Raw genomic sequence first — 60948 nt, forward strand, 5'->3', positions numbered from 1 at the left:
ATTTCAATTTGCACCCTAGTCTTTCTTTCTCTTTCTCTCAGGCGACAATTTGCCATCATCAACCATTAGTCTCTCCCTCCTCCTTTGTTGATTGTTCTCCCTTTCCACTCTAACTGTTTTCGTCAATCAACAAAGACTCATCTGATAAGTCTTCACCTTTGTCGTCTCCAATGAAGAAAATCGATGTGGAAAGGGAGAGTTGTCCAAAGAGAAAGGGACAATCGAAAATGGCAAATGATCACCTCAGATCAGACATGAAAACTAAGGGAAAGAGAAAAGATGAAATTAACACTTTTAGAAAGTTAGAAAAGAGGACAATTGTAATGGAGAAAAAAGAGAGTTTATGAATTTAAATAAAATTATTTAATAATAATCTTATTTTTAACAATAATAATAAATTTTAATGAATAAATAAATTTTTAATAATAAAAGATTAAAAAATTAGATTCACACCCAACCTTGGGTTGGACATAGTCATTTGGCTTTATTTTTATTTATATTTCCAATACATCCATTTTACCTCCTTCATAAATAAGGTTATATTCGAATCAAACTCGTTTAAATTCGAACTCAATTTGAACAAACTCGAAACAAATCTACCCTATATAAACTCATTCAAGCTTGAGCTCAAACTACTTACCCAATTTGTTAATTAAAATTTTTAGTACAAAATAACATCGTCTCAACTAATATATATTAAAATAATATTATTTTATTTTTATTACTTTGTAAATATATTAAAATAATATTATATTCCTTTCCCAATGGAGATTCTCGTATCACCGCAATTGACTTACATTTGACTTATTGTTCCGTAGATAAGGTTGATGGAGATAAAATTTGCCCGGTATCACTCAGAAATTGACTGTAATCTAAAGATAATCACTCCACGCTATCATAGAAGGAACCTTTAAATTAAGGAAACCATGCGTGTACATTTTCAAATCTATGATTAATTACAAAAATAATATATTATTAAATATTATTTTATTTTTAATTTAAAATTATCTAATCACATAACATAATAACACGTCACTATAAATATATACTTAAAAAACATATAATCATAGTTCATGGCCAAAAGACTAAATACCACCCAAGGTTTAAAAATTTTAATATGTTAAAATTTTTATTTAGATATAAAAATAAAATTATTATTTTCACAATAATACACTAGACCTTAGGTGGGGATAAGTCTTTCGGCCTAGTTTTATTGTTATCCTTTAATATGGAACCCACCACCATGCGCAAGACATCATAAAACCGCCTGCCCAACTTTCAACCAGTGCAGAAGTGTTTAGTGGGCATACTTGTCCAGCCCTGTATGTTCAATCTGACATAACAAAATGATTGAAGTTTCTATTCACCGTGACAGGGATGTGAAAGCTATGGCCATCAGACAGGCATCATGCAATTAATAGCAATAATTAGGCACTCAATAGTGCCAAAACATAAGGCGCCATGTGCAGACTGCCAACCAATGCCAGAATCCAGATATGTGTGTGATTTGTGGTGAAATGGATTCTAATCAATCAACATGTTCTTTGCAGGAATATCCTGGTCAGGTTTTGTATGAAAAGAGTCTACCTTGATGGAGATGCAGATTTTAAATCCATTTTTAGTAGGATGCAAAACTCATTTACAGTTAGATTTGGGAATTATTTTTTTTACCGGGGTCCAGAAAGTTCGATCGCTTCAATGATGAATGATGATTCGTCGTGGACATCACTATAATTTCCGTAGGAGCTGAAATCTCTTGCCACGCAAAGATTTGTTCCACCTTGTTGTGATTCTTCCATTGCTGCTTGCCCAACAAGAATTTCCAGGACCTTCAAGACTTCTGACATCTTTGGACGGAGGTGGGGATGTGACTGTGTACACTGAAGAGCTAACTCTACAGCTTTTTCCAGTTCCAATAAATCAAAACATCCCTTCAGATCCCTGTCTACTAGCACTTCTAGCCTCCTCTCCTCATTTAATGTTCTAACCTGCATAATTTGCGTGATAAAAGATTGATAAGCAAAGCAGATCTTGAGTTAGCTTCATTGACAGTTTATACATCAACAAACATTGTGGGCAGTTTAGATTCTTTAGAATATTAACAGAATGGAATATATAGATAGGGCCACATTAGACTTACACAGTTTTTTTAAAAGTTGATCTTCCTATAATACTGAGTGGAATCATATAAAAACGAGGATAGAATTACACATTAATATCCATATTAAGGAAGAAGCCAAACAGGTATCCCAAGTTCAGAAGAAAAATACATGCCAAAAGCACAAAAACAACATTCAACATGATAGAGATCAGGCCATCAAGTCAAAAACGCTTTTTTCCATGCTACAGACAAGATTTATTGTCCGAAAACTCTCTTATTGAATAGTATTTGAGTTATATAGTGGCAAACTGCATAGTTGATGGCAAAAAAAGTTTAGAGATTAATTGGAAACTAGATCCACTTAACAAAATTCATTTATTACCGGCATCCACATATTCATTAGCTCTGCCAAAAACACCACTAACAGCTTTCTCAAAGGATGGACTGAAGGCGAACAATTTATGTGGTATAAAAGGAGAATAGGTACTTACCCATTCAAGAATCATTCCCTTCTGTACCTGCCCATTGCCAGCATCTAATGCCTTTGGCCCCGTAATAAGTTCCAAAAGTAGTATACCAAAACCAAAGACATCAGTTTTTTCAGAAGATTGTCCAGTTGAAAGATATTCTGGAGCAATATGCCCTACAGTTCCTCGTACTGCAGTAGTAACATGTGACTCTCTCTGATCTAACAGTTTAGCAAGACCAAAATCCCCAACCACAGCTTCAAAACTTTCATCGAGCAAAATATTTGCAGCTTTGACATCCCTGTGAATTATTTTTGGATTACATTGTTCATGCAAGTACAAAAGTCCCCGGGCAGTCCCAAGGGCAATGCGCATCCGTCTGTTCCAATCCAGAATTGGCTTTGCCTGACCAGTTTCTGCTCAAGAACATTAAGCCAGTTGGGGAAAAAAAAAAAAGAAACAAAAAAGAGCACACAGTTTTAGCTCTACGATAACTAAGAAACAGAAATGAAATGTTTTTTTAAAAGGCCGGTGGGATTAATCAATCCAAACTGTGCATATAAATTTGTTTGAAAACAGTTGTTATCCCTAATTCTGACATTCAGGCATGTAATATGATTAAGTGGAATTGATTGGCAAAAGGAAAGGATAAAAAAAGGGTGGGGGGGTGGTGTGGAAAGACTATAATAGTAAATGTGCTTTTCTGCAGAAAAATGTAAATGAGAATCTATAAGCAACTCTCATCATATTCATAGGGAAATTTCTGACTAAAGAAAAACATATTAATTATCTGTACTTCTGAGAAATACAATTTTCTTAATTAATCACTGATGCTATTCGCAATCAGGACTAGCTAAGAGATTCTTTAGTATGTTAAAAAATTAGCCGAAACCCAACATACTTCACAGGAGTAAGCACATCAAAACAATGAAACTAACCTCTTAAGCGGTCTGCAACACTCCCATTTGGCATATAAGGATAAACAAGTAACCTTTCCTCGGGCGTCAGACAGAAGCCATATAAGCGTAACAAATTCCGATGCAATGCTAACCCAATCATCTCAACTTCTGTCTGAAACTGCATTTCTCCAGTGAAATTTGGATCTTTTAGCCTTTTAACTGCCACAACTGTCCTATTTGGAAGACATCCTTTATATACTATTCCATATCCTCCTTGCCCCAGAATGTTTTTGGCACTAAAATTTCCAGTAGCAATTTGTAATTCACGAAATGTGAATCTATTTAAATGACTGATATCAAATTCATAATCTTGCTGCACTGCAAATTTAAGATTAAAATTTCTCACACCAGCTATCATCTTCACCAATGCAATTGGTAAAAGAGCACAGAGTTCAGAAATTACCATAGGATGTAAAAAGAAGACGAGATCTGTACCAATGCACGCAACAAACAAGCAACATCACAGAAATAACAAATGTGCAGCTTACGCCTACAGCAACAGAAAGCACCCACCGATGATGCCCACTGGTTTTTGGAGTTACAACTGTCGCTGCAGTTACAATCATCATCAATACCCATTCATTATATTGAAGTTCAATGTATCTAAACAGTGCGACAGATTTTATATACATTACCATTTAATGGTTTAGAACCACCCATGCAAATTTGCTCAGATGAGGAAGTACAAAGAAAGCTATTCCCTGTAAAACTAGATCAAAACACACAGACGTTTAGGTGTTGGACGAATTTATACATAATATAGATAACTTTAAAGCCTATCAAAATGCCAAAAACGTATCATGAAATATGCAAATGGTCGATTAGCAAACTTAATTTTCCCTTAAGTAACCATAAAAACTGAACATACCATTTTGCAAGTTGCATGTGGATTTTTATTTATTAGTGAAGAAGACACAAACAAGAAACCAAGGAAATTATAGCCTTTGATCAAGCATAAGCCTTTAAATAAATGCCAATTGTTCACCATATGTTCTATAACATCACAGACCTTCTAACCCCATGAATTTTCATCAAGCCAACAATGAAGGATAACAATTCAGCAAAGAACAATAATTTTTCAATCAAAGTCTCTCTCTACTAAATATCTCACCTGTAGTCTTTCGCTAGTATTTTGGGTGTTGGTCCACTGAGATTATTGAAAGATAAATCCCTACACAGGATTTAAAGTTTGAATCATAATCATCACTTTACACAATCTAATAGAGCAAACACAATTGATATGAAAAAAAGCACATACAAGAACGAAAGACTTGTGAGATTGGCAACAAGTGGAGGAATTGGACCCGATAAGTTGTTCTTATTAAGCCTCCTGAAAAACTAGTCATAAAAAAGGCTTAGAATATGAAAAGCTAGACCAACCCAACTCTAATATTAAAATTCATAGACATATCAATAAGCATAAAAATGTACAGCCATACTCACAAGTAATTTAAACAAGTAAGAAACCCCAATGAACTTGGAATTTCTCCAACTAGTTGATTAGCAGAAAGGTCAAGTGTTTGAAGTAGAGAAAGCATCCCTATCTCAGCTGGGATAGTACCAGTCAACTGATTATTATGCAACAACCTAAAACAAAAAGTGATTAAAAACACTAATTGGTACACATTTGTTATTAAATAAGTAAAAGTAGACAAATTGTATCAAATTAAATTCATTCAAGCCAAACATTAATGCAAAGAGTGTAAAACTGACAATGTTCTCAGCTTAGTTAAATCGCCAATAGTGGGAGAAAGAGTTCCAGATAAACCCATACTGGTCATTTCACTACCAAAAAGCAAAGCAACACAGAAAAGTAAGTAAAAATAAAATAAAATAAAAATACTTTATTACAATAAAGTAAAAGTAGAAATAATTGGAAATTGGAAACTTACAGGGAAATGACGAAACCTTCAGCAGAGCAACCAACCATGTTCCAAGTGCATGGATCCACCGAATTTATATCCCAACCGTCCATTACATGTAACTCGTCTCTCATTTTAGTCTTAACAGCCATCAAAGCAGTTACTGATAAGCACAACACAACACAACAGAAAACCAAATGAATAAAAAAAATTTAACAGAAGTCAACAACTACAAAAACGTTAATATTAAAACAAAAACTAAAAACAAAGAGAAATGGCAGCAGAGTGACCTTCATAGTTCACGCCCTTGGGAGAAAGAAGACTGTCAGTGCCAGAAACTTTGGTGTGCCCACAAAAGAAAACGATGAAAAGTAACAGAAGAGCCAACTCCATTGACTTGAAACTTGACAAAAAGCTGCTACAGAACAACCCACTCAGGCACAAAGGTCACTTTTTTCCGCTTACCAGTGAAACGCAAACGAGCCGATTCCTGAGTCGCGCAATCCACTGACTCGCTTTTATGTCAGAGTTCCTTCTGGATTTTCGACTTTCTTCTGCTTTCGTTGGCTTGCCCCGATGAGATAAATAAATTAAAAAATATTAAGATATCGAAAGACAAGGAGAGTAGCTGTGATGTGAAAGCGGGAAAAAAAATTCTCGAGATTCGGAAACAACAGAGATTGTCGCGTTGTCCGACATGTGATTTCGTTTCGAGGATTGTTTTGCACCGTTGATTGGACTTACTTTGACCATTCACCACTAATTCACGGCTCGGATCTTATATAGCTCCATGATTTATAATTTACAATGAAATTATTGAATTTAGTTATAGGGTTACTAGGTGGTGGTGGTGGCAGGCACGACTAAACATGTTTCTGATATTTGGAGTTTCATGCACAAAGTGGATTATTATTTAAAAATGAAAACGACATCGTTTTCAACTCATAGAAAGAGCATTTTAGCATGTTCCTCCTCCTGTCCTGTGTTTAGGCTTCTAAGTCTTTTTGCCACTTTGGAGCCAGTCCAAGATTAGTTGAATAAATGAGTTGCCGTCATTCAAAAAGGTTGAAAAAGGAAGAGCACAATGATAACCATATACAATGCTTTATGGGGTAATTTCTTTTGACTCATCATGCGCGATTATGACATTTACCAATATTTTACAGCATAATGAGTGAAAAATTGGTAAAGCCATCATTGTAGGAAAGAAACAGTGTAACTTAGAATATAAAACGTAGCGTACTAGCAAGGATAAAGCATATTGCAATAACATGACTTTGCATAAACAGCAGGTGACATAAAATCAATTGTCCGCAATTGGGAAGTCAGTAATCACAAACCACAACAGAAACCAGAAGAACAAACTTGACAACAAACATCATGGCCCAACCCCATTTCTTCAGGCCATTATATATATTAGGGGCTCTTTTTTCTCCTAGCTACAAGTACAATTCTCTTCAGTTTTTCCTCTGCTAGCAGCTGCTTTCTGATCAGTCCGCCTTATCACCTTAGCCTATCTTTAACTATCAAACATGTACATAAACAAATGGGCACTTTGACAGCAGAAAAGGGGTGGAAGAAGGGATGGGGTAGAGGCAAGGGTGTTTGGGGTGAAAGTAAAAAAGAAAGCAGAGCCGTCCAGCTGCTGTCCTAGACTGCCTCGTAGAGCAAGAAAGGATGCTGGTCAAGCCTCAATGCGTGGTGGTAGTTAAACACATGGATAGAATTCCCTTAGTGTCACACATCAACAAAAGTAGACATTGCTTCCACATTGCTAAAATCTATGTCCCAGCTGGGTGCAAGAAATTTAGGCCTAATTGCCGTTTCACATGATCTGGTATCAGCTTATTAACAAGTTCTGGTGACGCCCCTGATAACTGTACAAGAGTAAAATAGTTTATAAGCATCTCCATCAGGACTTCTTGACAGAAAATTGTTCATAATGAAACCAAGAAATATCTTTTGCGCCTTGAGCATCATTTTACTAACAGAGAGTTCATGCTAAAAACCAATAAACATATATACTTTAGAAATTTAGAAACATACTTCTTGCTTAAAGTTGAATAGAGGAGGTAAAGGGCGACCATTCGGTAGACGTGCATTGGGTTCACGCAGTTCATCAAAGAAAGGATGTACACATGCTTCTAACTGCAATGACAAAAGCATATTTAATCAGAATAGAAACTAAGGAGGAAAAAGCTTACTTAAAGAGAAAAATCTCTCTTTTTGCAAACAACAACTTTTGGAATCAAGTACTAAAAAATTTGAGCTCCTCAAGCCAAACTTTATTAACTTATCCCATGCACATATCCATACAGAGAAAGTGTGATTAAACTCACCGCTGTGCATCTAAGACTTGGTGAATATTGCAACAGCCGAGATGCAAGATCAATGGCTTCTGGAGGCATCCTTTTGTGGAAAACCTAAAATACAAGAAATATATATGTTAGATAACTATTTCTAGGCATATATAGAAACAAAAAAAATGCAAATCTATGGCATTTGATTGATCGACTTGATATCAAAACGATCATAAATGCAAACCTTGTGCCATGGATGAGCTTTAATCTGTGGAAACCTAAAATCGGTATAATTAGGATTCATACAGCGAATTTCTTCACGAGTGGGTGTACCGAGAACCTGTAGGACAAAATGTAGGGTGTTGGCTTATGTTTACAAAATTGCATCATTTCAAGTACCAACAAGCAAAATGTACCTTGATAATCTCTACAAGCTGATCCACAGCATTTTCTCCAGGAAACAGTGGCTACAAAAAGCTCCAGAGTTATTAAAAATCAGCCAAACACAGCTTCAGTGGAAAATTAAGCAGTAATAACTTCTCAGAGAACAAAATTTGTAAATGGTATCAAAATTGCCAACCTGCCCCAAAAGAAGTTCTGCAAGGACACAACCAGCTGACCAGATGTCAATTGAGGTTGTATATTCTGTGGCACCGAATATGAGTTCTGGAGCTCGATAGAAACGTGAACATATATATGAAATGTTAGCTTCACCATTTACCTGATCACAAGTAGTTTAAAGGTAAATGCATGTAACATTATACTGAAAACTAGCATAAAATTAACAGGATTGGTCAATACAACACTACGTTCCAGAATTAGACTTGCATTTGTACAAGCAAAATATTTCATCTCCACCTCAAAGGTTGCACATTTCTGGAAACCACTTACATCTAATTATTAGCAGTTGCTGACAAGTTAGAACTTCTATAGAACATTAGATTTTCTTTCAATTGAAAGAGAGAGAAATCAAATAACATGAAATCATAGAATACATTAAAAGGCACCAGAAGATACTACCACGACCCTCTTCTTAATGTGGAAAGAAGAAAAGAAACTGATTATTCATACAGCTCTAAGGACATGTGACTTGAGAATCATAAAAAATGAAAATAAGACGACCGCGAAATCTACAACTAAATTCATATGCAAATGGAAAAAAAGAGAAGGAAGGTTTGCAATCAGCCAAATTAATACAGGTGAAAACTTCTTTGACTTCAAAAAATGACTTTGCCAAGAAAGTTCCTGTCCAATAAAAAGAAAAAAATAAATGCCAATGTTCCCCACCATTCGCCAAATCAGTTTCATTGACAGTGCATACAACAGCATGATGCCTTCTCACTGCATCATAGCCAGAGATTGCATTAAGGTTTCTGAGATAGTGAAACTAGGGCATAAGAAGAGTGATGCAATCCAAGTTCAGCAGAAATAAGCATACTGCAAAATCATTCTATCAACAGTTATCATTGCTCAAGATGATAACATCATCAAGTATTTGATAGCAAATACCTTGAAACAAATTTTGAACTAAGCATGTCATGCACATGAAATCAATCAAGTATCACATCAGTTACAATCTAATTAAGTTGTTGAAAGGAGGTGCCAACATACCAGTTGTTTTGCACTTCCAAAATCGCAAATCTTAACCTGGTGTGTAAGAGGATCAACCTGTAGACATAAAAATGACTTAAGAAAAAAGGCAAAATAATAGTGATAATAATAACTAACTTCCTTTCACAACTTCATAATAGAAGAAGCATACCAAAAGGTTTTGAGGCTTTAAATCCCTGTGGCAAACTCCAGGAACAGTGTGAATATATGCCAGCCCTCTGAAAATCTGAAAGATACCTCAAAATTGTCAAAAAGTATGTGTATTTGGCAACAAATTGACCTCATCAGAGAGGCCCTACATACCTGGTACATGTAAAGTTTAACATAGATGAGAGGCATTCTCTGATTGGCATTGCTGTAATGCTTTAAAACCCTATACATGCTCTCAGGTACATATTCCATAACCAGGTTAAGGAAAAGTTCGTTTCTACTGGTAGTTGAAAAGAAGCAATGCTTCAAAGAAATCACATTTGGATGATCCATAACTCGCATTAATTGTAGTTCACGGTTCTTGTATCTTCTGTCCTGCAAAACCTTCTTTATCGCAACAGTCTCTCCAGTTTCCAAGCATTTTGCCTAAGAATAATCAAATTCTGTTAGAACAAGGCACGAGACCCATAAAAAATTCGGAATTTCTCATATACAAAGCGCTCCTGACCTGGAAAACAATCCCGAATGACCCAGTTCCCACAACACGTTCTGCCATGTAGCTGATGGTCTGAAGAAGCAGCAAACCATAAACATAAACTTCGATTTCAGTTGAAAAAGAAAATAGTAATATTCAGTTGGATGGTCGGTTACCAAGCCAAATCAGGATAACAATATATGATTTTCAACCCCATCGGTAACTGAAAAAAATTTAAGCACACCAAAAAAAATCCCATAAGAGGTAAAAACTTAACCTGTTTAGGCTCTCCATTTTTTCCTCCAATGGTGGTAGATATGATATGACCGGTGACTGGATCATTAGAATCCACAACAGGAGCAGACATTTCCTGCAAACCATGTTCATCTACATCATAATTCTGCTGGATGATAAAATCTACTAAATAAAATAAACAAATAGCATAAACATGTATGTATGATCTAATAAGTAAGGTTAAAAAGAAAATCACTCTATATGCAAATAAAACTTCAAGCCATCTCAAATCACAGATCAGGAAACATAATTAATCACCATAATTAAGCTCCAAAAAAGGTTTTAAAAAAATCAACCGTAACTACACAAACACCAACAGATCTAAAATCCAGACAAGTTCAACACAAGAAACATGAAAGCAATCTTTTTACAAGCCCCAGAGCTGGATCGCCCCCTTAAAAACCATACATATCAAGCCAAAAAAGCCTAACTCAAAAAAATCCACTCATTTCAGCTCCAAAAAGACAAAAAAGAAGAACCACGGAAAACTTAAAACAAATTCAGAGCAAAGAAATAAATAAACAAATTCAGGTTTGTCAAATGCGGAAAGTGAATGAAAATATGAAGAAGAAATGAGATACCTTGTCGTCAGCCATGGAAAGAAAATGAGATTAAGATAAGAAATAGAAAGAGGTAGCGAGACAGAGAGAGAAGGGTTGAATTCAACGGAGGACGATGAAGGAGGAAAAGAGGCTGGTGATCATGGCGATGGACAGAGAAAGGTTGAAGTGACTGAGAGGAAGAAGAAGATGAAGATGGAGATGGAGATTGAGATGGAGATGGAGGACCCAGGGACAGACCACAAGACCATGTGATTCCAGCTCTTTTATTTCTGTTTTGTTTTTATTTTTATTTTTTTTCCTCTCTCTCTATCTCTGTCTACTTTCCGTTATCTTCGCTCTCTTCTTTTTCTCTTGTTTGAATTCCGATATTGCCATTCCCTTTTCAGCTTAATTACGAGAATAGGATTCCAATTTTGGACTGTAGTGTGTTTCGAATCCAACAATGACAAATTTTCTACAATCTACCTTTTACACCCCTGATCTTTAATAAAATTACCAAAAATACTTATAACGCCAGAAAATTTTGTTCCAGTAAATTTTTAAAAGATAATCTAGTTGGCAATCGTATCATAATTATCACAAAATAAGGCGGATAATCAATTTAATATTTTTAAATTACATACTTAAATTAGTTAGATGATGTTGAAGTACAAATTAAATATAGAAAATGCGGGTTCCATTTATTGTAAAAGTAAGTGTTTTTAAAATCAGATCGAATTATTTGATTTGATCAATTGAATCATAAGTTAATCTATAATTTAGTCTAATTTTATAATCTGATCTGATATATATATATATATATATATATATATATATATATATATATATATATATATATATTAACATATTTGATATTTGATCAAATTTGATAAATTCATTTAATTGAAAGAACTGTTTAAAACGAACAATTTGTAATCGGTTTATTTATTTATCTGTATAATACAATATCAATTTTTTATTAATATATTTAAATTATATTTTATATTTTAAAATGTGATAAATATTTAATATTATTTAAAAAATACATAATAATTTGACAATAGATTAAATCAGTTGGTTATCCAATTGAATTGATTGAAATATAAACCAATAAGATTACCAAATTTAATTACCGATCTGATTTTAAAAACATTAGTAAAAACAATCAGGATTAGTACTCAAGTCAATAAATATATGTGTACAAATTTTTTATATATAATTTGGCATAAAGATAATATGTTTTCATATGATTGAATAATTTTGAGTTAAAGATAAGGTAGTATTTAATCACATAATGACATATCATTTATATATCTAAATTATATAAAAAAATATATGCACATGATATTACTCTAATTAGATATATATATATATATATATATATATATATATATATATATATATATATATATATATATATATATATATATATATATATATATATATATAATAATAAGTGATAATACGATGAATATATTTTAAATTAAAAATAAAATAATATTCAATTACATAATAATATCTTATTAAAGCGTTATAATCTACTGTAGAGTTAGGTTATATTATAGACTTTAAAAATAAAATATTCTTCTTTCAAGGAGTAGATGGACCTTCCATTAATGAATCTCTATGTTAACTTCTTTATTTAAGAGTAACGAGGGTTGGTAATGGGAAACGATAAGAAGAAGATCTCAATTTCTACCCTTATTTCTATAAGGGATATCAATTCATATTTTTGACTAATTCATGTTATAGAGATGATAAGGATTCCTCACATTTTTTCTGTAAAGAAAAATCTTCTCTTTATTTTTGTGAGAAAAAATCTCCTCCCTATACCTGTAAGAAAAAATCTCCTCTCATACCTTATAAACACAATATAAATATATTAAATAACAAAATTAAGTAAGATTAAAACCAATCAACTATTTCAACTATTATAAATATTATATATCAATCACTTTAATATGCATAACAAAAACTTAAATAAATTTAAAAAACATAAATAATTTAAAATTATAAAATATATTATATTTTAAATAAATATATTAATATAAAGAAAAGAAAACAAGGGTGGAGTGAGGATAGAGTGGGGTGAAGAGAGAACACATATATCCTCGTACTTGATTCGAAGATATTTTTAACTTTGTTTCTATTCTCGTTTCTATCAAAAAATATCTCCTTCATTTGTGTTAGAATCTTTAAATTCAAACCGAAATTATCATTTCTAAGACTAACTCTATTTTTGTAACCAACCAAGAGTATTATGATGGCATGCATGGAAAACATTTTCACCATGCATTTTTATATCATTATCCATCCATGTTTTTAAATTTGAGATGAAAGGGGTGATGTGTGTTTTTACCGTTGGTAGAAAATGAAAATGAATCAAATGTTTAAATAACTATTTAAAATAATTTTGTTATTTAGTTATTAAATATAAATATAAATTATATTTAATTAAAATTGAATTTAACTTGATCATCATATAAATTCAAATAGAGTGGCCAATTCAATCGTGAGTCAAAACGGTCTAACCACATAAAGCTACTAATAATATAAAATAATATATTATTTATATATTTAAAATATTATATATATATATATAATTTTATCTATTTGTAAAATATCATGCATAAATAATAAGTAGCTCAAAGGTTAATAAATCATTCTAAAAAATTAATGCAAGCGTATGAGTTAGGTGGGCTGAATATCAAGGTTGGTATTATTCTTTTCCCAATGAAGTGGGAGGGTCAATTCAAAATTAATATAATGATAAAGTAGCCCTAACCCATTTATTTTTGTGACTTAAATGGATCAAGTCCAGGTCCATTCCCCAAAAAAGGTAAACCAAAAAGCTAGACTCAGTTGATTTTTGAAACGATTTTTGGGTTCAAATTTTACCTTTCGGTCACTTTATTTACGTTCGGGGAGAGAACTTTTGATAATTGAGTGGAAAATGGGTAGGTGTGAAAAGGGTTTTGGTTGCCCAGTTGATAATGATGTGATAATCTATCTATTTCCCCAGTAAATTTACTGTTGTTTTCTTGACCAAATCAGAATGGTTCAGTCGGTGGTGGATTGGGCTGGCTTGGGTTTGGTCAGAGTCAAAACTGGGGCTAACTTTTGCTTGCGGGTCCTAGTTTTACTGAACTCTGATGAGTCGTCGCCTGCTGACTACTGTCATGCTCGTACACCAGCTCAACGTTACTGTCAAAGTGGCAACACACGTCCATACCCAGAAGAAAGCCATATTTGATGCAAATAAATCGAAGAGTTCACAGGGTGGTTTGATCCATAAAAATTGTAAAATCTCTGTAAAAGGGTGTAAAGTTTTGATTATATTTTATTATCAAAATTAAAATATTATTGTAAAAATAGATTATTTAAAAGATTATTAATTATAAATTATTATTATATTTGATAAATTTTGATAAAAATATCTAAATATAAATAATTATTGTGTTTGATTAGAAATAATAAAATAATACTATTATATTATTTTATTTAAATATTTTTTATATAATTATTTTAAAATATTTTTTATGTTATTTATAATATTAATTGAAAATAAGATTATTTTTATTTAAAAAAATTAATAAATAAAAATATCATTATAATATAATCAAAATTATCTTAGTAATATTTTAATATTATAATGGAGGTGATACTCATACTACCCCTGTCATATTACCATTAGTAATAAAAAATTACCATAATTTTTTATTTCTTATAAACCAACAAGGTAATATAAAATTATATGAATTTTTTATTACTTATAAACTAAATAAAATAATGTAAATAATAAAAAATAAATTATTAGAGTAATATTTATTTTTTCCTAACCAAACATGCGCTAAATGGCAACACAAGTCCATATCCAAAAGGGCATGAACTCGAATCCATATTTGATTCAAATAAATCAAAGAGGCTTCAAGATAGTTTTGATTGACAAAAGTTACAAAATCCTTATAAAAGTAAGATAAAATTCTTGATTTATCTATTCTAATAATTGTTAGATTAATCATTAAACATGAAATTTTACTTATTCTGTGTAATTGGTCAGACTGCAATATAAACAGACCGATTTGGATGAGATTCCTCATCATAAAAAATAATAATAAATCAAAGAATTTACTGAGATACTATAATAGTATTGATTACCAATTTGAACCAGTTTTGAATTCTTGTTGTCTTCCTTGAATTGTGTCAAACCTTCCATAATTCTCAAACAAACAAGCCAAAATTCTCAAATACTTTAATATATTTTTATGGTTTGAACCAAATAATGCAAAGCTCTGCAAAGGTCCGTAGCTTCATAGTTGGAACTATTATTGTAAAGTACATTCTCTTGTCTACTAACTCGAGTGGGCTGGATTGAGCTACTATTTGGGAAAACAGATGGATATGGTGAAAGCAAAGCAACCTACTTGGGATGGGGAGTTTTCGTTCTATTTATAAAGGAAGACTTTTGGAGCAAAGGGGTTCCACGTACAGCTTGAAGAAGCTTATGATTAGCAGCTTGAATGCTAAATGTGAAATACTAGTTATTGAAACCTTGTCAAAAAAGTCATCAGTAGAAGTTCAAACAATGATTGGTACCAGACCACCTGCCCAGCAGCTGCCTGGAGAAATGTTTGCATTCTAACACCTTTTGTAATTATACAGTGGCTGGTTATATATTAATGATAGATGTTGCAACAGCTTTACTGTATCTTCACTTTGGTTTTCAACCCCTGTAATTTATTGCAACTTAAGCCTAGATTGCATATCTGGGTGATTTTGGCCTGGAAAAGCTCTTACATGGAGAAAAGTCTTCTGCACAAACAGAGACAATTGCCACCATTGGTTATATGGCACTGGTTTTTCAAAAATTCTGTAGTTATTTTCTTGCTTAAACTCTACTCAACATAGAATTTTCGGTAACTTATCAAAATAGTATTGATTTACCCAACAATAAAAGTTAGGTAAGAAAAGTTCTTCAAGAAACAGAGACGTTTACGTTGGGATGCTACTTATTTCTATGACATCATTTGAAGAATATGGAGACGACTTGTTCCAAGGTTGGTTACCAATACAGTTTCCCTTGGCTAGATATTTTAGCAACTTGTAATATTTTCAAACCCTCATCAGTTTAATATTTTTAAAAATCCTCAGCAATTTTATAATGCTTGTCTTCTTATATTTTTGTTCATTTTCTTAGAAATTATCATGTAAATAACACTTATTGCTTGTTTCGTGATACAAAAGTATCCCATATTCTTTCATGGAGATGAATCCTTCTCTACTTATGATCATTGCTTTCTTCCTTCATTGTTTGATGCTTCTGTCGGCTACTGCTGGAGGAACCAACATTACCACTGACCAAGGTGCTCTTCTGTCTCTGAAAGCTCATATAACTCATGATCCCAACAATTTATTGACCAAAAATAGCTCCGTCTGTAATTGGATTGGCATCACCTGCGGTGGTCGTAATCACAGTCACAGAGTCACAGCTTTGAACATTTCTCACTTGGGTCTTGGAGGCACCCTCCCTTCACAACTGGGACAACTATCTTCATTGCAAATACTTGATGTTAGTAATAACAGTATCTCTGGTATTATTCCCAGCTCCATCTTCAATATATCTTCACTTGAAAGCATTGATTTCAGTGTTAACCAGTTCTCAGGTTGCTTTCCTTCCATCATATTCACCATGCCTTCATTATTTTATATTGATTTAAGTAGAAACTCATTATCTGGTGGACTCCCAGAAAGTGCTTTTAGTTATCTTCCTAATCTGGAAACGTTGTTTTTGTATGAAAATGAGCTTGATGGTGAAATGCCAGCCACCTTATCAGAGTGCAAACAGCTGAAATATCTGGCCTTGTCCATTAATTATTTCACGGGAGCCATACCTAAACAATTAGGGAACTTGACGAAGATGAAGAAGATATATCTTGCCTATAACGAACTCCAAGGTATGATGAAATCTAGCTCAATTTCAACTTGATACTTGTTTGTGACAGAGTCTAACAGCTAGGCTCAATCTCACATTTATTTTGATTAAATTCTGAAATCTCTTTTGTAAATTCTGATTGATAAGAACTAGAGGTATGGTATGTTCTTCAATCAATTGTTTTCTTGCTGAATGAATGATAGAAACATTTACATACTATTTATCTTGCAGGAGAAATTCCACAAGAGCTGGGCAATCTTGTAGAACTGGAGTTTCTGTCCCTAATAACTAATGACCTAACGGGGACCATTCCTTCAAGTATTTTCAACCTTTCTTCTCTAACCACCTTGCAGTTGACAAATAATAGCCTGATGGGGAGCCTTCCGGACAACATATGTCAACATCTTCCTCTACTGGAAGTACTTGGCTTGTCCCTGAATCAGTTGACAGGTCCAATTCCAAACAATTTGTGGCAATGTAGAGAGCTTCAAACGCTTTCTTTATCATTCAATCAATTCACTGGTAGTATACCGAGGAGAATCGGGAACTTGACATTCATCAATGAATTATATCTTGGCTACAACAAGTTGACAGGTGTGTTAGAAACACTTCTAATTTCAGCATCATAGAATGGCTTACATGTTTTGGTTGTTTACTATATTAACAATGAACTTCAAGTACCATGAAGATTATTGTTTCTTGCTGCCTAGTCCCTAAGGCTTAGTCTCATGTATTCATACAGTAATTTGAAGGAAAGAACATTTCCTATCAGCCTTGGTTAATAGCTCAACTACAAACCCAATGATCACACACACACACTCTTCTACAGGCAGACTCCAATTTAATTTGGAGAAAGCATAATTCAGGTTCGGTTTCCACCAGTTGAAGGTTGTAGGTTTTGCTGAACTTGGTCCCAGGTTAATTTAAAAATTACATTCTAAATAGAGATGTGATAATTCTGTAAAATGTTTCTTTGATTAATTTATTTTTCTTAATGATAAAATTCCTTTTTTGTGCTGTCTGTGCAGGAGAAATTCCAGAAGAGTTGGGCAATCTTATCGAATTGGAGAGATTTTCGTTAACAAACGCAGCCTTGACAGGGTCTATACCTTCAGTTATCTTCAATCTCTCTTCTCTAATCGAAGTGGACTTGTCAAATAATAGCCTAACCGGTGGCCTCCCTAACAACATGTGTCAACATCTTCCTGTTCTTGAAGGATTGTACTTGGCACACAATAAACTATCTGGTTCAATTCCGCACAATTTGTGGCACTGTAGAGAGCTTAGTTTTCTCACCTTGGCAGAGAATCAATTCACAGGAAGTATACCAAGAGATATTGGTAATTTAACATTGGTTACTGCACTATACCTTGGCTGGAACCACTTGATCGGTACGCTAAAAACCGCCTCAAGCATTTTATATCATATTGTATAGTCTGTTACATCAAGAATAGATCTTCAGTCATGTTATATATGAATGCGCGAGCTGCCATTTTTGCAGGTGAGATTCCAAATGAAATTGGCAACCTTCCTAATCTGGAAAATTTGAGGCTTTACGGCAACAACTTCATTGGTTCGGTCCCAGCTGCAATCTTCAACATCTCAACACTGATAGAGCTCTCACTTGCTGAAAATAAACTCTCGGGAATGCTTCCACCTATCATAGAACTTCCAAATCTTGAGAGGTTCTATTTGGGAGGGAACAATTTCTCGGGGTCGATTCCCAAATTCATAACTAATGTTTCCAAGCTCTCTCATCTTGATATCGGATACAACTCATTCTCAGGCTTTATTCCTGCCAATCTAGGGGATTTAAGAAGCCTCCGGTGGCTGTCCTTAGCGAGTAATTTCTTGAAATCTACTCCTGATTTGGGTTTTCTGTCTTCTTTGATGAATTGCAAGTATTTAAGAGGACTATTATTAACAGAAAATCTGTTAAATGGCATGCTTCCAAGTTCCATAAGTAACCTTTCCACTTCATTGGAAAAATTTGGATTCGATCATTGTAACCTTAGTGGCAGCATTCCTAAAGAAATTGGCTATTTCAGCAACTTGATAATCTTATGGTCCGAAAACAATGAATTGACTGGATCAATCCCAGTTACACTTGGTGGATTGCAAAATCTCCAAGGCTTGTATCTTCAAAATAATAAACTAGAAGGATCTATCCCACAGGATCTTTGTCATTTGGACAACTTGGTCGAGTTGTTCTTGGAAAATAATAAACTTTCTGGGTCAATTCCTGCATGTTTGGGCGATCTTATAACACTTAGAAAGCTTCTGTTAGGCTCCAACAGGTTAACTTCTTTTATCCCTTCATCTTTGTGGGACCTTACAGACATCTTGCAGCTTAACCTGTCAACAAATTTTTTGAGCGGACCTCTTTCACCAAACATGAAAAATTTGAGAGTCATAGATATAGATTTGTCGAGGAATGAAATATCGGGTGAGATTCCAAGCACCATTGGAGAACTACAAAATCTACAAAATCTTTCCTTGAGATACAACAGGCTACAAGGTCCAATTCCAGTATCATTTGGCCACATGACGAGTTTGGAATTCTTGGATTTATCCAACAATGAGCTCTCTGGACTTATTCCTAAATCAATGGAGGCTCTTTCGTACCTGAAATATCTGAACCTATCATCTAATCAATTAGAAGGAGAAATTCCCTCTGGAGGGCCATTTAAAAATTTCTCAGCTGACTCATTTTTTGGGAATCAGGCATTATGTGGTGCATCTCGTATGAATGTACCACCTTGCAAAACCAGCAGTCAGAGAAAATCGAGGAAAAAGTCCACTCTCCTATTGATTGTTTTGTTGCCAATAAATATTGCATTAACAATATTATTCTTGGGTCTTATATTTGTGTTGATCAGACGCAGAAAAAGAACCATAACGCAGCCTATCGTTGTTGAGATGCCCCCGGAAGGAACTTGGAGAAGAATTTCACAACAAGAACTTGAGAGAGCAACCAATGGGTGGAGTGAAAGCAACCTACTTGGTGTAGGGAGTTTTGGTTCAGTTTATAAAGGAAGTCTTCAAGATGGGATGGAGATTGCTGTAAAGGTTTTCCACCTCCAACATGAAAGAGGTTTCAAGAGTTTTGATAATGAATGCGAAGTACTGGCTAGTATTCGTCACCGGAATCTTGTCAAAATCATCAGTAGCTGTTCAAATGAAAACTTCAAGGCGCTGGTGCTAGAGTACATGCCCAATGGGAACCTGGGTAAGTGTTTGAGTTCTGACAACTATTTCCTTGACATTGCACAGAGGTTGGAGATAATGATAAATGTTGCATCTGCTCTTGAATATCTCCACTTTGATTGTTCAACCCCTGTAATTCACTGTGACTTGAAGCCCAACAACATATTGCTAGATGAAAATATGGTGGCACATTTGAGTGATTTTGGCATTTCAAGACTCTTGAGCGAAGATGAGTCCAAGGCACAAACACAAACCCTTGCAACCATCGGTTACATGGCACCAGGTCTTTCCAAGTTCCTTATTCTTGTTCATATTAATCTTTCTATTCCATTTATTTATATATCTGATGATAATCTTTAATCTTTATCAATAGAATATGGAAGAGAAGGACAAGTTTCTAGGAAAGGTGATGTTTATAGCTATGGGATTGTTTTGATGGAAACATTTACTGGGAAGAAGCCGACAGATGAAATTTTCGCAGAGGAAAGGAGCTTAAAGCGGTTGGTTATGGAGGCTTTACGAAGTTCAGTGATGGAAGTCGTGGACAAGAACTTGTTATTGAGGGAGGATGAAAATTTAGCTGCAAAGGAGCAATGTGTGTCATGTATCCTGAGTTTGGCTGTGGAGTGTACAGAAGTGTCACCAGAGAAGAGGATCGACATAAGAGCGGTAGTTTGTAAACTCTTGAAAATTAGAGACACATTACTTGCCAATCTTGAAACTGGAAACGGTAGAAGGCGATCGAATTTAAATTAATTTTCTTTAGGCTTTATTCGAGATGGGATTTTATATTGTTAGATAATTCAGTTCAATGGCAGTTTCCAGTTCTAAACGCTGGAAAAATATAAAAGGAAATGGTCGTTCTGTATGCCTCCTTTGCTCTGTTTCCATATTCACTTATAAATGCTCTGCTGTAGCTTTCTGCTTATTCTGCAATCTCTTTTGAATTTATTGTCTTTATGTTTCATTTATTTACCATGCAAGGTTTACTGAAACACAAACTCCCACCTTTTTAAGTTTCAAAGTCAGATTCTTACCCATAACTCTATTTTGTTAGTGAAGTTTATTAAGTGAAAGGGGTAAAAAAGTCATTTTAAATATAAATTTTTATTTTTTCTAATTGCTCTTTTCGCTTTTAGTTTTAAGTTTTTTTTCCTTTTTATTTTTTTTATCTTTCGAGCTAACTTAATTTTTAAAAGTATTAAAAATATTAATGAAATTATTTGAAAGATTTTCAAAAATTCAAAAAAGTTTGGGGTGTTTTGAAATTTTAAAATTTTAATATACATTTTGATAATTTTTAAAAGGACAATTATACCCCCAAAAAACTTAACAATGCAACATTTTAAAATTGGTTAAAATTTTAATATTTTTTAAAAGTTTAAATAATAAAATTTTAAATTTATAAAGATATATTTGTAATTTAATATTTGTATTAACTGTTTTCGACAATTTCTTAATTATTACAAAAGGGGAAAACAATTATTCTAAAAAAAAACCAAACAAAATTCATGAATGAAAATTGATGGTGGGTGAGAATTTTATTTTTTGAAACTTTAAAAATGAAAAATTATTATTTTATTAAATTTTATGAGGAAAATATCATTTGACCTGGTTAACGTATCTATAATTGATGTATACTAATGTATAACAACAAATTGACATGTCACATTAAGTTATTTAATTATTTTTTTATTTTAATTTAAAATAAAAAATTATTTATCTTATTAATTTAAATAATCAGATTTCTAGAAGAACTCCAATAATTGGGATGAATAACTTTTAAAAATCTAGTTATTTTTATGGGTAAGGCTAACTTTACATTATAAAATGGTAAATATATCGATACTTAATTTCTCAAATTACAAAATTAACTCAAATAAACTTTTTATTTATTTATTAAATAAATAAATTCTCTCTAGAAGTTTAGGGAAAAAACTTAGCTTGCAGTACAAATGAAACTCATGCTGCTTGATTAAGAGTTGAAAAAACATTGAAATGCAAATTATTTGTTTAATCCAGGGTTGGATTCGAATCGAGTTAAGCTTGGTTTGTATATAACAAAGCTCAAGTTCGAGTTCAAGCTCGTCAAAGTCCAATTCGAACTTGACTCGAATTCAGTTCGACTCATTTCGAGCTTGAGTTCTTAACTATTTCGTTATCAAAACGACGTCGTTTTATTACATATTAGTCAAAACGACGTCGTTTTGTATCAAAATTTTTAATTGAAAATTTTGGCGAGTAGCTCGAGCTCAAACTCGTGCTCGACCGGGCTGACTCTTTTCAGGCTCGTTCGAGCTCAATCTCAAGCTCGATCTCGAATAGGCTCGGTTCGAATCCAACCCTAGTTTAATTTATGATTTTTTTTCCAAAATATATCAAAAATAATTAAAGTGCACCAAATTTCAAGAAGGCAATAATGCAAAAGTATGTCGTGAATGGTGACTGGCCTGGATACGATCCAAGCTAGTTTAATCTCAAAAGTCAATTCAATTTAACTCAAATTCATTTGATTTAAATTTAGATTGAACTCGAGTCAATAGATGTTCATCTTGGTTCAGTTTGAATCCAACTCGAATAAGTAGTTTGAATTCATAGTTCGATTTAACTTGAATTCATTACTTTTATCAGCTTGAATTCAATAGTTCAAATTCGTAACTTGAATAAAAAATTTTAAATATTATTTAGGTAAAATGACATCGTTTTGTCAATAAATTACGAATTCGAGTTACAAATCAAGTTATGTATTCGAACCAAACCAAGGTACGAATTCGAACTATAAAATTAAGTCAACCTCAAATCGAGCTGAGCTAAGTTATTTTTCATTCAAATTAAACTTAATTTTGGCTCGACGAACTCGAGTCAAGGGGTGTTCAGCTCGACACGACCCCAATCCACCCCAAATGGTGAGTATTTAATGTATTATAATTTCATTTCTCCAAGCACATTAATCATGACACATAAATTGTGATATTTAAATGATATGTTAGCATGTGATGGAGTGATTTTAAATTAATGAGAAAGTAATATCTAATTATATGATAAAACATTATTTGAATATCTAATTATATACTCAAAACTGTATACATATAACATTAACTACCGATGATATTGAGTTAATCTTTCTCAAAATTTACAAATATATCATTCTCTTTTTTATTTAATCATCAAGTGGAAGCAGCCATCTAAATTGGAACACAAGTCAACCACTTCAAGTTGCCTGGAGAAATGTTTGCATTGTAACACCATTCGTAAATTTTACAGTGGTTGGTTAAATATTAATGATAGGTGTTGCAACAGCTTTAGAGTAGCTTCTTCACTATGGTTTTCAACCACTGTAATTCATTGCAACTTAAAGCCTAAATTGCACATCCGGGTGATGGGGATTTTGGCCTTGCAAAGTTCTTATAGGGAGAAGAATGTTCTGCACAAACAGAGACAATTGCCACTATTGGTTATATGGCACCAGGTTTTTCAGAATTCTGTAGCTATTTTCTTGCTTAACTTTATTCAATACAGTATTTTCGGTAACTTCTCAAAACATTATTGAGTTATCTAACAACAGTGACAGTATCAACACAATATGGAAGGAAAGAAAAGTTCCTCAAGAAGCAGAGACGCTTACATTGGAATGCTACTTATTTCTATGATATCGTATAAAGATTATGGAGATGACTTGTTCCAAGGTTGGTTACCAATATAGTTTCCCTTGACTAGATATTTTCAGTGCAAAGAGTGTAAAAATAGAGCTAGTGGGTTCACTAATGTGGCTTAGATTTACAATTGCACGTCCTATTCTTGAGTCACCTACCAAGCAATAAGTGTGCTGCAAATGAGGTTGCCCAATTGCAGCGTAGGTGAGGGCTCAATTAAATGCAGTTCTTTAGCAACTTGTAATATTTTCAGACCCTCATCAGTTTGATATTTTTAAAAATCCTCAGCAATTTTATAAACTCTTGCTTGTCTTCTTATATTTTTGTTCATTTTCTTAGAAATTATCATATTCTTTCATGGAGATGAATACTTTTCTACTAATGGTCATTGCTTTCTTCCTCCATTGTTTGATGCTTCTGTCGGCTACTGCTGGAGGAACCAACATTGGCACTGACCAAGGTGCTCTTCTGTCTCTGAAAGCTCATATAACTCATGATCCCAACAATCTATTGGCCAAAAATTGGACCACAAATAGCTCCGTCTGTAATTGGATTGGCATCACCTGCGGTGGCCTTAATCACAGTTACAGAGTCACAGCTTTGAACATTTCTCACTTGGGACTTGGAGGCACCATCCCTTCACAACTGGGACAACTATCTTCATTGCAAATACTGGATGTTAGCAATAACAAGTTCGCTGGTATTATTCCCAGCTCCGTCTTCAATATATCTTCACTGGAAAGCATTGATTTCAGTGTTAACCAGTTATCAGGTTCCTTTCCTTCAATCACCTTCACCATGCCTTCATTATTTTATATTGATTTAGGTAGAAATTCATTATCTGGTGAACTCCCAGAAAGTGCTTTTAGTTATCTTCCTAATCTGGAAGCGTTGTTTTCGGATGAAAATGAGTTTGATGGTAAAATACCAACCACTTTATCAGAGTGCAAACAGCTAAAATATTTGGCCTTGTCCTTTAATTATTTCACCGGAACCATACCTAAACAATTAGGGAACTTGACGAAGATGAAGAAGATATATCTTGCCTATAACGAACTCCAAGGTATGATGAAATCTAGCTCAATTTCAACTTGATACTTGTTTGTGACAGAGTCTAACAGCTAGGCTCAATCTCACATTTATTTTGATTAAATTCTGAAATCTCTTTTGTAAATTCTGTTTGATAAGAACAAGAGGTATGGTATATTCTTCAATCAATTGTTTTCTTGCTGAATGAATGATAGAATCATTTACATACTATTTCTATTGCAGGAGAAATTCCACAAGAGCTGGGCAATCTTGTAGAACTGGAGTTACTCTCTCTGATAACTAATGACCTAACAGGGACCATTCCTTCAAGTATTTTCAACCTTTCTTCTCTAACCAGCTTGCAGTTGACAAATAATAGCCTGACGGGGAGCCTTCCGGACAACATATGTCAACATCTTCCTCTCCTGGAAGTACTTGGCTTGTCCATGAATCAGTTGACGGGTCCAATTCCAAACAATTTGTGGCAATGTAGAAAGCTTCAAATGCTTTCTTTATCATACAATCAATTCACTGGTAGTATACCGAGGAGAATCGGAAACTTGACATTCATCAATGAATTATATCTTGGCTACAACAAGTTGACAGGTGTGTTAGAAACATTTCTAATTTCAGCATCATAGAATGGCTTACATGTTTTGGTTGTTTACTATATTAACAATGAACTTCAAGTACCATAAAAATTACTGTTTCTTGCTGCCTAGTCCCTAAGGCTTAGTCTCATGTATTCATACAGTAATTTGAAGGAAAGAACATTTCCTATCAGCCTTGGTTAATAGCTCAACTGCAAACCCAATGATCACACACACACTCTTCTACAGGCAGACTCCAATTTAATTTGTTGAAAGCATAATTCAGGTTCGGTTTCCACCAGTTGAAGGTTGTAGGTTTTGCTGAACTTGGTCCCAGGTTAATTTAAAAATTACATTCTAAATAGAGATGTGATAATTCTGTAAAATGTTTCTTTGATTAATTTATTTTTCTTAATGATAAAATTCCTTTTTTGTGCTGTCTGTGCAGGAGAAATTCCAGAAGAGTTGGGCAATCTTATTGAATTGGAGAGATTTTCGTTAACAAACGCAGCCTTGACAGGGTCTATACCTTCAGGTATCTTCAATCTCTCTTCTCTAATCGAAGTGGACTTGTCAAATAATAGCCTAACCGGTGGCCTCCCTGACAACATGTGTCAACATCTTCCTGTTCTTGAAGGATTGTACTTGGCACACAATAAACTATCTGGTTCAATTCCGCACAATTTGTGGCACTGTAGAGAGCTTAGTTTTTTCACCTTGGCAGAGAATCAATTCACAGGAAGTATACCAAGAGATATTGGTAATTTAACATTGGTTACTGCACTATACCTTGGCTGGAACCACTTGATCGGTACGCTAAAAACCGCCTCAAGCATTTTATATCATATTGTAGTCTGTTACATCAAGAATAGATCTTCAGTCATGTTATATATGAATGCGCGAGCTGCCATTTTTGCAGGTGAGATTCCAAACGAAATTGGCAACCTTCCTAATCTGGAAAATTTGAGGCTTAACAGCAACAACTTCATTGGTTCGGTTCCAGCTGCAATCTTCAACATCTCAACACTGATAGAGCTCTCACTTGTTGAAAATAAACTCTCAGGAATGCTTCCACCTATCATAGAACTTCCAAATCTTGAGAGGTTCTATTTGGGGGGGAACAATTTCTCGGGGTCGATTCCCAAATTCATAACTAATGTTTCCAAGCTCTTTCATCTTGATATCGGATACAACTCATTCTCAGGCTTTATTCCTGCCAATCTAGGGGATTTAAGAGGCCTCCGGTGGCTGTCCTTAGCAAGTAATTTCTTGAAATCTACTCCTGATTTGGGTTTTCTGTCCTCTTTGATGAATTGCAAGTATTTAAGAGCACTATTAGTAACAGAAAATCCGTTAAATGGCATGCTTCCAAGTTCCATAAGTAACCTTTCTACTTCGTTGGAAATATTTGGATTCGATCATTGCAACCTTAGTGGCAGCATTCCTAAAGAAATTGGCCATTTAAGCAACTTGATAATCTTATGGTCCGAAAATAATGAACTTAATGGATCAATCCCAGTTGCACTTGGTGGATTGCAAAATCTCCAAGGTTTGTATCTTCAAAATAATAAACTAGAAGGATCTATCCCACAGGATCTTTGTCATTTGGACAGCTTGGTGGAGTTGTTCTTGGAAAATAATAAACTTTCTGGGTCAATTCCTGCATGTTTGGGCGATCTCACAACGCTTAGAAAACTTCTGTTAGGTTCCAACGGGTTAACTTCTTTTATCCCTTCATCTTTGTGGAGCCTTACAGACATCTTGCAGCTTAACCTGTCAACAAATTTTTTGAGCGGATCTCTTTCACCAAACATGAAAAATTTGAGGGTCGTCACGGATATAGATTTGTCAAGGAATGAAATATCGGGTGAGATTCCAAGCACCATTGGAGAACTACAAAATCTACAAAATCTTTCCTTGAGATACAACAGGCTACAAGGTCCAATTCCAGAATCATTTGGCGACATGAAGAGTTTGGAATTCTTGGATTTATCCAACAATGATCTCTCTGGACTTATTCCTAAATCAATGGAGGCTCTTTCGTACCTGAAATATCTGAACCTATCATCTAATCAATTAGAAGGAGAAATTCCCTCTGGAGGGCCATTTAAAAATTTCTCAGCTGACTCATTTTTTGGGAATCAGGCATTATGTGGTGCATCTCGTATGAATGTACCACCTTGCAAAACCAACACCCATAGAAAATCAAGGAAAAAGTCCACTCTCCTATTGATTGTTTTGTTGCCAATAAATATTGCATTAATAATATTATTCTTGGGTCTTATATTTGTGCTGATCAGACGCAGAAAAAGGACCATAAAGCTGCCTATCGGTGTTCATATGTCCCCACAACGAACATGGAGAAGAATTTCACAACAAGAACTTGAGAGAGCAACAAATGGGTGGAGTGAGAGCAACCTACTTGGTGTAGGGAGTTTTGGTTCGGTTTATAAAGGAAGTCTTCAAGATGGGATTGAGATTGCTGTAAAGGTTTTCCACCTCCAACATGAAAGAGGTTTCAAGAGTTTTGATAATGAATGTGAAGTACTGGCTAGTATTCGTCACCGGAATCTTGTTAAAATCATCAGTAGTTGTTCAAATGAAAACTTCAAGGCGCTGGTGCTAGAGTACATGCCCAATGGGAACCTGGGTAAGTGTTTGAGTTCTGACAACTATTTCCTTGACATTGCACAGAGACTGGAGATAATGATAAATGTTGCATCTGCTCTTGAATATCTCCACTTTGATTGTTCAACCCCTGTAATTCACTGTGACTTGAAGCCCAACAACATATTACTAGATGAAAATATGGTGGCACATTTGAGTGATTTTGGCATTTCAAGACTCTTGAGCGAAGATGAGTCCATGGCACAAACACAAACCCTTGCCACCATCGGTTACATGGCGCCAGGTCATTCCAAGTTCCTTATCATTGTTCATATTTAGCGCTCTATGCTATTGATTTATACATCTTTTATCTTTATCGACAGAATATGGAAGAGAAGGACAAGTCTCTAGAAAAGGTGATGTTTATAGCTATGGGATTGTGTTGATGGAAGCATTTACTGGGAAGGAGCCGACAGATGAAATTTTCGCAGAGGAAAGGAGCTTAAAGCGATTGGTTATGGAGGCTTTACAAAGTTCAGTACTGGAAATTGTGGACAAGAACTTGTTATTGAGGGAGGATGAAAATTTAGATGCGAAGGAGCAATGTGTGTCATGTATCCTGAGTTTGGCTGTGGAGTGTACAGAAGAGTCACCAGAGAAGAGAATCGACGTAAGAGCTATAGTTTCTAAACTCTTGAAAATTAGAGACACATTACTTGCCAATCTTGAAACTGGAAAAGGTGGAAGGCGTTCGAATTTGAATTAAACTTCCTTTCGGTTTGTCAGAGATGGGATTTGATGTTGTTAGATAATTCTATTTACAATAAAACTATGTGTACCCATTTTAGATACACAAATGTATACACATTTATATGTGTCATCATGTGATTGGATGATTTTGAATTAAGAATAAAATAATAACCAATCATATGATGACACATATGAGTGTGTATATATTTATGTACCCAAAATGGGTACACATAGTATTGCTCTTCTATTTAATGGTAGTTTTTATCTGAGAAATACTCAAAAATAGTTTTGTTATCTCTATGTTTCAGTTATTGTTAGAAGACTATTTACCATGCAATGTTTACTAAGACAACAAATTGACATTTTGGAAGCATTTGAATTGGAAAATATTTATTTATCTTAAAAATAGATTATGATAATTAGATATAAATTATTATTATATTTGATAAAAATTAATATTTATAAATAATTATTATGTTTAATTAGATATAGTAAAATAATGTTAATATATTATTTTACTTAAATATCTTTAGGTATAATTATTATAAAATATTTTTATGTTATTTGTTATATTAAATAAAAATAAAATTATTTTTGTTTTAAAAAATTAATAAACAATGATATAATTATAATTACCTTGATAACTTTTTAATATCTAAAGCAGATGTGATAATCATATTCCTTTATATTATCTGTCACATCATCATTGGTAATAAAAAATTATTAAAATATTTTATTATTTATAAATCAAACAAAGTAATATAAGTAATAAAATATAGATTATCAGAACAATAATTTAATCATCTTCAACCAAACGCCTCCTTTAAGATTTGAAAAATCAAATTCCCACTCGTAATTCATTTTCATTAATGAACTTTAACAAGTGAAAAGATATGAAAATAATTTTTCATAAATTTTCTTGTTTTCTCTTGTTCATTCTATTTTTCTTTTCCTCTTGTTCTTTTTATATTTCTTTTTCTTCTTCATTTTTTGTTTTTGTTGTTTTTTGCAAATTTTGGGGATTGACTTAATTTTTTTAAATATTATGGCTTAAATGAAATATTTAGGGGATTTTTGAGAATTCAAAACAGTTTGAAGTGCTTTGAAATTTTAAAATTTTCAATATAGTTTTTGATAGCTTCAAAAATGACATCTCCACATAAAAAAAAAAAAAAACAAAATATAATAGTTTAAAATTAGTTAAAGTTTTGATATTTTTTTAAAATTTAAATAATAAATTTTAAATTAATAGAAATATATTAATAATTTCATAATTATAATAAAATAATAATTTTTTAAAAAAAATTTTACAATTCAATGTCTTTTATTTTCCTTGGAGGTATTAATTGTTTTTATTTTCATTTCATATATATTTTTGTTGTGTCTTCTTTTTTATTATCTGATTAATTTTTGAATTTGATATAATTTTACCAAAGCGTGAGAAAAACTGTCGAAGAAAAGAAAGTCTTTCTAAGGGTCATAAAAAAAAAAGAAGTCTTTTAAGTCAATATCCCAATTTGTTTGTATAGAGCTTTCCACTTTTAGTAATATTATATGTATCTATTTTTAATTTAAAATTATTTAATTATATAATAATAATATAAATATATATATATATATATATATATATATATATATATATATATAATTGTGTATATATAATTATATTAATTTTGTTTTATAATGCTTTTCACATGTGTAATGGAGTCAATTGACTGACCATTGAAGCAACTTGGACTTGGCTTGCAAATTATCTGTTTATTCTATGATTTTTTTTTATTAAAATATATCAAAAATTAGTTCAAGTATACTTGGGCCCACTCCTCTCAAATGCTTTGAATAATTTTGAATGTGAAAGTTTTGACCTATTGACAAAATTGCACCAAATTTAAAAAAAAAAAAACAAAATGAAAAAGTATGCGGTGAGTATTTAATTTATATTTTTAATGTTTTATAATTTCATTAGGCCAAAGGACTATTTTTAATGGCCCTTTGGCCATTTCATTATTGCAAGCACTAGTCATGCCCTGATTACACACAATTTGATTTTCCAAAGTCAATAAAAGTATACCACCCCCAGCATAAAATATTTAATTTGATATTTAAATAATATATAATAATATAATTGAATAATTTTAAATAATAATAAAATAATAAATAATAATAAATTATTTAATTAGATATTTAAAATTATATGGATATAATGTTATTCATTTAGAGTAATATTATTTGTATATATTTTTTATATATAATTTATGTATATAAATAATATAACATTATATAATTGAGTATTATTTTATTTTTAATTTAAAATAATTTAATTTAATAATAATATATTATCTATATATCTAATTTATAGGTAAAAAATATATTCAAACAATTTTATTTATATAAATATTATAGAAAAAAGTTATAATCCGAAAAGAAAGTGTTTAATCTTATGACCCACTGTGAAAGAAATTAGAGAACCTCTATAATTTTAGGCACATATTTTCTCCATAGAATTTTATTAAATTATGAATAACGACAACACAACAACCCATTGTTGATTCTCTCTTCCTTTCTATATTTGGAAAGAAAAAATGATTTAGTGGGCAATTGTGATTTACTCTTTATATATCATGCTTACCCTTTATCAGAATCCCAGATCTGAGCTGTCAGTAATGGATATTCATTGTTTTCTCATCGTTTGTGTTTCAGTGCTGGCTGTGTATTGTGCAATGAGTTGCATAGCCATTGAAGCAACAAACACTAGCACAGATCAAATTTCTCTTCTTGCCTTAAAAGCTCAAATCACCCATGACCCTTACAATTTCTTGGCAACTAACTGGTCTGCTGCTGCTTCTGTTTGCAGCTGGATAGGGGTCTCTTGTGATGCCAACAATAGAGTCACAGTCTTGAATCTTGCCTCAATGGCTCTTGTAGGAACCATTCCTTCACAGATAGGAAATTTGTCTTCCCTTGTTGAGATAAGCTTCAGCAACAACAGTTTTCATGGCCCTCTGCCTATGGAGCTGGTTAATTTACAGAGATTGGAACTCATCAATTTCGAAGAAAACAACTTAGAAGGAGAGATGCCATCTTGGTTTGGCTCTTTGCCTAAACTTCAACACCTGTATCTCTCTGATAACGATTTTACTGGCCCTATCCCACCTTCCATATGCAACACCTCAACATTGAGGACTCTAGATTTTATGAGCAATGATCTTCATGGATATATTCCACAAGATATTGGAAATTTGGTTAACCTAGAGAGATTCATTCTCTATGGTAACCCTCAAATTTCAGGGCCGATACCATTGGCAATGTTCAACATTTCTTCCCTGGTAAACATCAACTTTGCCATGAATAGGATGTCTGGGAAGCTGCCAGACAAAATGTGTCAAAATCTTCCTCTTCTCAAATTTCTGATTCTTCATCACAATCAATTTGTTGGCTCAATTCCAACCAGTTTATGGCAATGTCAAGACCTTGTACGTATTTCTCTAGATTACAATAGATTTACAGGAGCTATACCAGCAAGTATCGGAAATCTGACCCTGCTGAAGGAGCTCTACCTTGACAACAACGACTTGGAAGGTAACGTTGGATTAAACTGCACTGATTCTTATCAATATATCTAACTATTCAATCAATTTTTTAATTCAATATTCAATATTGATTTACGTGCGTATAGATTATAAAAGGCTAAATATCGATAAGTAAGGAATTAGATAAATATTTTAGTTAATATCAAATCTATTTTAGATTTAATCGATTATCAATTATTAAAACTGGTCTTTTATTCTAACAACATTCATAACAAAACTCAATAAACTACGGCAGCTCACACCTATCATCCAAATTAAAAGGTTTAATACGAAGAAATATAGTGACTATTCACAATATAATTACATAATACCCTAAAAACTAATTATAAAATATATATTTACCTGGTTTTATTTTTGTCAAATAAAAGCATAACAAATATATATCCACCTGAGAAATTCTATCAGGTGATACTTAATGACTTGAAGGTGGAGAATTGATGTTGTATGTTGAGTTGAATTCTGCAGATGCAATTCCGGAAGGAGTAGGTTCTCTAAAGGCTTTGGAGAGATTGAGAATTCGTCCCAATCGTCGCATTACAGGTTCAACTTCTATTCTCAATTAATCAACTATTCCCTTTTAGCAAAAGAACAAATCTTCAAGTGGGTAAGCACGATTCTAGAAACTGAAATACCTGGACTCGTCATAAATGTGCAGGATCTATTCCAAGAAGTCTAGCCAACTGTACATCGCTCTTGGAAGTAGTCCTTGGTGGTAGCAGCTTGACTGGTATGATATTTATGCGCCTTTTGAACAATGTTATTTATTCTAACAACATAAAAAATTCATAGCCTATGCCTGGAGATTGATAACATTTTGTTTGAATTCGGTAGTTTATGTTAGAAATGGACGCAAAACAAAACAATAATTTGACTTGTGAAATGATATTGAAAAATTAACTTCTTCTTTACTAATAAAGTCATCACCCGCCTGTACGTATTTTTCTAAGTGGATAAGAGATTCAAAATGAAAAGTTGAGTTCCTGGAAGTTGTAAAGGAGCAAAACGAAAATAAGAAAAGACTTAAAAGTCCATTTGAGGGTGTGCTGTGACATGTTTTTTCTTGTGCCTCGGCATGAGCCTTCTGTCTTTGTTGTGCCGGCATGAGACTTCTGTCATCTTTGTGTTATGACATGAATTTTCTCTTGCCACAACAGGATTTTCTCTAGAAAATTTGCCAATTTCCAGCAAAAGGTTCATCTTTGAACACTCGAAACGTTTGGTAGCTATTCCAAGAAGGTTCTTTAACATCTCAAACATAGATTTAGGTAACATTTTGGTGAGGATATCAACAACATGGAATTAAAATTCACATAGACCATCTTGATTTCCTTCAACTTTTCAGTTTCTCTAATAGTGTAATTCTTTATGTTTATGTGCTTAGTCCTTCCAAGTTGGACTGGATTTTCAACAATGGAAATGACAGATTTATTGTCACACTCGATCACAATAGCTTCAAGCCATCAAACTGTTTTTCTCCCAGATCCTTCATTAACTTTCTAATCCATATAGTCTGATTTGTTGCAGCTGCCAAAACAACATTTAAGCTTCAAACGTACTTTCTTGAACACCAACAAAAAATTCCAGAATCAAGAGTGAAACAACAACCTTTGGTACATTTCATATCATTGCACTTTCAGCCTTATCACTATCAACATTCCTTGCAGCACAACCTTCTTTAGAAAATTTTCCGGTCTCGAGCAGAAGGTTCATCTTTTGACAGTTCAACAATTTAGTGATAATTCTAAAATGTCTTGCTGATATTCTGGTTATTTTGTTTGTTTGCACATTACTGATTTTAAGAGTGTATATATATTCCAGCACATCTCAGGTTTAGGGGTAGAAAGTAATAACCTTCTCCAATTTAGAGATGATTTCTAAACAAAATAGTGTCAACCTTATGTTTCAGTCAATTTCTAGTTCTTTAAAATTTAATCAGTATATTGAAGCTACAGACTTGTTCTTTACATTGACAGGTCCAATCCCACCTGAGCTTGGTGATCTTCCAAATCTTGTGATTTTAAGTCTGTACAATAACAGCTTGACTGGCCCCATCCCATCTACAATCTTCAATATGTCAAAGTTAGATGTCCTTGCACTATTCATGAACCAGCTCTCGGGCCATCTTCCGTCTGATATAGGCCTCTTGCTGCCAAATCTTAGGAAACTTTACCTATGGGATAATCAACTCCAAGGTATAATCCCCAACTCTATATCCAACTCTTCTAGTCTTGACATCCTGTCCTTCTCCGGAAATTCATTCTCTGGCCCTCCTCCCAACACACTAGGTCATTTAAGATATCTTGAACGGATTGAGCTAGCCTCTAACCAATTGACAAGTTTCACAACAGAACTGAGCTTTCTCTCACCTTTGTCAAATTGTAAGCATCTGAAGAGAATAGTTATATCTGATAATCCATTGAATGCCACCCTTCCAACTTCCATTGGAAATCTCACCTCTGTAGAAATCTTTAAAGCAGAATATTGTCAGATTAAGGGAAGCATTCCCCAAGAAGTTGGTAACTTAAGCAACTTGACCAACTTAAGCCTCGGAGACAATAGTTTGATTGGATCAATTCCAACTGCAGTTGGAAAAATGAGAATGCTCCAAGTTCTGAATCTTGCTGGCAATAGATTGCAGGGCTTCGTTCCAAATGAAATCTGTCAGTTAAGAAACTTGGGTGAGCTATATTTGAGTAACAACAACCTTCATGGATCAATACCCTCCTGTATAAATGATATTATTTCATTGAAAGTCTTACACCTAAGTTCCAACAATTTTACTTCCAGGATTCCCTCAACCTTGTGGAGCCTCAGAGATGTCTTGGATGTGAATTTGTCAATGAATTCACTCAGTGGGAGCCTATCACTGGATATTGCCAATTTAAAGGTTGTGACTCAAATTGATATATCAAAGAATCAATTATCAGGTGAAATCCCTAGCAGCATTGGAAGCCTCGAAAACTTGATAAAATTTTCCATTGCAGATAACAAGATAAAAGGCTCCATTCCGGAATCACTGGGAAACTTGTTCGGTTTGGAATTTTTAGACTTATCCAATAATAGCCTCATGGGAGGGATTCCCAAGTCTCTTGAGAAACTCTTGTACCTTAAATATATCAATGTGTCTTTCAATAGTTTGGAAGGAGAAATTCCTATAGGGGGATCTTTTGTAAACTTCTCTGCCAAATCATTCATGGGGAACAGTGCACTTTGTGGTGCCACCCGGTTACAAGTATCCCCATGCAGAACTAGTACTCATCTAGGATCCAAGAACAAGAAAGTCAGGACATATATATTATCAGCAATTGTAGCAGCAATATTAGTACTAGTTCTGGTCTTTGTTTTGTTCAGGTATCGAAAGAGGAATGCAAAATTTATTGACACGGAAGATGGATTAACTCTAGCAACATGGAGAAGAATTTCATATCAAGAACTGGGACATGCAACAAATGGATTCAATGAAAGCAATTTACTTGGTACAGGTGGCTTTGGATCAGTATTCCAAGGAAAACTTTCTGATGGGTTGGACATTGCAGTTAAAGTTTTCAATATGCAGGTAGAAAGGGCATTACAAAGTTTTGATGATGAATGTGAAATAATGAGCAAAATCCGTCACTGAAATCTTATCAGAATTATCAGTAGTTGCTCTAACATCGAATTCAAAGCCTTGGTCCTTGAGTATATGCCTAATGGGAGTTTGGAAAAATGGTTGTATTCTCACAATTACTGTCTGGATATCCTACAGAGATTAAACATAATGATAGATGTTGCAGCAGCGTTGGAATATCTCCATCATGGTTCTGCAACAACTATTGTTCATTGTGATTTAAAGCCTAGCAATGTCTTACTAGACAAAGATCTTGTTGCACATGTGAGTGACTTTGGCATTGCCAAACTCTTAGATGACAGGGATTCTATTATACAAACCAACACCTTGGCCACCATTGGATACATGGCACCAGGTAACATTTTAAGTTTATGATCAAAATTTATGTTAATTTACATACATGTCATGTTTCCTGGCTTGCTTACGGAGCATGTTTTGTTTATTGTGAACATTCATGTAGAGTATGGATCAGAAGGAATCGTTACTGCAGCAGGAGATGTCTACAGCTTTGGTATATTGTTGATGGAAACATTTACAAGGAAGAAGCCCACAGATGAAGTGTTTGAGGAAGGAAGGAGCCTGAAGTCCTGGGTAAAAGAGGCATTGCCCGATTCAGTAACTGAAATAGCAGATGCCAACTTGCTTGGAGAAGAAAATTTCGCTGCTACAAGGGATTGCATATTGTCTACACTGGAAGTTGCTGTGGATTGCTGTGTGGAAAGGAGAATTGACATAACCGATGTCCTAAGTAGACTTAAAAAGATCAGAACTACGTTTGAAAAGAGTGTACCAATGACCTCATTGTGAATAAAAAGTGTCAACAACATTTTCTTTCTTTACTCATTGGTTGAGGCAGCCATTTTGGACTTGCGCAGGCCATTTTTGTTTCTTTAATGTGAAAGCATGCAGATGTTTATGCGGTTTAGTAAAATTACCATTTACTGAATACGATGATCTAATCTCTCAGAATATAATTTGACAAAAATTAGAAACATCAGAGTAAGAGTGAACAGACTTGATCCTCATTGTTGATCACCGCTAGGTACACATACTAGAGCAGTGGAGTGTCCTTTTTACAATGATTCTCAACCTGAAAACCGTCAAATATGAAATTTCAGTGCTCCCCACTCCGAGTGATAACTGTGAAGGAAGAACTTCAGGAATCTGTTGCACCATAAATTTCTGTAAACGAAGATTCTCCTGCACATAAATGTATTTTCTACACAAGGGCCTCAAAATCAAAGAAAAAGTAAAGATTGGTCTGGAAATTAGAATCTCAATCACAGCTATACACGTTTGATTGCATTAAGACTCCATAATACAAAGCTAAAATAACAAAAGAAAACAAATACCATGAATTAGCCTGAAGTTTATGTAATTCATCAGAGATCGCATTATGGACCTCATTAAGAAGCTCATTCTGCTTGTCCAAATGCCTGCAAGCACACAAAACAAATATTAAAATGAAGTTCAAATATACTCCTTAACAAAACAGATTAATTGAATGGACTCACTTCAAGTTCTCTCCACTGTAACATGGATCCATCGTATAATTTGAAACCTAATGAAGCCGGGTGAAGTATGCAGCTGCTGGATTTTTTTTGATATATTGAAGATGTGCTCAGGTGCTCTGAAACAAAGCCAATATAAGTTTGTTTTTGTTGCTTAATATGTTGACAAACTTTCTTATCCATTTGGAGTTGTTTTAGTTTGTATTTAGTTGGAATGCAACCAATGTAGTTTGGAATTGTTAGAGTAGATAAGCTTTTGGTTACTTTGGTTTGGTTTGTGAGATATTGTATGGTTTAACTTAATTTGACCTGCTGTGTACGTGTATTAAGTAAGATGAAATGTATTATTGAAGTAATGGAAGTAAGGATGAGTATTACAGCCATCAGAACTTTCTTCTCTCTTCTCTATTTTTCCTTTCAGTTTCTCTATCTTTGCATATGATCTTCCCACTCAAAAAACCAATAAAACGAACGAAACAGAGCGTTGTTATGATGGCGACAATATTCAACCTTCATAAAATATCAAGCACATAAGCATAATTTAATTTATAAAAAACTGTGATGATCCAATTTCAACTACGCTAATTATTTTATTAAATCTGCTTACTCCAACTTCAAGACTAACCAACAAACTATTGCGTCTAGCCAGGAGATTGAGAGCAACAATTAATTCTAATAATAGAAAACAAATATTCAACATAACTGTAGAACGTAGTTTTTTTGCACACGGAAGAAAAAATATTGATGAACTTAATTATTAAAAATTCACCAACAATTCTGATGGAGATGGGAAAGATGGAATTGGGTGACGGGGCCAATCCCACCCAGGAATCCTTGGTGGGGATGGGAAAGGCGGAATTGGGTGGTAAGGTTACCCCTACCTCGGCGGAATTGGGCGATAAGGCAACCCCCACCTCGGAATGCACCACCACGATGGATTTTTTGCTGAAGTGAATGCATAAGTCGCACTAACTCTGGAGGCGTTAGCTCCAGACAAAGCAACAAAGATGATGTAATATTCACCTTTTAATTATTATTATCATTATTTTAAATAGGATAAAATTTAAATTTTAGGGGATAAGGTGAGTTTAATTTTTAAAAATATTTTATTAGGTAAAATTTAGATAATAGTTAAATTTTTCTATTAAGAGATGAGATATTTTATTTGTGATAAATGTAAGCTTATTCTTTAAAAACTTATCTTTAAAGAAAAATAAAATCATTATTAATAAAGAGAGAGAGAGGATTTTCTTATTTTCAAAACAAAGAGTAAGGTTTGGAGTAATGATTTTAGGAAGAGAAGAATTGTGAGTAGGAGACTAAAGCAAGGAAATAGTGTTGTTTTATTTTATTAAGGTATGTCTCAATATTTTATTATTTTGATATATAGGTGTTTTATGATTTGAAGATTAGGGTTTTTTTTAGGATTCGACTCAATTTTATATTGTAAATTGTTTGTTTCATGATAGTTTTATATTAGTTTGTAAATTTACTAAAAACAAAAGGAAATTATGTACCTTTAATTCTATTTTTATTTTATATATTAATTTCGTTTTATGAAAAGAAAGAAAAAATAATAATAATACAAATTTTTAGTAATTTGTTGATATCTTAATTTTGTAAAAGATTTATTTATTTTTATATTTTTTTTTCATCGTTTTCAATTTAAATATTTTTTTTTTACATAAATCAATATGTCTAGTTATGTTCTGAAAATTTTCATAATTTTACCTATTTAATATAATTTATTAAAATTGTTAAAGTATTGAGTGTTAAACCTGAAATTTATTCGACAGAATTTGTGACCAGTAAAGAAATATAATTTTCAGTTTCTTTTTCAATTGATTGTGACTCGAATAATTTTTTTATAAGTAAATTAGCATATATAGTTTAATTTTGGAAGTTTTCAAAATTTTGTAAATTTTATGTTATCTGCTAAAATTATTATAAGAGTATATGTTCAATCTAGAATATTTTTGATAGTGTTAATGGTTTGTGATAAAAATTTCGTTTTGCATGACTTTTAAAATATTTTTAGGTTCATATTTTTTTGATAAAAACGTCAATATGTTAAGTTTATATTTGCAAAATTTCGTGAATTTTCGAGTTATACAGAATTTTATAAAATTGCTGGAAGCATGAACTGTCAAACTTGAAAACTGTTGTTGTGATTAGGAGCTGTGGACGGAAGTAAATTTTTTTGGAAGTTTATATTTATTTTTTTAGCTGAATAATTTTTGGGTAAACCATCTATATGTCTTCTTTGTCCCTGCAAAGTTTTGTAACGTTTTAATTTGTGTAAAAATTTATAAAATTCATAGAACAAAGGTTATACAGTATAAATATGTGTTAGTTAAGTCTAGGATTATTCACATTAAACACTCTTAGAATTTGTAAAATTAGTTTTGAAATTGAGGATTTTCAGTAGGATTTAAGGATATTACTAAGAGTATTATTACAATTTGAATTCATTGGTTCTGGCTAGGATCCGAATAGGTTGTACGTGATAGCTTAGATCGTATAAGGGTTTGTGTAGACTTTTGCTAGTAGTCGAGGTAAGTAGAAAATATTCTTTTTATATGCATATAAATTTTATATGTTTGGAAATGATAGTCAAATCTGAAAAATTTGGTTTTCATAAGCTACATAATGTTTTTATAAACGTTTTCTATCAAACCCAAAGAATTTCTACAAATGTTTTGTTTAGATAATATAGATATTTCTTTGATTTATATATATATATATATATGATTGTTTTGTCCATATACATAGGTTGTAAGTTATATAAATGATATTTCATTTTGTTTGTATGAAATGACTTTTGTAAGTTATAAAATATTTTCGTATACTTTTTGTTCCACTTAAATTTTAATTACTTAGACATTGATTCAATAAAATTATTCATGGTACATTTACGATTTGAAATTTTGTTTATATATATACGGTTTTGACTCATTATCCGTAGTATCTGAATATCTGCTCTGAACTCTGAAACTATAAGTTTGGTCCAGCTGGATTATTTGTTCTGTTGTACACATTTATCAAATTATGGCCGGGTCACCGGGATTACAGGTGACATTTGATTCTGAAATTCTGGTCGGGTCATCGGGAGTACGAGTGACACTACGTGACAAGAGTTTAAAATAAATTTTGACTTAAGTTTGGTAGTTTGAAAGGTTCTGAAATAATTTATTTATTTATTTATTTGTGGTTTTATGTGTAAGCACTTGGTTTTCTGTTTGACCTTCTTTTATTTGATTTTCTTTTTAATATTTGAATTAAATGTTTAAGTATGCATATATAACGTTTAGCTTTTGCTTACCGAGTTGACGGTTTACCCCTCGTCATTAACATTTTTGCAGATTAAAGATGTCATAAAGTATGAGTTTCTGTTTAGCTTTGGGGAATAAAGAATAAGAGAAGTTAGCTGGGAAGATTAGCTAAAAGAAAAAAAAAAATTAGTTTAGTAACTATTTGATTGTATATTTTGTTTTGAAAGATTTTTGTTTTTCATACTTTTGTGGTTGAAAAACTTTATATTCAAGATTTGACTTTATTTAAGAGATTTTTGAAGTCTTTTGAAGTCATATGTTTTATTATAGTTTTGGGATGTTACAGATGAACAAGATAACAGCAAGTATTCCTTTCATGGTTAAATGTAAAAACTGAAATTCGATTAGCTCGAGAAGAATGAAGTTTCCTGGTGATGTTTGTGGGATCATATAGAGTAAACTAGATCAAGGTTTAATGCCAAAATTCAAGATAATTATCTACTAAATAAATCCTCTGTTTTTCAATTTCAAAGTTGTTGGATAAAATTTTATCGAAGTTATGATAGAACGTAAGTTAAACATTCAATCAAAGTCATGATTTCATCCCTCTTTAATCTCATTAAATATCAATTACAATATTTCTCACGTAAATCAGAATCATGAAGTTGTCTTGGTTTCATGTTTACGCTATTTCAAAATTGACAGACATTCTCACATTGCTTGCCCTTTCTTTGATTATCAAAATTAATTTATTTTTGTATAAGAAAACTTGGACTGACTCTGAGAAGTTGTATTATTTGATAAAATTCATAAATTTAACATATGTTTAAGGCCAGCAAAGGCAGGAGCCCGATTACTGAATGCTGATAATAAATGCATGAAATATTTTTTCTTGTTCTTAAGGGCCCGCCATATTGTTCAAACTACGTCACCTTCAATTGAAGGAACTCTTTAAACTTAGAGTTTGATGAACTTTTTTCTTGTTTTCTGAAAGTCCAAGGCGTAAATTCCTTCCAAAATGGGCAGAAATCTAGAAAACGATGGTTTGTTGTGTTTGGTGGTAAGTTGTTGTTACAGGTCCATAAATAAATATTGTTTTTGTAAGGTTTGGTTTGTTTGTAAAGTGGGATTGAGTTTTCACACATGACTTGCCTTTCACTCATCTGCATTTACAAAATCTCTGTCACCTCATCCTAGCGTCACTTTGAATTCATTTTTTTTAATTTGAGCAAGTTATTTTATTGAACTTCGTTCTCATTCTTCTGGTTGAACTTGATCAAATAAGTTGCTCCATCATTTTCAAGAGGCTGAGAGAGAGCCTTGTTGAGATTGTCATAGAGGTAGGTGCAACCCGGTGGAATTTCTTTTAATTGTCGTCTAAGAAGTCAGTTTTCAAATAGAAATTAAGATTATGCTTGTAATGGTTCTTATGATTTACGTTTAAAAAGTTTGTGTCAATCATTGGCCAAATTTTCTTGGTCATAATTAAACGACTTTCATTGAGGAATAATTATCGTAAAGCAATGGCCTCCTAGAAGTCCAAATCCGGAATTTCAGAAGGCTGAATTATCTTCCGGGATGAAGAATCATCAGGTCAGATGTTCGGAAACTTTACCAGGAAATGATCCTTCTACAGGGAGGAGAACTTCAGCAGGGGAATATAATTGGAATTCGAAAGCCGCATTGCTGCATAAGTTAAAAAATGAATCCGGGAAGTTAAATTCTTGTAAAGGAGCCCAGATAGGGAAAAGGCATATGTGGTTTCGCAAGCATGTTCGATTAATTGTTTGTACGTTCGTATTGATGGGTTTCTTTTTCCTGTTTGATTCTCTTATGGTGTCAATATTTGATTCAGTAAATCTTCAGGATAGTTCAACCTCCAAAGATTCAAGAGGGCTTCAAGTAAGATCATGCATATTTTTTTTTTATTAGGATGCCATGTAGAACTAGTTGATATATATCTGAAATTGTTCTTCTTTAAAAGATTTTCTCTTCATTTTGCAAAGGAGAATAATATTGGCTATATTAACAAAGAGAAACCACCAATAAAGATGCATGGCAGGCTTCTAAGTTTGGCTTCCAGTGCTCTAGTAGAGGTTTGCTTCAGGATTTTACATATCCAATAAATTTTGTAATAATATATGATTTGATTTCTTTTGTCCATCAAGACTCTGAAACCATTACCATGTTTTAGAAAGAATTCAAGCAAGAGAAAGCAAATTTCTGGAAGGAACCACACCGACAGGCAGCTTTATGGAAACCCTGTGCTGATAGGAGAACTCCAAATCTAGGTAATTGAGCCTTCTTGGTCAAGATTAATTCATAGAAATTCTAATTACTGAATTTGAATGTTGACAATTTAACATGTCAATCCCTTCAATTTATGTTGTTGAGGCAGGGAAGCCCGAGGAAAGTAATGGTTATATTATGGTGAGTGCAAATGGCGGTCTCAATCAACAACGAGTTGCTGTAAGTAACTAAGCTGCATTTTTTACTTTCATTTTCAGTGTACAAGAGAACATAGAGGTTTCTTCCAAAAATAATTTAGTTGGTGAAATTTATATTGATAAAGTTTTGGTAAGTGATTTTAAATTGATCGTCAACTAAAGTTTTGGACATTAGTTGGGAGAAGCCGCTTCACACCCTCATGCGTTTTAATTGCCAATGCAAATTCTATCAACACATGGTTGTTGTATGCAGATTTGCAACGCAGTTGCTGTGGCTTCTTTGCTTAATGCAACTCTAGTTCTTCCAAGATTTCTTTACAGCAATGTATGGAAGGATCCCAGGTCTGCAATTATGTCCGATAATAAAGTTATGAAATGTTTGCTTCTAATATGTGCTGGTTTGGTCGCCTTTATCATTAAATTCATCACCTTTTGGTCAATGTTGATGTTCATTCGCTTACTTATGAGAGTAATGTCAGTTCGATCTCCATAAACGATATTTATTATGGAATTTTCTGTAGAAATACATAACTACCAGCCTATTGACATCTTGATTTGACCAGCAAAAAAATAAAGAAATACTGTTTTAGATGACATGGCTTATTGTTCTCCAAGATATAAAATGTAGTTACAGCCAATTAGCAATTATTCATGAGATGGTTAATCAAAAAAATACTTACACCATGGAGTTTTTATGGAAACGCAGCCAGTTTGGTGATATCTATCAAGAGGAGTATTTTGTGAACATGTTGAAGGATGAAGTAGATATTGTCAAAGAGCTTCCTCCTCATTTGAAATATATAGATATTGAAGCAATTGGTAGCGTGGTACGCTTTCTTCTCAGAGTCTAAGCTCATTTTTGGTGCTATTAATCGTCTCTCTTCTTATGAATATTGTCTTAAATATTCTGTCTTGATTTTCTCAGATTACTGATGCAGATATTGTGAAAGAGGCTAAGCCTATCGATTATGTTAGAAAAGTTCTTCCTATCCTTCTCCGGAACGGAGTAGTTCACTTCCTTGGATTTGGAAATCGACTAGGCTTTGATCAATTGCCTTCCAATCTTCAGGTTAAATTCACGTTTCAATTTCTCTGTAGGGCTGATTGCTTTGTGTGAGCTTTACACGAATGGGTTCTTGAATTTCGACAGAGATTGAGGTGCAAGTGTAACTTCCACGCATTGAAGTTTGTCCCGAAAATTCAACAAGCTGCTTCAGTATTGGTTACAAGGATAAGAAAATATCATTCTTCACACACTATGTTGGACAAACAACTGCTTGAAAACTTTATGCCCAACACTACTGCCAAACATAATGAAAAGGCAAGAAGTCCATCTAGGTATCTTGCTTTACACTTGAGATTCGAAGAGGATATGGTAGCTTACTCCCAATGTGATTTCGGAGGTGGAGAAAATGAGAGAAGGGAACTTCAATTATACAGGGAAATCCATTTCCCTCTATTGATTGAACGCTTGAAGAACTTAAAGTATGACTTCTATAAGATTTAGGAGTAATGATTTCTCAAATATTGTTTCAACGAACACAAAACATTTCAGTGATCTGGGTCCCATGTTTTTATTTCTGTATGCAGGCCTGTTTCTCCGGCAGAGTTGAGAAAGCTGGGCAGATGCCCACTGACGCCAGAAGAAGCAGCACTTATACTATCTGGCCTTGGTTTTAAGCGTGGAACTTACATTTATCTGGCTGGCTCTCAAGTATACGGAGGAAAATCCAGGATGGATCCCTTCACCAGCCTCTATCCGAATTTGGTAACAAAGGAAATACTCCTCACACCAAGTGAACTTGAGCCTTTTAGGAATTTCTCATCTCAGGTAAAGCAGTATTTCTTTGAACAAGTTACTGACACACATGCTTAAAATAACTTGCCAAGTACCTTAGTAACATTGTCAAGAATAACTTGGGTGCAGCTGGCGGCGCTGGATTTCATTGCCTGTGCAACTGCTGATGTCTTTGCCATGACTGATTCTGGGAGCCAACTCTCGTCACTGGTGGCTGGATTCCGAACTTACTATGGTGGTGGACACGCTCCAAACTTGCGACCCAACAAGAAGAGGCTTGCGGCAATTTTGAGTGAGAACAGCACCATAGGATGGAATGATTTCAAAGATAGAGTGAGAAAAATGATCGAGGAAGGTCAAAAGGTACGTGTAAGGGGTTATGGTCGAAGCATTTATCGACAACCAAGGTGCCCAGAATGCATGTGCAGATTGTAACAGAGTTTCGTCTGAAGTGCTTTTGAGTGCCCTTCTATGCTCTGACAATCGTTTCCCTAAAAATCCTACCAGGATATATTCCAGTGATGGCAATGCAAAATTGTCAAATTTTGCCCCCATTCTTTCCATTCATAAGTTTCAATAAATTCTTCTCATTCTAATTATGTTTAATTCACTCTGGTAAACTTTGTTCATAATTCACCATAATCATGTAATTCTTATTTGTTCCACGTTGTGTTAACAGTGTCATTAATGTAAAGCAGCAAGAGATATATTCATTCTAAAGATTAATCAAATCGAATGCAAGTGACAAAAAGAATAATATTATTGGATTAAACTCAAATAACCCGAGTAAAATTTACACACAAGGATGAAAAAGAAGGAAGAGAAAACGGAGTTGTCATTTCTCTGCCATGCAAAAACATATGGATCTCTGTTTCCCTCTTCTCTGCAGATTCAGATGGTTGGATAAATCATATATCCCTTATCTGGAGATGATGCTCTTCATCTCACATCTGTCTCTTGTAATTGCATTACTTTATGATGGAGGGAAGAAACGGTTGAGATTGAAAGGGAGGGTGTAGAACTCCTCATTTCGTGTGTCTCCTTCGAATGTCCGGAATTTTACCCACCATGGCATGCCTCTGTCTCTGGCACTGTCCTTGTAGTCAAGAGTGTTGTCTAGGAAAACCGCGACAATCAGTGCAACAGTTGGCGATGAGAAGAATATGGTATTTAGGAAATCATTGAACTGGCAGCCAATGAAAAAGAAGTTTAGACTGATGATAATAGGCAGCGCTAGGAGTTTTAAGCACTAATAGCAAAGATGTAAAACAAATAACTCACCCATCCAGCCTTGGAGTGAGCAGGGCCGTGAAGAGCCTTCAAAGTGTATTCACGGAAATATTCAGGAATAGACAAACCCAAGAAGAGGGCAACACCAACAATGAAGAGGTTCCTCATTGAGTTCATGTTTGTGAATTGCAAAAATGACAGCCCGACAGATGCTGTAAACCAAGAAGAGATTAACTATCAGATTCAGGAAGAAGAGACAAGTTTATAGATAACTATGATGAAAAAGGAAGCAAGCACCCACCAACAAGTCCAAACAAAACACAGTACACAGCAGCAAATATTGTGAAGGGGATTGACGCAAACAAAGCTCCAAATTTTCCTGAAGAAAAAAATCAACTTGAATATCAAAAACAGAGTCAAAAAGTTAGATTTCATAAATAGAATTTGCCAAAAATCTGTCACAAACCTAATATTGAGAAGAATATCATAAAGCCAGCTGAGATTTGAATGACCCTACGGCTTCCAACACGAGTGCTTCCAAGTAGCCCCACGTTTTCTCTGTTGTTTTCCTCAAAATTAATCTAGTCTACATTAAAAGCGATAATTTTGAAGGAAAAAGAAAAACACTTACACAGAGACTGTAGAACCAGTAAGAGTTCCAAAGAGACCATCCAGTAGGATCCCTATTCCCTGCCAACCTATACCTCGGCTAAGTACATGAGCCGGAGGCGGTGTTGCACTTGCTAGACGTGATGCAGCCTTGTATGCTCCAGTTGACTGTGAATACAAAACTTTATTTCCATTATCATGACTTAAAAACTTCAGTTTTAACTGAAATTTAAAAAATAAACAGGTTATACCTCAATTAATGAGACTAAAACAGCAGCCATCATCCCAAAAGCATGACCAGCATCAAATGTAGGAGCACCCCACTGAAGAGGATATGGTATTTTTATCCTGGTTGAAATAAATTTCATGGTGAAAAAGTGATGCACAAAGGAATGATACCTTTCCTAATTTAAAACAGTTAGTGCCACTTCTAGACACTTTCAAGTTTTCACTTTTACATATGTGGTCCTCATAAGCTTCTAATTATTTGAAGAACAAATAACTCAAAAAAATTTTCCTTTCTTTTTCGGGAGAAGTTTCCTTCACTGACAATATTGACTCCCCATTACCATATAAGATGTTTGTAGATAATATCCTAGGTTGACTTACTCAAAAGGCTCTGACATGTCGTGGATAAATTGTTATGATACTCTCCTAGGAAAAGTGAAAATGTTGCATATATTTTCAATCCTGTGTCTTTTATTATGTATTCACTGAGAGAGTATTTCACTACAAACCATGGAGCAGTAGAAATCAGGTTGGCCCTATCGGTTCGACAATTAAATTGGGTTACTTCTGGACGATGTTTATATGCCCCACTGGCTGTCAGGAGGTGTGCATATGCCCATATTACTGTGATGGATATCAGGAGAGCAAACCTCTCCATTATTGGCAATTGTCTTGTCAGAAAATTCTTCAAGTACTACAACAGAACACAAGACAGAATTAGAAAATCGGAATTTAATTAGGCAACGACCAAATACATTTAACAAAATATGCTAAATATTCTCTTGTTGATTATTTTAAAATTTCCTTGAAGTTTCAAGCTTTAATAACACCAAAATTCTAGTTATTAAAAGATTTGCTCTTAAATCAATATAACCTGCACGGCATCATTTTCTATTGAAAATTTGCAAACTTCCACTTTCTTATTAATCTGATGCAACCAATTCTTCAATTTGAAATGCTTGTAAATTCATGTAATTTTTATTAATAAAAGAAAAGGTTATAACACCTGTGACAAGGCAATAAACAGTATTAGCATAGGAATGCCAATTTCCACACACCTTCCAACCTGAAATAAAAAATTTTAAGGGAACAAAAAATTAATTGCACGAGGCATTTCAATCTTTCATCTTAATTTGTGAAAATCATAACATGAAAAACAATGTCAATGATAATAGTTACTATACCACAGGGAAGCCTCTATCAAACAGGCCAAAACCCACCAAAGCAATAACTGGAACCATTCCAAGGGGACTAAAGAACCTGGAAGGGAAATTTTGATCTTTTTTAATCTATAAACTGTGAGTAATATTGAAGTTTGTTGATATATTAGTTTAGAAAATTTTTTCACCTGGAACAGATGGCCCACAGTTGGCTGTATCCAAGAATGATTTGTACACTTGATGCCACTATTAGAGCACCTTGCACTGCTCTCATTGTGTTAAGAAACCGCTACACACACAAACAAAAATCAGTAGTTTTTTTAAGGAAGAAAACCTAACACTCCCACCATGAATAATATGTGTTAGTGACTTTGTGCCACTCTTTGGTGAAAAGCGTTCAAATATCCAGTTAAAATATTACTACACTTGTTGGACTTGCATTTGTAAAATGAAGATCTTCGTTCTACTGATAAGGTCTACACTGGATTTGTTTACATTAAATAAATAGTAAAGCCGATTAGGTAAGTGGGTCACACGAGTATTGACTAAAGAACTCCTCTTTCATAATGGAATCCATGAAATAAAGCAAATACAAAACTGAGAAAAGAAAACAAGATTTAGAATTAGACTAACCACGTGATCATCCTCAATACTCGCCAACGATGGATCATGAATTATTGATATTATTGGAACCATAAACGCATAGGACCCTCCAATTACAGTTGGTAGCCTGGTTCCAAACAGTGTTTGTAGAAGTGTATTAATCCCTTCCACAAAGAGAAGTGTCTGTACCACCCTAACTTTGTCACCCTGAACCATCAAAGTTAACAAAAGAAAGAAAGTTTCAGTCACAAAAATCCTTGTAAAAACACTTCATATAAAAAATTTTCAACTGACTCACATCAGTGCCTCCCATCAAATTAACAAGAAACGAAGGGATCATAACAGCAGTCCCTAGAGCCAAAATGTAATGCTGAAATCCCAAAGCTATAGCCTCTCCTGCATTCACAAGCATAGTAAAAAAAAAAAAAAATGAGCCAAAAGCCCTGAAGAAAATCAATGAGTTGATGAAAAGAACAGATTGAAGACTAAAAATGGACATACCCCAAGACGGGTTGGAGTCGATACAGTACTCTAAGCCTTGAAGCTGATCCATTGGTGGATGACTAATCTCTTCAGGTTTTGGAGCAGCCATAGCTTTCTTTAGCTCGTAAGCTCAAATGCGTATCTAACAAATGAGTCAAACAATCGATACAGACAGAAAAAGAAGAAGAAATAGAGAAAAAGAAGATAGTGAGCAAGCAAAGCAGTGTGAAATTAGGCACTTGCCGCCCACTACTACTAAGCTTTATTTCTTGTTTGTAGAGTTTAATTCATGTGCTTTTCATTTTATACAAAAGTTGCCGTTAAATTTTACCAATATCCCCATATTGCCCCTTAAGGAACTTCCAAACTCCATGTTACCGTTGCTCCTGTGTGCGTTCATTATTCTCTCAGATTCATTTACTGAATATAGGTAAATAAAATAATAATAACTTTATATTTTATTTTTTTGTCAATGTGAATCTACTCTTTTAAGGGTGATGATGAAGAATCATCTCGGCCATCCATTTCACATCATGTGGCAAGGGATGTAACAAAAAAGATAGGTCAACTTATTTTTGCCTTGTTCCCTTGTCTCTCGTAGTGTTTCGCTGATGCACCGGAGGAATCAGCAAGTCTTTCTTTTTTCCATGGGCTTGAGTTAAGTAAAGTGTTTATAAAGTAGTTACTTTTTAAATCTGTCTCCTAACACTTGTTATGAATCAACCATTAGTTTTTTGGGGCAAAAGAGGGGAAGCCAACGATGCAACTAGAGTTACAAAAGAATCAAACCAAACTGTTTATATGTTGCTTGCAATATAGGTTTGTCTCTAGAGCCAAGTTCAAATTCATTGTTGTTTGATTCAATGAGCTTATAAGTTTACAATTCGATTTGAGTAAGAATAGAACCGTTTGTACGTAATATGTTGCTTGTAGTTTAGGTTTGTTTTGGAAGCCAAGTTCAAATTTAGTGTTACCCAGTTCAATAAGTTCATAAACTTGTAACTCGATTTTAGTATAATATTAATAAATTTTTTAAAAATTAAAATATTGAAATACATCCGTAAAATCTTATTCTCCAACTATAAACATAGAACAATTAACACATATATTAGTTATAAGGTTTAACTGTAATTTCTCAAATTAGATTAGAATTAGCTATTTTTATCTCAAATTTGTCAAGTTTGACCTTTACATTTGGAGAATTAAGCCGAGTTTGAACCATGCAATACTTGGGTTGGTTTTGCTTGATTGCAGAATAGTCGTGTCCTCCTATCATTTAGGCCTAACACTTGCCCTAATAGTCGGGCATGGGTCATTCATACTATAAGTTAGTCAATTCAGCGGTGAATCATTACATACTCCCTAACGGAAAGAACTCTATTCCCATAACCACTGTCATGGTGTCTTAGCGGATCAACACCTTTGTGAGTTCTGGTTAGGAGTTGGGCACTACACCTAGACTTTAGGGGTCTACAACGGAAGAGAGAAATTGGTAGGATTCAAACTCTAAATGATGAGAAGACGTAAAGACACTTTTATTTTTTCGGTTGGAGGCTCAGATGTTTTTGTATTGTAGTAATGTGTAGTCGGTGTCTGGTTGACAAGTAATTGAATAAGGGAGGCCCCCAGAGCCAGGAGTGATAGAACAGTATCACTGTAAATAGCTAACGTCTCAAATTTGATGCCAGCCAAGACAAACGGCAAGGCAGCAGCTTAGAAATGTGAGCCTATTGCTCTCTATATATCATCCATAAACAAACAACTCCATTTTTCACTTTCTTCCTGCAAATTTCCGGCTCTTTACGCCTCTGTGACTGTCCCACCTTCCCCATCACCACACTTCCTCTTTCACACACCCAATACACTGTATGCAAACCCTATGGACCTTCACTTTCTTTCTTTCTTATCAAAGAAGAAAAAACAGTTTACTTCAGCTCAACTTTCAAGATAATGCTGCTGCTTTTGCCCTTTCAACTTTTTGACACTGTCATAAAAGGACCTATGGGATTTAACGTTATGACCTAATATGAAATTTAATAATTCCTTCTGGCTTTTTAGGGTTTAAGCTTGACTTGAGTCATATTTTTAATTTTGAATTGTTGATTAAACGAGCTTAACTCATTAATTGTGTTCTTGTGTAACAAAAAAATGCATTTAATGATTTAGAAGGATGACTTCATATGCAAGAATTTTGACTGTGTATGTATGTATTTTTGCTGAATAATAATAATAATGAATTGGTGAGAGGAAAAAATTATCTAATATAAAGAATTTTGACAGATTTTGGTAGTACATCGTAACTTGTGCTTGGATATTTAAAAGGCAAACAGAAAAATGATATGATAAATGTTTTGATAGAAAGCATCAATCAAAAGTTGAGATGGCCGAGTTGGTCTAAGGCGCCAGATTAAGGTTCTGGTCCGAAAGGGCGTGGGTTCAAATCCCACTCTCAACAAAAGAAATTATATTTTCAATTAACCAATATTTTTTAAAAGTTAATTTACAAAAAGAGCCCTCTGGGAATTTACAAAAGAACCCTTAATAAGGGAAACATAATAATTTTAAAAATCGAGAGAAATAATTTACTTTTTGGATGTACCAAAATAAGGACAAAATTAAAAGAAGTGGAATTAGCATGATTTTGTCTAGTCATTTAGATACCTAAGATACTAAAAATGTTAACTCAAGTTGCAGGATCATATCATGTGTAAGTTTAACGACGTGGGTCCTCTCACGACTTCTTTTGAATAATTGCACTTCTTTCGGCCGAAGACTTAAGAGGATATGATTTTGACTGGGGATTAGATTTCGGACTGAATGCTAAAAAACAATTCAAAAAGATGACTTTGCCATTTGTTCCCAATATGCCTATTTCTTGGCAATTCAATTTTACTTTTTCAACAAAACTTGGGTCTAATACAAAGCTGGGCGAGAGGAAGAATATCCATAACAGCATCTCGGGCGTCATTCTTGGGATTCCCAACAGAGACCGTTTATATTTGTGGAGTGGAGAAAAAAAGGGAAAAGGGTGAGAGTAGAAAGCAACAGCATCCTGATTAATGACTCTCAAGCAGAACAAAATCTGAACAGAGTCATACCAAGAGCAATTTGCTTTGTTCCGAATTAGTGCCTATGTATTCCATTATAAACAGCTCAAGATCTCCTCTCCATCTTCCTTTCACTAGATCTTCTTTCTTCTGCCTCTCGCCGTCTTTGCTGCCTGAAATTTATGAAATAGATGACTGAGCAATGGCATCCTTTAAGAGCTTAGCTGCAAAAAACTAAAATGCGACAAGAAAATATAACATAAAGGTTTTTTTATCAACAAAAAATTCTTGACCTTCCTTATAGGTCAAGTTCTAAACTGGAAACCTAGTCCTACAACCTTGGTGACCACTAAACTTGTATGGCATATTAGTGAATCAGGGAGGATAATGCACAACAAACATGTATATAATCATAAATCAACAATTCAAAGGTCAAATTTTATTCAAAGTTCTGCTGTACTACAAAAATGGAGACATTCATGTTTACAAGACATCTGACGGCTAAGATTTGAGTTTTCTATCAGTCAAAATGCATGGAAACAATTAATTGTTTTAATATCACTAAACAAAATCTATCCATTATCAGTTGAATGCTTTAATTATAGCATTTTCTCATGGGAATACACACAAACATTGGAACAAGGGTATGGCAAGAAGAAGCAGGCCTATCAAAATTGCGAAGATGGCCTTCATCTTAAGTTTGGTCAATTTTCACTAAATCCACTTGATGCTTTAAATCTTCTTTCAGACCACACAAACTCATTTTCAGACTCAGTAAGGACTTCTTGCCTCTGTAATGAATTATTTAGATAAATAAATATTCGGTACATCTTACCAAAAAATATGTCCCAGCACACTAGAGAACTAACATATATATCCCTTTAGTATAAAAATCTCTTCAAACTAGTGAAGCACTAGTTTGATCATTTATATCAAAAACTTTGAGATGGTCCTTGAAGGAGCTATGTTATTGAAAACAGTAGGGAGCCATCATTGTTTGTTCAAGAGTCCAAGACGGTGTCTTAAAACCTAAAAAGGTGCCATTTTCAATTGAAGGACTGTTTCTTTGAATGTTTCCTAACAATGGTCACTAAAAATCAAACTCATGAAGTGAAGACATTATGAAATGTCTGCTTCAACAAAGTTAAGAGAAGTTCTAGGAAGACAAAAAAAAGTCAGAGAAAGATGTGTAACAATAAATGCATCAAGAAAAACTTACGCAAAGGCAGTGTAACCAGAGCCAGCATTAGCAGCAGATAAGATTGCCGCATGGGCCCCAACTGAAGATAGAGAATCCTGCCCCACCATAGATAGAGGATTCCTTCGATCACCATCCACCTGAACACATGTAGACCAATAAAATTATACTTGTTGACAACCTGAATATCTTTTAAGGCCAGGAAAAAAAGGAAACAAAAACTATATGCATAGGTGACAACCTTGTCCCACTTTGATTTCTTGTTTTGTCTACCATCCCTTGCAACAACATCATTTGCATTCAGCACTGAAAGCAAACCAGATACCAGAATAATCAATCAAAATATAAGAATACTATATGACTGACATAAATTACACAGTTATCTTGAATAGAGTCTTCATGCACCTTGAGTGACCATGTTAGGTTTTGGGACAGCAGCAACCATTCCAGTTTGCACTCCTCCTGCAACAAATTCTACCTTCTGATTCTTTTTACTTTCTTGATCCTTTCTTTCTCTTTCACGCCTCATGTCTACCTCTGCATTATAGAACATGATATAGGTAACTAGCAGGAAATTATGATTGCTAAAAATACAAATTAAGGTTAAAAAAAAATTCTGGGGGTGATAGTTAGAAAAGGGGGCATAAAAGCCTCACCCTGAGTCACCCTCAGGGGCTAAAGAATGAGGATCACCAGTTAACCTTCAGAATAAAATTAACAATCAAGGAAATTGATCTAACAGGAAAAATTTGCAGTTTATGAACCATACAAATATAAGACTCAAATCTCAGACAATTTTTGAATCAGCATGCTAGCAAAGGTTTAATGAAACGAAATTAGGTGACACATTCAAAGATCAAAGCACCATTTAGAGAATACTATGAATAAACAAGAGAACCCACAGTAGAACTGGACTGTTCATATCAGCAAAAGGTACACCACACCCACAAAACAGTGAGAGAGAGAGGGAGAGAGATAGAAGGAAAAAATTGTGGAAGGAAATGTTATCGACCTATTTCATCGTAGTAATCACTTTTGTCATATCCATGTGGGTCAAACACATCTTTACTGAAGCAAGACCCTATCTGATCAATATCTTGATAACTCACTGCATGCAGTAAGAAGTCTGGATTCCGATAATCCTTCCTATTTCGAACTTCTGCATTGAAGCTTTTTCCAATTCTCTTTAAACCTAGAAATTTATCTATCTTCCTCTGCAGCAATTAAAGAGGAAAGAAAAAAAGAAGTTAACACCCCATAAAAATGTAGTCAAACTGAAAACAGATCATTTTGATTAATATAGGTGATTCCAAATTGATTTATTCTTTCACAAAAACCAAAATTTTCAAAGATCTAGATCTGCCAAGCCCAAGGACATTATACAGAAAAACATCAAAGTCAGAAGTTCAAGTCAATGCAGTCAGTCTCAAATTTAATGTCAATGACAATCATGAAAGCATATAAATCAAATTTCATTATTCTAAGCAACACCGGGTAGTGCAGTACAAGGCATTTTCTGAGTCAACCAAATTTGCACAGATAGCAACACAAGTTACAGCAATAGCTGCAACTTCCAACAAATTTACATACCTCATAGCCCAATGTTTATGAAGAAATAGTAGTTAGAATATCCATTAAATTGCCAAGTTATAATATTTCAAACCTCAACAGAATAATCATCTAAATAATCAAATGGCATTTGTCATAACCACAATTCATCAGAGATGTGACAATTTCAAAAGCCCCCAATATAAGGATCTATTAACATGAGAGCAAAAACATTTCAAACACTAACTTAAACTAATTTTCATTCTCATAACAGATTGTCCTAGAAAACATATTCCAATAAGAGTAGCCTCATGCTCTAAATCAGAAAACCAAAAAAAAAAAAAAAAGGAAAAAGGAAAACACAAAAAAATTGTCAAGACTATTCTCAATTTTATGAGGACTAAAGGCAGAATGAAAAGCTTTCAAGCATTCTGTGTAAAAAATTCATTGTAAATTTCCAACACTACTAATATAAAACAGCCTACACTCTTTCTCCCTATATGATCCATAATTGTATTTCCCTTCTATGGCTACCGCAAACTTCTTTAACAAGGTAAACTGGAAACCATAAACTGCAAAGAAACCCTTAATCCAATTGGGTGGAAAAAGTACACTGTTTAGACAAATGTGGCATAAAGATGTCCCATATATGTTCCAAAATTCATAAGATAAATTTTCTCACTCTCACTCATGCAGTTAGCAAAAGTTAGATGTGTTACGGTCAAGAAAGTTGCAAACATGACTCTAGGGGCTATCAAAACTGGTGAAGTACTAGAACTTTCAAAGTAAAGGTTTGGATTCATGCCTCTACCACACTTGTGAAACCCTGACTTACTCGGAGCAGTGATTGTGGGTCCAATCATTGTGTTCCAAGGTTGACCCATCTAGCCAATTCGAGCAAGGTTCCCCAGTTACCAAAAAACGATTGCAACATTAAAATTTACCATCTAACAACAAAGAGTAACATGTGCATAGCAAAATAGCTCTTAACATATACAGAAACAACTTACCTGTAGCTCCTCTGAGCACTTCGCGTTTGGTGGCGGAGGAAGAAACTTATCTAACGGATCAGCTTCTTCTTCTGTAACCTCCACAGCCTCCTGAACTTCCACAGCATCTGAATCTGTGAAAGAATAACTCATTGGATCTGGTTGTGATTGTTCAAAATGCTCTGTTGATTGAGGAGTTCTTTGATCACCAGGTGTCAAAACCTGAACAGTTCCCATAGGTGTCCTTTCTCGGAAATCATCTGCCACAAATTCATTAAAAAAGCAATAATACTCACACAAACAGTTTTCAAAAGCAATTACCAGAAAATATACTAAACCCACAACATGAATATGAGAAAATATATCTGGTATCAATACAGTAGTACAAAGAAAGTATGCACTGCTCAAATCAAAGCTACACGTACCATTAGCATTTTGAAGCTCAATTTCCCCTTCCTGCAATCAATCAATAGAAATTTAAAAATTATAAATAAATAAATAAAGCATTACTTAAATGTTTACTTTTGTAAATAAAGTTTACTCTGTTCATCACTGATAATCCAACTGGAGAGGAATTCTATGCATATCCTAACATAAGTACAATCAAATACGAACATTTGTAACAACTTTGCGAAACTTAAAAAGGAGAATACCACAAAATCGAATAATTGCCAGCTAAATAAAATTATTATAGCACCTCAGGTTCAGGTGACATGGCAACCTCGTCCTGCCCATAGTCCACGATTGTCAATCTCCCTTTTCCACTCCTCGAATCTGAAGGAACCCCATGTTGATGCTTGGGTGATATGAACGAGACCTGAGGCTGCTGCGGTGTCGAACTCTCGTCACCAGCGACGGTATCATCGCCAACGCTCATTCTCGAATCCTCTTCTAAATTATTTGCTACCTGATTTTCATCCTCCTGTTGCTGTACTTCCTCTTCGAGGTCTTCCATCTCCTCGTCATCTTCATCGTCGTTGTACATGGAAAGCAGAGCAATTCCTTCCAGTTGCTTCTTCTTCGACGCCATAAAATCTATGGTTTTGACGAATTTCAATTTTAGTGAGTAGAATTTCGTTAATTTTAGCCTATTTCACAGAAGAGCGAGAAAGGGTTTCGAGAAGAAGGAACTGAAGTGGAAGGGAATTTTGAAGGTCAGTTTAATTTGGGCTGCGCTTAGGCCCAATTTGAATGTACCTTCATTATTTCCTCCACCCTAGCTGGGATATAATTTAAACTGGTTCAAACTCAAATCACAGCTCTTATCAAATAATAGACTTCGAGTAGGGGTACTCCTAACTCAAGATATTTGAGTCAACTCAATCAACCAAATTGTTGATAAATTCATCTCCTCTAACTATTTTTCCTCTTTTCTAACATTATTCTTTTTTATCTTTTGTGATTATTTTTCTTTTTTGACAATTTTTTAGTAATTTTTCCAACAAACTCATCACTAATCGAGAAAGTCAAGTTCAATATCAAATTGATTTTTTTAGATTTAAATTAAACTCAACCCTTTTAAAGCATATAAATTGGCTTGTTATATTATATATTTATTTATTTTTGAACTTTTTATTTCTTTAATAAATCGACCCATAAATCTCATAATTCATGAATTGGATGCGATTTGCAAAATTATGGGTCGTGTTCCTAAAAAATTTACCTTTTTTCTAATGGGCTAGGCCTTCCTATGGGCCGAGCCAGCCTATTAGTTATGTCTACATCTATCCTTTCCTAGAGACTAAAAAGCAAGTGATGATGGGTTAACTACTAGACGCGACAAGCAATAAGTGGGATACTCCGCCCAATCTCCACGCATTTCCGCCCACCACGTTTTTTTTTAATTTAATGCAACTTTCTTTTTAACCCTTTTTTATATTTGTATTTACTTCACAAAAGTTACTAAAATAATTCATATATTATAAATTTCTTAACATCAGAGACAACACATGGTCCCACTCCAAAATCACTTAACTTTACTCCCCACGCGACGTCCATGCTCGTGAAGATCACCCACCTCAACTCAACTCCACTGAAGGACGTATGTCTTTGAGCAGACCCAGAACTTGCTGCATGGTGGGCCGTTTCCCAGGTAATTCCGCCGTGCATAAGTAACCAACTCGGAGACTCTCCACCATCTCACTCACTGAGTCCAAGGCACCGAGTGTCAATCGCGAATCAAGCGCGTCAGCTGCTGCTCCTTCTTTTACCATCCTCCTAACCCACTTTACACATTCTTCTGTCCCTTCCTTCCCTGTCAACAACTCTATCAAAACGGCGCCGAAGCAATAAACGTCACACTCTGGGCTGTTTTTGCTATTTTCACTTCCTTCTACCATGTTCTTGGATCCGATTTGGCGAAGCCCAAATTCCGCGATCTTGGGCTCACAGTTGTCCGCGAGAAGAACATTGGAGGCCACAAGATGACCATGTGTGGACCCCACGTGGTGAAGATAGGCGAGTCCACGGGCAACGCCAGTGGCAATACGGTGGCGTATAAGCCAGTTTGCTTTTTCCGGCGGGGAGGATACGTAAGACCCGGTGCCGTTGTGTTGCTCCCACGTGTCAGTGCTCCAATCCTCCACGTTAGGCTCCCCCGTCGGCAGCTCGTGCAGCCACCTGCGCAGGTCGCCGTTCGCCATAAACTCGTACAAAACCAGCTTCTCCTTGCCTGTAAAATTATTTTAAAATATTTACGAAGTTAATAGATATTAATTAATTTTGTGAAGTACGGCATTGAAGTGAAGTCAATCCCGTGATCACATTTAATATGTTGGTTCAATTACTGTAAAAAACATTAGAACATGATTGGTGCTGTTACCGTACCAGCAATGCAGTAACCGGCGAGAGGCAGCAAGTTTGGATGTTTAAGCCTAGAGAGGTCGTCGAAGATGGCAATGGCGTCATCATGATGAATGTCTTTGGCAGTTTCCAGCACTTTGATTGTCACGTGGAGGTCATCTGGAAGAACGGCTCTGTAGAGTGGGCCAGATCTGCCCTCACCCAGCAATGAGTCTTTGCCGAAGTGTGACGTGGCAGCAATCAAGTCCTTGAAGGTCAAGCTCATCAACGGCTTAGAGCACATGATCACTGGAGCTGAGGTGGGTTCTTTGATGTCAGCTACCCATGATGTGCCTGACTCGGTCTCAAAAGCGAACGGCCCTGATTTCTCCATCTTGAAGGGGATTTGTTGAACCGGCTTGGAGATTGCCCATTTGTTTCTTCTGGCTAATATTCTTTTCCTTCTGTACATGCAAAAGATGATAAAAGCAGCCACCGATAGAAAAACAAAAGCGGATGAACAGGATAAACCAAGAATTAAAGCTTTGGCTTTATGACTTTTCTTCTGTTTCTTGGTGGGGTTGTGTTTTTGGACAGTTTTATGAGGTGGGGTTCTTCTTGAACCATGAATGTGATTGCCAGGGGTTTTTGAAGTATTGAAATTATCGAAATTTCCACCATGACTAAAAGCAGATTTTCCGAACTTTCGGTACTTATCGAGGCCAATGGAACCTGTGAATTTGTTGAGTGAAATATTCAAGAACTTGAGAGCACCAAGTGGGGGGAAATCAGAAGGGAAAGTGCCATTCAAGGAGTTGTTTGATACATCTAAATATTCCAATGAGTGAAGAGACGAAGCGGGTTTTATATTGGCTGAAATTTTGCAGCTTGAAATGTCAAGATGCTTTAAATTGGTGAGATTTGCAAACCCAGAAGGCAAAGTTCTCAAATCATTGTGAGAAATATCAAGAACTTTAAGCTTGGAAAATCCAGAGAGTTTGGCTAAGTTGGTGAACCTGTTATTTGAGAGATTAAGAACCTGAAGCGAAGTAGATGGGCCATTTCCCGAAGTGGTTGCAAAGCCAATGGTCCCTCCAAATCTATTTTTAGATAAATTAACTTGAGCTAAACTTTGAAGAGACCAAAACCAACCTGGAACATAGCCATGAAGGGAGTTGTTTGAGAGATCAATAGTATGGAGCTGTGACATGTTCCTCAGAGAGGTCCACGAAACGCTGCCGCTTAGATTTCTGGAGGAAAGATTTAACACCTTTATCGGAGGATGTGAACAGTTGATCAGCTGAACTGGGCTTTTGAGCATAGAAATATTGAAGTTTGAGACAGACTTGAAAGCTTTGTAGACTTGTTCTTGGTCTTTGCTGTTACAAGTAGATTGTACCGACAAAACCAGCGAGAAGAGGAGCAAAACTCTGGCAAAAAAGACTTCCATGTCTTTCACCGCAAGTTCTAAACCTCTGCTGGCAACTCACTTCTTCTGGATCCCATACTGAAAGAGGGAAAGGGTTGAAGCTTAAAAGGGAGAAACGGTGCAGAGAGATTGAGAAAAAGAGAGAGATAGAGGAGTTGGTGCTGTTGGTTTCACTGAAAAGGGGGTCAATAGTGAAGTAGGAATTGACGGTATTTACTCTTTCACCAACGGTGAAATGAAGTCAAGCTTCTTCTCCCGCTGGTGTTGTTGTTGTAGCTGTCTTGGTTGGATTGGTGGAACCACTCCTGTACTTTAGTTTAGCCCAATTTAGTTTATATAATTTGACTCCGCTGACTTTCCAACTGGCTCAGTCATCTCTCAAAGTCTCCCTTTCAATTAGTTAAACCTTATTAAAAGATTAAACTTACCATAATAAATGGATAAAATCTCAAATTCAGCAATGAATTTTATCATTCTTGTTCCAAATTAATAAAATATTTGCTAATAAATCTCCAATAAATTTTGAATCTATACTTGTATACTTGAATCCTCTTATGGAAATTCCCTCATCATTCATCCCAAAGCTTTGTTTCCAATGGTTTTTTATTGACCTGACTTGACTTTGCCACTAGGATAATCTATCTTTATAAATTATTTTTTTTGAGTCAATTTTTTTTATTAAATCAAATATAATAAATAAATAAAACTTTAAATATAATAATCTATCTTATAATTATTATATCAAATAAATAAAAATTTTAATTTTAATATATTATCGATAAGTTTTAAACTTATGTTTTTATCTGTTTAGATATATTAAATTTATCATTCAAATTATTTTTTGAGGACAACTCACTCATCATTTGTTTTAGGGCTTTGCTTTCAATTG

General features: G+C 34.2%; 10 protein-coding genes, 1 long non-coding RNA gene and 1 other non-coding gene across 18 annotated transcripts; 6 read left to right on the top strand and 6 right to left on the bottom strand.

Moving 5' to 3' along the window:
• Nucleotides 1-1339: 1339 nt before the first annotated feature.
• LOC123219274 (probable LRR receptor-like serine/threonine-protein kinase At5g45780) lies at nucleotides 1340-5972 on the bottom strand. Its single transcript, XM_044641122.1, has 11 exons — nucleotides 5680-5972; nucleotides 5420-5552; nucleotides 5241-5312; nucleotides 4971-5114; nucleotides 4786-4857; nucleotides 4639-4698; nucleotides 4163-4236; nucleotides 3931-4077; nucleotides 3507-3845; nucleotides 2593-2984; nucleotides 1340-1988 (listed from the first exon to the last, which is right to left on the bottom strand). The coding sequence occupies exons 1-11, from the start codon at nucleotides 5780-5782 to the stop codon at nucleotides 1668-1670; spliced, it is 1857 nt and encodes a 618-aa protein (XP_044497057.1). The 5' UTR covers nucleotides 5783-5972; the 3' UTR covers nucleotides 1340-1667.
• Nucleotides 5973-6648: 676 nt separating this feature from the next.
• On the bottom strand, nucleotides 6649-11053 carry LOC123219281 (shaggy-related protein kinase eta). The gene is made up of 12 exons (XM_044641133.1): nucleotides 10801-11053; nucleotides 10203-10295; nucleotides 9959-10018; nucleotides 9604-9876; nucleotides 9452-9526; nucleotides 9301-9357; nucleotides 8270-8410; nucleotides 8106-8156; nucleotides 7934-8029; nucleotides 7729-7812; nucleotides 7436-7537; nucleotides 6649-7266 (listed from the first exon to the last, which is right to left on the bottom strand). Exons 1-12 carry the CDS (start codon nucleotides 10813-10815, stop codon nucleotides 7171-7173), a joined length of 1143 nt encoding a protein of 380 aa, XP_044497068.1. The 5' UTR covers nucleotides 10816-11053; the 3' UTR covers nucleotides 6649-7170.
• A 4798-nt stretch (nucleotides 11054-15851) lies between these two features.
• LOC123219270 (LRR receptor-like serine/threonine-protein kinase FLS2) lies at nucleotides 15852-20836 on the top strand. The gene is made up of 5 exons (XM_044641118.1): nucleotides 15852-16715; nucleotides 16925-17287; nucleotides 17722-18084; nucleotides 18195-20183; nucleotides 20274-20836. Exons 1-5 carry the CDS (start codon nucleotides 16022-16024, stop codon nucleotides 20654-20656), a joined length of 3792 nt encoding a protein of 1263 aa, XP_044497053.1. The 5' UTR covers nucleotides 15852-16021; the 3' UTR covers nucleotides 20657-20836.
• A 2978-nt stretch (nucleotides 20837-23814) lies between these two features.
• On the top strand, nucleotides 23815-28861 carry LOC123219269 (LRR receptor-like serine/threonine-protein kinase FLS2). 2 transcript variants are annotated; one of them, XM_044641116.1, is made up of 6 exons: nucleotides 23815-24616; nucleotides 24826-25188; nucleotides 25621-25707; nucleotides 25810-25983; nucleotides 26092-28083; nucleotides 28163-28861. In XM_044641116.1, exons 1-6 carry the CDS (start codon nucleotides 23911-23913, stop codon nucleotides 28543-28545), a joined length of 3705 nt encoding a protein of 1234 aa, XP_044497051.1. In that variant the 5' UTR covers nucleotides 23815-23910; the 3' UTR covers nucleotides 28546-28861. The 2 variants fall into 2 exon arrangements, with proteins under 2 accessions (XP_044497051.1, XP_044497050.1); XM_044641115.1 differs by having other exon boundaries at nucleotides 25621-25983.
• Nucleotides 28862-31171: 2310 nt separating this feature from the next.
• LOC123219271 (LRR receptor-like serine/threonine-protein kinase FLS2) lies at nucleotides 31172-36592 on the top strand. Its single transcript, XM_044641119.1, has 5 exons — nucleotides 31172-32108; nucleotides 32585-32659; nucleotides 32775-32846; nucleotides 34093-36081; nucleotides 36187-36592. The coding sequence occupies exons 1-4, from the start codon at nucleotides 31193-31195 to the stop codon at nucleotides 35736-35738; spliced, it is 2709 nt and encodes a 902-aa protein (XP_044497054.1). The 5' UTR covers nucleotides 31172-31192; the 3' UTR covers nucleotides 35739-36081; nucleotides 36187-36592.
• Nucleotides 35802-36533, top strand: LOC123218870 (probable LRR receptor-like serine/threonine-protein kinase At3g47570). The gene is made up of 2 exons (XM_044640525.1): nucleotides 35802-36081; nucleotides 36187-36533. Exons 1-2 carry the CDS (start codon nucleotides 35802-35804, stop codon nucleotides 36531-36533), a joined length of 627 nt encoding a protein of 208 aa, XP_044496460.1.
• A 55-nt stretch (nucleotides 36593-36647) lies between the features above and the next one.
• On the bottom strand, nucleotides 36648-38224 carry LOC123219284. Of its 3 annotated transcripts, none has more exons than XR_006502836.1 (4): nucleotides 38007-38224; nucleotides 37241-37356; nucleotides 37079-37162; nucleotides 36648-36926 (listed from the first exon to the last, which is right to left on the bottom strand). It is a non-coding gene; the product is annotated as an uncharacterized LOC123219284 (long non-coding RNA). The 3 variants fall into 3 exon arrangements; XR_006502837.1 differs by having other exon boundaries at nucleotides 37616-38224; XR_006502835.1 differs by having other exon boundaries at nucleotides 37241-38224.
• A 3548-nt stretch (nucleotides 38225-41772) lies between these two features.
• Nucleotides 41773-45360, top strand: LOC123219275 (O-fucosyltransferase 8-like). 4 transcript variants are annotated; one of them, XM_044641123.1, is made up of 10 exons: nucleotides 41773-42411; nucleotides 42516-42605; nucleotides 42704-42800; nucleotides 42908-42978; nucleotides 43210-43298; nucleotides 43663-43783; nucleotides 43882-44025; nucleotides 44107-44441; nucleotides 44547-44787; nucleotides 44884-45360. In XM_044641123.1, the coding sequence occupies exons 1-10, from the start codon at nucleotides 42088-42090 to the stop codon at nucleotides 45187-45189; spliced, it is 1818 nt and encodes a 605-aa protein (XP_044497058.1). In that variant the 5' UTR covers nucleotides 41773-42087; the 3' UTR covers nucleotides 45190-45360. The 4 variants fall into 4 exon arrangements, with proteins under 4 accessions (XP_044497058.1, XP_044497062.1, XP_044497060.1 ...); XM_044641127.1 differs by lacking the exon at nucleotides 41773-42411 and having other exon boundaries at nucleotides 42428-42605; nucleotides 42904-42978; XM_044641125.1 differs by lacking the exon at nucleotides 41773-42411 and having other exon boundaries at nucleotides 42428-42605; nucleotides 42708-42800; nucleotides 42904-42978.
• Nucleotides 45361-45496: 136 nt separating this feature from the next.
• On the bottom strand, nucleotides 45497-49328 carry LOC123219277 (nucleobase-ascorbate transporter 2). The gene is made up of 13 exons (XM_044641128.1): nucleotides 49086-49328; nucleotides 48883-48980; nucleotides 48615-48791; nucleotides 48170-48270; nucleotides 48006-48081; nucleotides 47828-47887; nucleotides 47331-47515; nucleotides 46845-46941; nucleotides 46616-46761; nucleotides 46451-46542; nucleotides 46286-46363; nucleotides 46036-46196; nucleotides 45497-45940 (listed from the first exon to the last, which is right to left on the bottom strand). Exons 1-13 carry the CDS (start codon nucleotides 49174-49176, stop codon nucleotides 45728-45730), a joined length of 1575 nt encoding a protein of 524 aa, XP_044497063.1. The 5' UTR covers nucleotides 49177-49328; the 3' UTR covers nucleotides 45497-45727.
• Nucleotides 49329-51441: 2113 nt separating this feature from the next.
• TRNAL-AAG lies at nucleotides 51442-51522 on the top strand. The gene has a single exon. It is a non-coding gene; the product is annotated as a tRNA-Leu (tRNA).
• A 376-nt stretch (nucleotides 51523-51898) lies between these two features.
• On the bottom strand, nucleotides 51899-57059 carry LOC123219280 (SAP30-binding protein-like). The gene is made up of 8 exons (XM_044641132.1): nucleotides 56547-57059; nucleotides 56275-56305; nucleotides 55871-56109; nucleotides 54325-54526; nucleotides 53718-53849; nucleotides 53554-53618; nucleotides 53334-53452; nucleotides 51899-52287 (listed from the first exon to the last, which is right to left on the bottom strand). The coding sequence occupies exons 1-8, from the start codon at nucleotides 56877-56879 to the stop codon at nucleotides 52221-52223; spliced, it is 1188 nt and encodes a 395-aa protein (XP_044497067.1). The 5' UTR covers nucleotides 56880-57059; the 3' UTR covers nucleotides 51899-52220.
• A 689-nt stretch (nucleotides 57060-57748) lies between these two features.
• LOC123219273 (calmodulin-binding receptor kinase CaMRLK) lies at nucleotides 57749-60264 on the bottom strand. Its single transcript, XM_044641121.1, has 2 exons — nucleotides 58676-60264; nucleotides 57749-58520 (listed from the first exon to the last, which is right to left on the bottom strand). Exons 1-2 carry the CDS (start codon nucleotides 60078-60080, stop codon nucleotides 57868-57870), a joined length of 2058 nt encoding a protein of 685 aa, XP_044497056.1. The 5' UTR covers nucleotides 60081-60264; the 3' UTR covers nucleotides 57749-57867.
• Between the last annotated feature and the right edge of the window lie 684 nt (nucleotides 60265-60948).

This window comes from Mangifera indica, chromosome 6 (genome assembly GCF_011075055.1).
Source record: "Mangifera indica cultivar Alphonso chromosome 6, CATAS_Mindica_2.1, whole genome shotgun sequence".
NCBI lineage: Eukaryota > Viridiplantae > Streptophyta > Magnoliopsida > Sapindales > Anacardiaceae > Mangifera > Mangifera indica.

Coding starts and splice junctions, on each gene's coding strand:
- LOC123219274 (XM_044641122.1), bottom strand. CDS start 5,782: ATGGAGTTGGCTCTTCTGTTACTTTTCATCGTTTTCTTTTGTGGGCAC. Junction 5,115..5,240: donor TTAACTAAGCTGAGAACATT/GTCAGTTTTACA, acceptor TTTTTGTTTTAG/GTTGTTGCATAATAATCAGT. Junction 4,237..4,638: donor ATACTAGCGAAAGACTACAG/GTGAGATATTTA, acceptor GTTTTGATCTAG/TTTTACAGGGAATAGCTTTC.
- LOC123219281 (XM_044641133.1), bottom strand. Junction 9,358..9,451: donor TAAAGCCTCAAAACCTTTTG/GTATGCTTCTTC, acceptor TTATGTCTACAG/GTTGATCCTCTTACACACCA. Junction 8,411..9,300: donor TTGGAAGTGCAAAACAACTG/GTATGTTGGCAC, acceptor ACTTGTGATCAG/GTAAATGGTGAAGCTAACAT.
- LOC123219270 (XM_044641118.1), top strand. CDS start 16,022: ATGGAGATGAATCCTTCTCTACTTATGATCATTGCTTTCTTCCTTCAT. Junction 17,288..17,721: donor TGGCTACAACAAGTTGACAG/GTGTGTTAGAAA, acceptor CTGTCTGTGCAG/GAGAAATTCCAGAAGAGTTG. Junction 18,085..18,194: donor TGGCTGGAACCACTTGATCG/GTACGCTAAAAA, acceptor CCATTTTTGCAG/GTGAGATTCCAAATGAAATT.
- LOC123219269 (XM_044641115.1), top strand. CDS start 23,911: ATGGAGATGAATACTTTTCTACTAATGGTCATTGCTTTCTTCCTCCAT. Junction 24,617..24,825: donor TGCCTATAACGAACTCCAAG/GTATGATGAAAT, acceptor TTTCTATTGCAG/GAGAAATTCCACAAGAGCTG. Junction 28,084..28,162: donor CATCGGTTACATGGCGCCAG/GTCATTCCAAGT, acceptor CTTTATCGACAG/AATATGGAAGAGAAGGACAA.
- LOC123219271 (XM_044641119.1), top strand. CDS start 31,193: ATGGATATTCATTGTTTTCTCATCGTTTGTGTTTCAGTGCTGGCTGTG. Junction 32,660..32,774: donor TCCCAATCGTCGCATTACAG/GTTCAACTTCTA, acceptor ATAAATGTGCAG/GATCTATTCCAAGAAGTCTA. Junction 32,847..34,092: donor TGGTGGTAGCAGCTTGACTG/GTATGATATTTA, acceptor TTACATTGACAG/GTCCAATCCCACCTGAGCTT.
- LOC123218870 (XM_044640525.1), top strand. CDS start 35,802: ATGCCTAATGGGAGTTTGGAAAAATGGTTGTATTCTCACAATTACTGT. Junction 36,082..36,186: donor CATTGGATACATGGCACCAG/GTAACATTTTAA, acceptor ACATTCATGTAG/AGTATGGATCAGAAGGAATC.
- LOC123219275 (XM_044641123.1), top strand. CDS start 42,088: ATGAAGAATCATCAGGTCAGATGTTCGGAAACTTTACCAGGAAATGAT. Junction 42,979..43,209: donor TCAATCAACAACGAGTTGCT/GTAAGTAACTAA, acceptor TGTTGTATGCAG/ATTTGCAACGCAGTTGCTGT. Junction 44,788..44,883: donor TTAGGAATTTCTCATCTCAG/GTAAAGCAGTAT, acceptor ACTTGGGTGCAG/CTGGCGGCGCTGGATTTCAT.
- LOC123219277 (XM_044641128.1), bottom strand. CDS start 49,176: ATGGCTGCTCCAAAACCTGAAGAGATTAGTCATCCACCAATGGATCAG. Junction 48,271..48,614: donor GTATTGAGGATGATCACGTG/GTTAGTCTAATT, acceptor TTGTGTGTGTAG/CGGTTTCTTAACACAATGAG. Junction 45,941..46,035: donor CTCACTCCAAGGCTGGATGG/GTGAGTTATTTG, acceptor ATTGGCTGCCAG/TTCAATGATTTCCTAAATAC.
- LOC123219280 (XM_044641132.1), bottom strand. CDS start 56,879: ATGGCGTCGAAGAAGAAGCAACTGGAAGGAATTGCTCTGCTTTCCATG. Junction 53,619..53,717: donor ACCTAACATGGTCACTCAAG/GTGCATGAAGAC, acceptor GTTTGCTTTCAG/TGCTGAATGCAAATGATGTT. Junction 53,453..53,553: donor AGAAATCAAAGTGGGACAAG/GTTGTCACCTAT, acceptor ACATGTGTTCAG/GTGGATGGTGATCGAAGGAA.
- LOC123219273 (XM_044641121.1), bottom strand. CDS start 60,080: ATGGAAGTCTTTTTTGCCAGAGTTTTGCTCCTCTTCTCGCTGGTTTTG. Junction 58,521..58,675: donor CGCCGGTTACTGCATTGCTG/GTACGGTAACAG, acceptor ATAATTTTACAG/GCAAGGAGAAGCTGGTTTTG.